This window comes from Alexandromys fortis, unplaced genomic scaffold, assembly GCF_014885135.2.
Source record: "Alexandromys fortis isolate MF-2015 unplaced genomic scaffold, M_Fortis_MF-2015_v1.1 scaffold_31, whole genome shotgun sequence".
Classification (NCBI taxonomy): Eukaryota; Metazoa; Chordata; class Mammalia; order Rodentia; family Cricetidae; genus Alexandromys; species Alexandromys fortis.
Window position 1 is genome coordinate 14,022,194 of NW_026067974.1, and position 59,874 is coordinate 14,082,067.

General features: G+C 50.7%; 3 protein-coding genes across 11 annotated transcripts in view; 1 reads left to right on the plus strand and 2 right to left on the minus strand.

Annotated features, from left to right (window-relative positions):
- Window positions 1-1,413: 1,413 nt before the first annotated feature.
- Window positions 1,414-14,278, plus strand: Cd300lg (CD300 molecule like family member g). 4 transcript variants are annotated; one of them, XM_050156508.1, is made up of 8 exons: window positions 1,414-1,538; window positions 2,935-3,267; window positions 5,628-5,759; window positions 6,359-6,683; window positions 8,100-8,212; window positions 10,019-10,071; window positions 12,888-13,007; window positions 13,457-14,278. In XM_050156508.1, exons 1-8 carry the CDS (start codon window positions 1,496-1,498, stop codon window positions 13,571-13,573), a joined length of 1,236 nt encoding a protein of 411 aa, XP_050012465.1. In that variant the 5' UTR covers window positions 1,414-1,495; the 3' UTR covers window positions 13,574-14,278. The 4 variants fall into 4 exon arrangements, with proteins under 4 accessions (XP_050012465.1, XP_050012467.1, XP_050012466.1 ...); XM_050156510.1 differs by lacking the exon at window positions 5,628-5,759 and having other exon boundaries at window positions 1,469-1,538; window positions 6,383-6,683; XM_050156509.1 differs by lacking the exon at window positions 5,628-5,759 and having other exon boundaries at window positions 1,472-1,538.
- A 3,190-nt stretch (window positions 14,279-17,468) lies between these two features.
- Window positions 17,469-46,743, minus strand: Mpp2 (MAGUK p55 scaffold protein 2). 3 transcript variants are annotated; one of them, XM_050156503.1, is made up of 13 exons: window positions 46,513-46,743; window positions 43,751-43,814; window positions 39,307-39,425; window positions 24,489-24,641; window positions 24,213-24,362; window positions 23,671-23,898; window positions 22,772-22,903; window positions 22,554-22,659; window positions 22,402-22,470; window positions 22,017-22,178; window positions 21,140-21,342; window positions 20,729-20,857; window positions 17,469-19,884 (listed from the first exon to the last, which is right to left on the minus strand). In XM_050156503.1, exons 2-13 carry the CDS (start codon window positions 43,779-43,781, stop codon window positions 19,708-19,710), a joined length of 1,659 nt encoding a protein of 552 aa, XP_050012460.1. In that variant the 5' UTR covers window positions 43,782-43,814; window positions 46,513-46,743; the 3' UTR covers window positions 17,469-19,707. The 3 variants fall into 3 exon arrangements, with proteins under 3 accessions (XP_050012460.1, XP_050012461.1, XP_050012459.1); XM_050156504.1 differs by lacking the exon at window positions 46,513-46,743 and adding an exon at window positions 44,141-44,226; XM_050156502.1 differs by lacking the exons at window positions 43,751-43,814; window positions 46,513-46,743 and adding an exon at window positions 40,853-41,016.
- Window positions 46,744-59,337: 12,594 nt separating this feature from the next.
- Window positions 59,338-59,874, minus strand: part of Ppy (pancreatic polypeptide) — a 2,594-nt gene continuing 2,057 nt past the window's right edge. For all 4 annotated transcript variants that reach the window (XM_050156541.1, XM_050156544.1, XM_050156542.1 and 1 more), the window contains 2 exons: window positions 59,543-59,657; window positions 59,338-59,448 (listed from right to left, as the gene is read on the minus strand). In XM_050156541.1, the coding sequence (XP_050012498.1) occupies window positions 59,549-59,657 (109 nt within the window). In that variant the 3' untranslated portion in view covers window positions 59,338-59,448; window positions 59,543-59,548. The remainder of the gene's footprint in view (window positions 59,449-59,542; window positions 59,658-59,874) is intronic.

The following is a 59,874-nucleotide window of genomic DNA, read 5'->3' on the forward strand; positions in this document are numbered from 1 at the left end:
GGCGGTGGTGGCGCACGCCTTTAATCCCAGCACTCGGGAGGCAGAGGCAGGCGGATCTCTGTGAGTTCGAGGCCAGCCTGGTCTACAAGAGCTAGTTCCAGGACAGGAACCAAAAAGCTATGGAGAAACCCTGTCTCGAAAAATCCAAAAGAAAAAAAATAATTGTACACACACTTATGAAACATGGACACTTGTTTAAAATAAGGGTCACAAGACATCTTGGGGTAAAAAGCGCTTTCCACACAAGCCTGGTGACCTCAGTTTGATTCCTGGAAGACATGGAAAGATGGAAGGTGGACTCTACAAAGCTGTCCTCCGAAAATATAATTTAACATTTTAGTAAACTAACAACTGAGGGCTGGAGGGATGGCTCGGCCGTTAAGAGCTCCTATTTTTCTTCCAGGACCCAGGCTTAATTCTCACCATTCATGGGGCCCTCACAGAGGCCTGTAACTTCAGTCCCCGGGAGCTCCAGCGCCCTCTCTCTGAGGGCTCTGCACACACATGGTCCACAGACATAAATGCAAGCAAAACATTAATACACATAAAAAATAAAATGAAAAGGAGGGGTTTGCATGCCTTTACTCCCAGCACTCAGGAGGCAGAGGCAGACAGATCTCTGTGAGTTCAGGGCTAGAATGGTCTACAGAGCAAGTTCCAGGACAGCCAGGGCTGTTACACAGAGAAACCCTGTCTCAAAAAAAATCAAAATACTAATACTACTTACTACTAATAATAATAAATGAAAATAATAAACTCATATTAAAATACTAAAAATAGGGAAATAGTTTTAAGCATGTCATTAGTGATACACTAGTCAATAAATATGCTTCCATATTTAGCACTTGGATACTCAGATCTAGAGGCAAGTCTAACAATTAATAACTTTCCAAACCGCGAGGAGTATACATAAAATTTGGGATGTCAGCAACAACTGATTGCTTCAGAGTTTGTTTGATTTTGTTTTTTTCGAGACAGAGTTTCTCTGTATCTTTGGAGCTTGTCCTGAAACTCGCTCTGTAGACCAGGCTGGCCTCGAACTCACAGAAATCTGCCTACCTCGGCCTCCCAAGTGCTGGGATTAAAGGCATATGCCGCAGCCGCCTCCACCACCGCCCAGCTTGGGAATTCTTAATAGAAGGGAAAGCAGTCTATCAGAGGTTCCTAAAGGCCACGAGGCAAGTTTTTCCCATCAGATCCCGCAGACTCCTGAATGTCACCGGCAGAGCTGTGGTGCTCAGATCTCAGATTAAGGTTAAGCAGGAACTGGGGTTTTGGAGAAGCGTTGGTGCGGGTCTGCAGGTTGCAGTAACCTACACAAGGTTGCAGGAGGAAAAGCAGAGGCGCCTCTGAGACTGGGCTGGACAAGGGGATGCACGCCCCTCCCCTTCCTTCCTGGTTCCAGCCTGGCGTTTCTGCTGGAAGCTAAAACCCAGAGTGGCCCGAAGGAGCGGGCAACTGCAGGCATCTGCTCCCACCGTGTCCATCACCCACCATGCGGCCTCTAGTCTTGCTGTGGAGCTGCCTGGTGCTCCCAGGTGAGGGGGAATGGCGGTGACAGGGATGGAGGAGCAAGCAGGTGCAGGCCTGAGCTCACTCTTCTGGTCTGCAGAGCCTTTTCCCCTCCACCCCGTGAGGAGGTGGGGTGGAGGAAGAAACTTCCCCATTTCATCCCAGCTAAGCCATCCTCAGCCCGGCAACCCTGGGCGCACGCAGCACCTGGTGTTTTTGAGCTCAGACCCAGGGGTCTTCCTCACGCTGTTTGTGGCCCCTGCGCGCGGCTGTGCAGCTGTAAAAGGAGCCTCGCGGATCACAGAGATGCATCTACTTATCTTGCTAACTCAGCTAACTTCGTTGGATTTCTACTCAACTTGCTTCTCTTTCTTTGCTTTCATTTTTTTTTCTTGCTTTACTTATTTTGAAATTTTAATTTATTATTGTTATCGTGTGTGTGTGTATATAAACATTTACATATACTACACACGGTATATTTAGTTTAGTTAGTTCATTGCAAGAGGGCAAAGGGCTGAAGGGTAGCTAGGCGCACCTGCAGGGGAGCTTTCTTTGCTCTTATCATTTTTATCTTTTATTTCTTTTCTGCAATGCTCAGAGGAGGGTGGAACCTAGGCACTGGAGCACGCTGAGTGAGTGCTCCATGGTAAGCTGCATCCCCAGCTCCCTTTCCATTGTTTCAGACTTGAACTTACCCTGATCCCAAGTAGCTGTGACCACAAGGGAGCCCACCATGCTGGGCTCCTTAACCCATTAAGACCTAAAAATCAGGATGCATCTTATAACTGCTCAGTTAGGCGTGTTTGTTTAGTTTTCCCTTAATAATATATACATTAACTCGGGCTGTTTTCTGAAGTCTTTATGACATGTATTCTTCATGTGTGTGTATGCACATACGAGCACGCATTGGTACACAAGAAGCGCAGCACACGTGGGGAGGTCAGCGTACAACCTTTGTGGTCAGCTCTCTTCTTCTTGAGTCTTAGACTCACTTTGTTGGGCTTAGCAGCAAGGGCCTTTACCCCTTGAGCCATCTGGCCAGCCTGGCTTATGTCACTCAAATGCAATGAAGGAGAATGTTAATATCCTCTGTAGACGAGAAAAACATAGATTTTGTTAAGCAACTTGCCCAACATCACGAAGCTACGGAATGCCAAGGCTGGGATTCAACTTCCCAGGATTCTGAGTCTAGAACTTTTCTATCCCTTTTTCGTCTATCCCTTTCAATTAGTGGTGTTTAAGGAAAGAGTGGCAGGATTGTCTTAAGGTTCCCTAGAAGAAGAGAATCCTGGGGCTTTTTCAGGCTGCCTCAGAAGATCTGATGAGAAAGCCTCCCTTCCTCCCTGTGAAATGGGAGCTCCGGGTCTGGGCCCAGTACTTGGATCCATAGACATCCCGTCTCCATTCATGCTGTGTTTTCAGGTTATGAAGCCCTGAAGGGCCCAAAGGAGGTCAGTGGATTTGAAGGTGACAGCGTGTCCCTGCAGTGCACCTACGAGAAGAAGGTGAGGGGACACAGGAAGTACTGGTGCCGAGAGAGTGGCCTCATCCTGTCCCGCTGCTCCGACATTGTCTACTCAAAACAGAATCAGGAGGTGGTACGGGGCCGGATGTCCATCCTAGACAGGCCCCGAGAGCTCTCGATGACCGTGACCATGACGGACCTTACCGTGAAGGACTCGGGGAAGTACTGGTGTGGGATTGACAGACTGGGCTTCGATGAATCTTTTGAAGTGTCTCTCATCGTCTTTCCAGGTAATGAACGGCTCTCCCCGTGGCCTGGGTGGGATGGGCAAGAGGATCTGAACCATGGAAAGTTCCCTATTACAGAAGGGGGCAGACTTGGTGCCAACCTCATCAGGCCTTCTTTAGGATTTGAGGAGTTAGTAGGGACACCTGCTGAGCACTGGAAACAACTCAGAGAAGCCTCAGTTGTCCCTTTGCAAGTCTCCCTGTTAGGATTTCATAGAGCAAAATGTGGTCACACCTGTTGCTCTTGGCCTGGTTGTCTTGGGGGAGACAGGATGAGGACAAGATGACCATCTCAGGCAACAAGGAAGGAGCTGCAGATTTCCTGTGTCACAAATGCTCCCACAACCTTCTGAGCCCAGCCCGCAGTGTTCCCTAAGCCATGAGCTGGCTTCACTATGCTGATGGTCTCCGCATTTTTTCCACCTTCTGTATGGAGAATTCAGGGGAGGAAAACTAGAGGGGGCCAGAGTACAGACAGTCCTGTCTCAGCCAGTGAGACCTGGGTAGATCTCTGAACCACCACTTCCTCCCACATGGGACACAGAGACACTCCAAGACACTCAGTGACTGGCCTAAGGTCGAGGCAGGAAGCGGAGTAGGCAGGACTCAAACCCAGATCACTGCAACCTGTATCTCTGTTCGAAAGATGGGCCCAGGAGCTAGGACCCATCCTAAGCCCTGGTCTGTCACCAAAGCCTTCTCTTTCACTCCTGAGTCTCTATGACAGTTCAGGGAAATAAAAGTAAACAAACCAGATACTAACAGCAGCAACAAAGCCTCACTGATGAGACTGGAGGGTGTGGCTCAGAGGGCCAGCTATGGGTAAGACCCTGGGCTGCATCCCTAATGCTGTAGAGATAGAACAAATACTCCTTGAGTGGCTTCTGTTATTCAGAAGGTCCCAGTCTCTTTCATCTCTTAACAGTGCACAGACATCTTTTTTTCCTAATTGTGAATAGCTCTATCTTTATTTCTTTTATTTATTTGGGTTTTTTAGATGATGTCTCTGACTCCTCTGACTGGCCTAGAACTCACAGAGATGATCTACTTGTCTCTGCCTCCTGAGCACTGGGACTAAGGTCCTGTGCCACCCCACCCAGCCTAGTGTTCTCTAGTTTTGAGACTCTCTTGTGTCTGGTTATTGCCCTGAGCTCTTGTCACCTCTCCAAGGTATGTGACCCATGCCTTTTCATCTTTTCATGTTAGAGCGGGTTGGCTTCTGATGGCAGCTCATCCTGCCAATGACGAGGGCTGTGTCAGTGGGTATCCCCACAGCCACTGGGGACACTGGCCTGTAATGTTTATAGGTTTCTCTGGTAGCAACACTCCCTCCTGCAAAACCAGTTTCTATCTGCCAAACATTTAACAACCAGCTCCCGGAATCCCTGCAAAGTTAACAAGCCAGAGGGCCTCCAGGGCCAATCTAGGAGGGAAATATCCATTATCACATCCTCTATTTCTCATCTTCTGGAGGCCCTAGGCAAGGCACAGAGGCGTAGAGTAGGAAGCTGCTCTTGACTTACAGAAGATTTAGTCGGCTACTTAGAAAAAACACAAGTAAATGACCGAGCGTTAGACTTGAGAGTGGAGAGCAATCCCAGAATGTCCAGGTTGGGTGTCGTCAGAAAAGACCCTGGGATGCTGGCCCTTGAGGAATCCCAGCCCTGTGGGAGACCCTGCAAATCCATAGTTGTAGTCAGAGTGAGCACTAGCTCCCCAGGAGACAAACACGAGATATTGAGGCACACAAAGGAAAGGGAGAATTACTCCACGTTACTGGGACTTAACTTTCGAGCTGATGATGGAAGACAGGGCAGGGGGTGGGGAGCAGAGGTGAGGGGGAGCTTTAGGCAGAGGTGTAAGAGAATGGTTTCACAGAGGGACAACCTGGCAAAGGCACAGCAGTAGAAAGGGTGACCCTGAACACAGGGCATCTCTGCGTGGCTCCGTGAGTTCCCCATGGAAAAAGAGGTGACTTTGGTAGGGTGATCTGAAGTCTGAGTTTCAAAGGCCGTGAAAAACACACTAAGTAAGCAGATGGCATTTCAGCTTACAGCTAAAATGGGGAGCCACCGATGGCTTCCAGAGCAAGAAGCAATGGGATCTGATGTGTGTTTTAGAAATGCAGGTGTCCGTGCAAAGGGTGGTGTGAAAGAAGCAGGCTGGGACAAGGAACATGGAAGACCTGATCCAATGAGAGACTAATATGGGTAGCAGGTGGGGAAGACACAGGATCCACTGGGATCTGCCAGTTATGGCCTCTGATTGGCTCGGAGGAGACAACAATGGCGCCTCTACTGAGAATGAGGGGCCCACTGTGGCAATGTCTGTCTCCCTGAGAGCAGCCTCTCCATTTCCTTTAGGAAGAAGGGACAGTCCCACCCCCACTGGCACCTGCTGCCCTACTTCCCCCAACCCCTCCTTCCAGCCTCTCACAGCTACAAGGATCCTGCAGCCCAAGGCAATAGCCTGGCAGACTCAGCTCCCAGAACTGAGTGAGTCAATGGCTTTCCTGCCCCTTCTCCAGTTCAGGAAACAGCGTGAGGGCCTCCCAGCTGTTCCCAACAACCTCAGAAGCCATGGTGGCTCGAAGGAACTGGGCACTGACTCAGGGCCACGTGGGAAAAGGCTACAGCTGACCCCAAAGCTCTTCCTCGGGATCTGGGGATGAGCCAGACATTGGCCATGACCTCAGACCTGTCTTTGCCACATTGCTCTGCCCAGCTTTTGGGGGCTGAAGGAGGTTAGGCCTTACCGGGACATCTGGGTCAGGAGGTTCAGCGCTGGGCAGATGGAGAAGTTGCTTTTTGGTCAGAGAAGAGGTGACCCTGGCCTGGACTAAGGGGAGGACCAGGATGTAGGACAGGGCCTTGGAGGTAGGGTCTATGTCTACAGAACAGATTACGCATAGATGTGCCTGGTCCAGGGTCTTCTTGCTCTAAGGGCCTCACTTAGGCCTCTGCTCGCCTTCTGGGAAGTGTTTTAGTTGAGGACATCCTGAGATTAGTTTGAGATTGGAAAGGTTCATGTTCAAATGTCTGGGTGGAGCTCGAGGGCCAGGGAAGATGCTGAGGTATTGTTTTTGGACTTATAGCTTCTCCTGGTCTCCACCCGACAGTCGTCACAGTCAAGCAGGGGAAGACAGAGGTTAAGGCCCCTGTGTTCACGGAGGAGGCCCCAGCCTGGTCTTCAGGAACCTCCCAGGTTCTCCTAGGAACCTCTCCATATGCTGGGAGTGCTCCTCACACAACAACCCCAGCCTGGTCTGCAGGAACCTCCCCTTCCCCAGGAACCTCTCCATATGCTGGGAGCTCTCCTCACACAGCGACCTCTCCTCATGCAGGGAGCTCCCGCCCAGTCATCTGGCCGCTCAGCATCACACCAAAGGACTCCACGGCCAGTCGTGTCCTCACGTCCAGGTGAGTCCAGGGGACCCAAGGTGACTCTTTAACCTTTCAACTCTCCTTTCTTTCCTCCTGGCAGATAGTTCCTCTGGTGGTGGCCACAGCCTGTGGTTCAGAAGGCAGACTTCAGGCCTCAGTCCCCTTGCAGGGCTCATCTGGACACACAGAGCCTCCTGAGGTGAAGGGTCTCCCTTGGACCCAGAAAGCATCTCTCTTCCCCTCAAGTCACCCCAGCTCAGGGGTTTCCCTGTATACTTTGCTCTGAGCCCTGGGCTGCATGAAAATATGAAAGCCCTTCACCAACCTTTTCTTGACACAGCTGGATCCCAGTCTGCAGCAAAGGATTCTGGGCCAGTCTGCAGCAAAGGATTCTGGGGGCTCTCCCTACTCCCAGTTCCTGCCTTTCAGGTCACCACTAGCAGGTTCAGACCAGGCTGAATATGTCCTGTAGGGCTGGGGTACCCCGGGCAGAGCACACTGGGATGATCTCTAAAACACTGGCCCCTCACGCCTTCTGATATCCTCAGGTGACAGAAACCTGACTGGACGCTGAATTAGAGCACTGTGTTGCCATAAACCGGTGCTGGTGACACCGCCTTCAGGCCAGTGAGCCTCCCCATTTCTTGCCGGATGTGGAGGAGCACACCTGTAATTCCAATTACTCAGAGTTAGGGAGGCCACAAGTTCAAGGCCAGGCTGAGTTAAATTTGTGAGACCTTGTTTAAAAATAAAAAGTCCTGCTTGTTGAATTGTATAGTTTAGCAGCAAATATAGCTAGGTACTGTACTAAGATTTGTTCCTAGTGGGAGGAGTATTTAATTTGAGATAAGTTCTCTCATGTAGCTCAGGCTGGCCTCCAGCTCCTTTAGTAGCCAAGGATGACCTAAACCTCCTGATCTTCCTGATAGTCTATGTCCCAAGTGCAAGGATCACAATCTTGAATCACCTCACCTGTCTTTGAACTCAGTATCTTTTTTTAATTTATTCATTTATTTTTTATGTGCTTTGATGTTTTGTCTGCGTGCGAATGCCTGTGTAAGGGTATCAGGAACTAGAGTTACGGAGACAGCTGTGAGCCTCCATCTAGGAGGTGGGAGTTGAACCCAGGACCTCTGGAAGAACAATCAGTGCTCTTAACCTCTGAGCCATCTCTCCAGCCCCTGAACTCAGTATCTTAAACATTCCAACTTGTTTGATCCTCACAGCCTTGCTTCATAGGAAGTAAAATCGGTGGTCTGGAAGGTTGTTTAGTCATTTACTCAGAGTGACATGTCCCTGAAATGTCAAGACCAGGGTTCGAACCCAGCGAGCCTCGATTTGGGGATGCGTTGGCCATCAGGCTAGAAGCTTATGCATGGGACTCAAGGGAATAGATGGCTGATCTGGTAACCGCCACCAGGCTCCTCCAGGCTCCTTTCATCTCTCCTCTAGTGTGTCCATCCCGGTGGCCCGCATGATGGCCCCAGTCTGGGTGCTCTTGTCCCTTCTGCTGGCGACAGGTCTGATTGCCTTTGGCAGCCAAATGCTCCAGTGGAGAAAGAAAGGTAAGTGATGGACATGGCGGGAGGAGGCTCGTGCACACCTGTGATACATCAACCTTGGAAAGACCTGCGGGCCTCAGTGGGTGGGTCTGAGAACCTTCTGTTTGCTGTGTGTCCTGGTGCACCCCTTTAGTCTGAGTTCAAGGTCAGCCTGCTCTACAGAGTGAGTTCCAGGACAGTCAGGGATACACAGAGAAACCCTGTCTCAAAAAAAAAAAAAAAGAAAGAAAGAAAAAAAAACCTAGCTGTTTCCTTCTGAGGCCATGAAGCAGCCAGCACTGGGAAGAACAATTTAACTGGGGAAATGGGAGCTCTTTAATATGAAAGTTCAGGGAGCCAAGATGGAAGCATATACCTATAACCCCAGCGCTTGGAAGGTAGAGAAAGGAGGGGCAGAAGCTTAAGGACAGTCTCGGACACATCGTGAGTTCAATACTAGCCTGGTCTGCGGGTCTAAACAAACAAACAAATGAGCAAACAGAGCAAAAGAGCTAGCAAAGCTGATTTTAACAATAACAATTAAATTTCACTCAATTCAATATACCTGAAACATGACCAATTCGGCACGGAACCAATGCTAAGATATTAAGGAAACCTGGACATTGTGGTGTACACCTGTTGTCTCGGCTACTCGCACTGAGGCAGGAGGATTAGTTGAGTCCAGGAATTTGAAAGCAGCCTGAGCAGTACAGCCAGACCCCATCTCAAAACCTCAACAAAATTTGATGTTCATACCCTACACTGTGGTTGTTGTTGTTTTTGTGGTTTTTTTTTTTTTTCCATGTTGAGCCTTTGGAAGTTTAGATAAGACTTCACATGACCACATTCCCATGCTGGGTGACGTGCGTGGCTTCTGGCTCCTGTGCTGGATGGTAGAGGTCAAGCAGATTACATGATGTCATGGTATTAAGAGTGCCAGGAACCAGACGAGGTCCTGCACCTCATCTCCATTAACCTATTGTGCTGTGGGGTACCCCATCTTATAGTGGAGGAAAGTGGACGCTTAGGCAGCTTGCCTTGTGTTTGAAGGCCTAGGAAATAGTAGAGCCAGAAAGAGACCTACATTGGCATCCCAGAGAAGGTGGGCCTGGGGCTTTCCTGGGCCTGCTTCCGACCTTGTAAGAAATCTCAACCTATTCGTGTCCCCAGATTCTCTCTTAGGAGACCAGAAGGGAACACACAGGGTGGGAATAGCCTCAACTCTGAAGCCACTCAGCATCTTACCTCTGGAATTGTTGTTCCCCAGCAAGCGGCAGCGCCCCCTCTGGTAGCCTGTTAGAAATGCAGAGTCTCAGAGCTCAATTCAGAACAGAATTTCTGTATGTGAAGAAAATTAACCCTCAGGGTACCTGTGGTAGTCATTTGGGTCAAACAAAATTCATGTTACATGGCCTCTGAAGAGATACCTCACGTGAGGTGAGGGCAGAACTTCTCACTCATGGCTAGGAAGTGAAAAGAAGACAGGCCCACAGACACCTTCAAAATGATGCCCTGGGTCCCACCTCTTAAAAGTTTTACCACTCGCAAGTTGAAGGCCAGGCCTCCAGTGGTACAATTAGCATCAAGCTGTAGATGTTCCCCATGCTTATTAAGGTTCAAGAAGTGAACACAGTTTCCTCATCCACTTTCTAGTTCTCATATATCTCAAATGCCGACTCCTTCCTAAAAGGCCGAGCTAGACAGGGCGTCCTGCTTCAGGGCCTCCTAGCTCCCTCTGGGAATCCCCCATACACGAATGACATGACCTTCTGTATTCTGGGAATGACTCAAGGTCTTCCTGGTCTCAAGGTTCTCCTGGGTCTCTTTCAGCTTGGCTGGCCACGGAGACACAGAGGAACGAGAAGGTCTACCTCCCAGCTTCGGTAAGGACCCAGGGAGCCAAAGTCTGAGATCAGACCTAGGTCAGACTTCCAGACCCATCTCTGTGCCCACCCAGAGGCAGAGCTCGCTCCCAGCCTTGAAAGGATCTGTGGGAGTCTCCAGCCCGGCCCTTTAGGGTGTGAGCTCCTTGGCTTGCCCATCATTAACCCTGATCCCCACCTGGAATCAGGCAGGGTCACCAAGAACCAGGTAGGCATCGTTCCACCAAGTGGGTACCTTCTTCCCACGCTGTTTAGAATCGTGGTTCTTCAACACTGGAGTGAGAAGGATCCCTGTGGATCCCGGGTCAGTGTGTATCTCAACTCTGATCCCATCTCACCTGTTAGCAGGGTTGGAGATGGGATTTCCCAGACTCCGCTTCCAGCCCAATCTTCTAGGGCTAGGGCTGGGAACCCACAGCCCATCAGAGCACAAGGGCCCCTCAAACATGACTCCATTGTACTTCTACAAATGAAACCGAGGCCCAGAGAGTACGAAGGTCTGGCCCAAACCCAAACAGCCGCACTCAGATTTCTCAGTTCTTTTGAAAGATTCATTTATTTTATTTTATGTGTATGAGTATTTTGCCTGCATGTATGTTTGTGTGCCACATGTGTGCCTGGCGCCCATGGGACCCAGAAGAGGGTCGAGTTGCAGACAATTGTGAGCCACCGAGTGGGTACTGGGAACCAAACCCAGGTTCCCTATAAGAAAAGCCAGTCAGTCCTCTTAACCACGAAGCCATCTCTCTAGCCCCAGATTTACCAATTCTTCTTTAATCTCTCAAAACATTTTTTCTGGTCCTCCACTGATTCTGAGGCCATGCTACTCAGGTTTGGCTGCTCAAGGACCCAGTTGTGAGCAGAGCACCCTGGGAACCAGTGGGAGTGGGGACTCGGGAGGGGAGGATGTACAGAGGTTCCTGTGCACATCTTCCTGAAGAACCAAGCCGTCCAACTTCCCAGGCCAGTGCTTGCCCCCTGCCCCCCGCCCCCAAGATGCTGCAGAATTGTATTCGAGAAACAAAAATCCTACCTTGCCTTGCCTGATGCCCTGCCCCAAAATCCACCCACTTACTGAGGCATTTCAACTTTATTCTTCCAAACGTGGGGCCAGGGAAAGAGGAACTATCATCCCCTTCTTTCCTGGTGTCAGTAAAGACAAAAGACTCCAGGCAGATACCCAGGGGAGGGCTGAGTGGGGATGGGCTCTTCCTTGACTTAGGAAGCAGCTGTTGTTGTCTCAGGAAGTGGAACAAGGCCAAAAGTGGCTAAGGGGAGTGAGGCAAAAGTCATGGGAACAGAGGCCACCCTGGGCCACCTTCAGAGCTCAACCTTCTGGGGTGGAGATGGCTCATCAGGAGAGTGCTGGGGTTCAGAAAAACAGCCAAGGTTGGGTGTGAGGGTGTCTCCTGCCCTGCCACTGTGGGCGGGCCTGATTCCAACCTGGGGCACCTGAGCTCCCCCTGCAGCCCTAGGAAGGAGCAAGAAAGAGCTCAGGGCAGTTTGAGCAGAAGGACACTGAGTAGCAGCCACTTTAGGTAGAAAGATAGGAGAGAGGGGACCTTGAAGGTCAGAGGCCATTGTCACCAAAACAGTCAGTCAAAGACGCATGCTTTGTTTGGTAGAGTCCCCATTTCTGCAGTCTTCGGCAGAGGTCGGGGGAAGACACAGGAGTGGTTGGGGATTTTCTTTGCACACACTCACAACAAAGAAGGAAGAGGACACTTGTCCTGTAAGAGGCCAAAGGAACTGACATGGATGGCGGCACAGACCTGGCATCCAGCACGCAGGAGGCTGAGGAAGGAGGGTTGCTGTCCAAGGCAAGCCTGGGGTACACATGGCAGAAACAGAGGTGAGAGCAGGCAGTGGGGGCTTGACCCCTTGTCGTTTCTATCGGGGCAGGCAGTGTTATTTCCTCCATTTTATAGACATAGCAACAGAGACTCAGAGAGGGTGATTCTATGCCCACAGTAACACAGCTTGAGAAAAGCAGAACAAGACGAAACCACCCAAGGTCTACGAGGCTGGCTGCTGTGCCGTCCATCCTTCCACACTGAAGTGCAAGGATTGGAAGAATTCAGTCATATGTGCTGCCCAAGGCTGGTCCTGCAGACTCCAGAAAAAGAACCATTTCTCTTCCCTAAGCATGGGATAGTCACAGACCAAATGCCTCCTGTGCTGTTTGTATCTGGTGAATCTTTGAGGCCCACGAAAACCAGCAGACAACTTGTTCCCTCTGGTTACGAAGGAATAAAACAATTAAAACAAAACAAACCATTCCAGTGGTAAGATGCTGTCCGCAGACTGCGGGCACAGCTCACTTGGTAGAGTGCTTGCCTGGTGTGCACAAAGCGAGCCAGCCTCAGCTGAGGGTGGCGGTGCACATCTGAGATGCCAGCCCTCAACAAGGTCATCCTTAGCTATAGAAGGAATTCAAAGCCAGCCTAGGAAGTGTGAGACCCTGACTTGGAAAACAAACAAAGAAAGCATGGTGACGCTGGCCTTTATTCCCAGTATCCGGGAGGCACAGGAATCTCTGTGTGTTCAAGGCCAGCCTAGTCTACCTAGCAAGTTCCAAGTCATGCAGGATTACTTGGCGAAGTCCTGTCTTTAAAATTAGTGCTATCTGGATTGTGTGACCCTGAGAAGTAACATGTATTCAAGCTTTTTAGCTTGCCAAGGTAACACCCAGGTGCCAGAAGTCATATGGCAACCAGAACTATGTCCTTCCTCTCTAGCTCCTCTGGGCTTAGTTCCAGACTGTCTATACTGCTAAGAACAGGCTGTCCTGAGTTCTGACCAAGTTCCTCTTACAGCCGCCAGGGAACAACTGGGTGCCTGAAGATGCCATGATCAACCTTGCAGCGCCTCCCGAGTGTCTCAGCAACACCAACGCCTCCTCTGTGCCCTTCACGGAGACCCAGCACCTCGGCCAGGTGTGGACAGAAGGGCTCTGGAATCCACGCTAGCTGACACCACTGAGATGCGGGGAGGGCTCTTTCCCCAGCATCCTCTTCCCCAGAAGCCCCACCCCCACATCTGTCCATCTAGCCTATCAAAACCGTAATAAGACTAGGTCATTTCCCCCAGGCTCCAAACTTCACGATCTCCTCTTCCAGGCTCAGAAAATTCTTTAATAGCATGTTGGGTGTCTGTTTAAAGAGTTCTCAGCTGAGCGGGGCATTGTGGTACATGTCTGTAATCCTAACAGTTGGGAGTCTGTGGTCAGAGGGAGGAGCTAGGGGATTAGAAGCCAGTTTACTTGGTGAGACCCTGTCTCAGACCCCTGCGCTACAGACAAGAGATGAGGGGGCGGGGGCTCTGCTGGAGTGGAGACCTCACCACCGCCAGGCTCTGCTTTTCAACCTCACCATCATCCCTCCAGGCTACAGAGGAAGGGGCAGCCCGTTCCCTGGACGCCAAGGAGGATGAGGACGCAATGGCAGCCCCTCCCCTGCAGGCGTCCGCACAGGAACTGGCTTCCGAGTTCATCTCTGTATAACCGCAGAATGGCCCATGGTCAGGCTCCATAAAGCTGAACCGCTGAGTTTGCACGAATTCGCCGGCTCTGCTCATACTCCAGGACTCCGTCCACCTTCCTCCAGGCTCCCTGCTTGTTCGCTCCAGAATGGTAACGAAGTGAATCTGTGGACCCTGGAGCCCAGCGTGGATGTAACAATTCCAGCCAAAGGCTGAGACCTCCCCAGCATATTCTAATCTCTAGGAAGAGTGCGCAGCTGCGGACCTTCACCTGGGCCTGGCAAGGCTCAGTAGATGAGGGCTGAGTTTGTATGGGTTCCAGGAAATTTCCTGGGCGTCGGTGCCCAGCAACCGTCCCTCCTCCCATCCCCTGCAAATCCCACCTTCGCTTCCCTCCATTCTCTTGCCGCAGCTACTGTGGAGGAGACAAAATACGTGTGTATAAAACATATGTGTTTATAAAACACCTGCATTCTGGCCCTTCAGAACAATCATTAAAACAGAATTCCCGAGCCCCGCCCCAAACCATCTGGAGGGCAAGGCCGGGTCTTCACCAGTGGCTCTGACAAGTGACCAAGATTCCTACACTTGAGCCTGAGGGATCCTTGGCTTCCTCTAGCCTGAGAGTCTTTCTGCCTTCTCTCTTTCACTCAGGGGTCAGCTGTCTCTCCTTCTCCTTCCCCACGACCCTGTATTCCAGGCTTTGGAAGGACACTGGAGAAAAGTTCTCTGTCCAAAACGGGGCTACTACTCCATGGGCTCTGGAGGCTTGGGGAGGAGGAGGAAAGCAGAGTGGAGTGGGGAGGGGAGGGGGCAGGAAGAAACAAGACGCCAGTTAGTAGAAGATAATGCTAACTAAATCCAGGCCAGCTGGCTGAGGGAAAGACGGTCTGGCTCAACTCTTTGCTTCCCTTTTACTATTTCGTTTTGAAAACGACACACTGAGAGGGAGGTGTTCAGCTCGTAAAAACATAGAAACACAGGGAAAAAGACAAAAAGCGGGGGGGGGGCAGTGTTTTTAAGGTCATCTATAACCTCACCAAGCCCTGTTGGCACCCTGACCGCACTTGGCTGGATCCCCCTCCTTTCTCCTCCACACATTTTACAGTTGCTCCTTTCACAGAGGGGTCACCCCATCCCACGTATCCCATCATAAGCATTCCTACAAACCTTGTACAATAAACTGTTTCTCAGCTGCATAGTACTTCAGCATATAGGTGTGCCTCAGTTTACTGAACTGGTTCTCTGTCACTAGCTGTGAATCTTTATGTAGGAGCAATAACTGCCATTGGAAATCTCTAGAAGGATTTGAGGGAACATGTGGTCCTGAGAAAAAGAATATTTTCTTCTCTCTCTCTCTCTAGTTTGTTTTTTTTTGGGGGGGGTTGTTTATTTGTTTTGGTTTTTGTTGTTTGAAACAGGATCTCTGTAGCTTTGGAGTCTGTCCCGGAACTCGCTCTGTAGACCAGGTTGGCCTCAAACTCACAGAGATCCACCTGCCTCTGCCTCCCGAGTGCTGGTATTAAAGACGTGTGTCCCTCCTCTCCTAACCTCTCCTGGAGGGATGACTCAGTAGGTAAAGCATTTGTTGTGTAAGCAAGAGGACCCCAGCGAGTTCCAGTTCCTTGTAACAGCCTCACTGTGAGTCTGTACCCCAGTGCTGGAGGGAAGATGGCAAAGCCCAAGAGCATGGTAGCCAGGACATCAACCTCTAGATTCCCTAAGAAACCATCTCAAGGCCGGGCGGTGGTGGCGCATGCCTTTAATCCCAGCACTTGGGAGGCAGAGGCAGGTGGATCTCTGTGAGTTCGAGACCAGCCTGGTCTACAAGAGCTAGTTCCAGGACAGGCTCCAAAACCACAGAGAAACCCTGTCTTGAAAAACCAAAAAAAAAAAAAAAAAAAAAGAAAAAAAAAGAAACCATCTCAAATCTAGAGGAAGACAGCCGGTGCAGATCTCTGGCCTGTACGGGGCACAGGCAAATGAAACCCCCCTCACAGAGGAGGGGGAGGGAGGAAGAGACAGACAGACAGACAGAAAGAGATAGAGAGAGATAGACAGAGAAAGAGAAGGGGGAAGGGAGGGGGAGGGAGAGAGAGGGAGAGAGGGGGAGAGAGAGACTCTGTACCTACAAGAATGCAGGCCATGCAAATCCACTAATACATTAAAAATTGGGATAAGCAGTGCCCCCAGGCAGTTAGCAGAGAACACCCAAAAACTAAGTTCATCCAAAGTGGACTTTCCAACCTGACAAAGTAGCACACACCAGCAATCCCAGATTTTATGAGGTGAGAGAGAAGAATTCCAAGTTCAAGACTAGTCTGTGCTGTATGAAGAAACCCTGCTTCAAGACACATGTAAATTAAAATGTGCTGGTGCTTAAGAGTGACTGATGGAAAAGGAACATCTCTCTCTCTCTCTCTCTCTCTTTCTGTGTGTATGTGTGTGTGTTATCTAAACACAATTACTATGTGTCAATTTTTAAAACTATATTTTTTAAGAACTATTAACAAAAAAGTCAGGCATGGTGTTGCATGCCTTTAATCCTAGGAGGCAGAAGCAAGCAAGTGGATCTCTGTGATGTGAGTTCCAGGACAGCCAGGGTTATGGAAAGACCCTGTGTCCAAAAAAAAAAAAAAAAAAAAACCTAATAATTTCCAGACTGTCTTTAATTTAGGAAAATGTCTTAATGCCAACTGGAAGCTAAAAAGACGTTTTCTCAATCCCAAAAGTGTGGCAAACAAGGAATAAGGATGGTCAGCTAACCCGGCCTCACTCCGGGAGCTTCTAAAACAAAGCACCTCCCAAAGCTCACTCAGTACCGGGATGAGCTGACTGCCTTCACTCCTCCACAGACTACATTTCCCAGCCTTCCTTTCAGTATCCTGGAGCTGGGGACCAGGTTCTAATGGACAAGAGGTCATTGCACACAGGGACTGCCTCAGAGACCTGCAGTCATAATGGCGGGATGGTGTACCACGACTCCCTCCTGCAGAACTTTGGGTGGAAAGGATGCTGATGCCCTGGACCACACATACTGCTGTGGTGGAACCCCTGGGAGGTGTGATGTGTTGTGTTCCTGCTGTTAGAGGGATCTAAAGAGTGACACTCCAGTGTCATCTCCTGCCGTCGGGTGAGCACCCAGAACCCGAGAGCATTATCACTGAGAGACTGTGGAACTTTCACAGAGGATGAAGCCAAGCCCTAGGGAGGCAGGGGCATCTGCTGAAGGCCATAGGAGTTCCATGTGAAGTCATGTGGATTTGCCATGGAGACCCTGAGTCCTTTGTTCCCTGATGCTCACAGCTCCCAGGCATAAGCTCTTAAGATACAGCACAAAGGGGCAAGACAAGGAGGAAGACACCATAGTCAGTCCATCTTCCATTCTAGAAATATTGTTAGGTTTTTAAACCCAGGACAAATGGCCAAGGTGCCTATGTAACATAGAACAGATACTGGCCACCAGGTTCTCCCTGCATCCCTCGGTCCCTACCTACTGTTGAGGGCCCTTCTGGCTGGCATACCCAGCTCCCTACCCTGAACTCCCAGGGCTGGGGGTGCTGAGTTTCTCTTCCCTATATAATCCAGCCATCACGGTTACTAGCTCTCTTTGTATGCTGGGCCTTGTAGCCACTGTACCTGGCTCCCCGCTCTCTCCTCTCCCTTCCCCTCCCCTCCTCCTCATACGGTACAGCTCAATCTGACCATGTCCACTCTGTACTCTCCCAGGTGTCCCTGTCCCTGCCTCTGGCTAGACTCTCCTATGTGTCTCCTCCACCACACCTAGGAGCAGTCATGCGCTTTCCTTTTCCTTTCTTTCTTTTATTCCACTATCTGGGCTGTATTCCCTAACCCGCACCTTCTCCCCAAACCATCTACCCAACCCCCCAATCAAAGACCAACGGAGTCCAGAAACATATGCTTTCACATTTAATCAAAGGAAAAGAAAGAAAACTTAAGAGTTAGATGGCTGGCAGAGGGAACGAAGGAAGGGCAATGGGCTGAGGCTGAGCGTGGACCATGGGGGGCAGGGTCCTCCTTCTCCCGAGGTCCACGGTGGGAGGAAGGGGGGGGGAGGACAGACTCACAGAGGTCGGTGGGCACCAACAAGTTCTAACTAAAGGGCTGTGCCAGGTGAGCTGAGGAGGCTCCCAGCCTCTATGCCCACGGGGTCAGCACTTGAAAGGGGTGTAGAGTGGGGCTCAGCGGGAGAGGTAGGAGGCTGTTCAGAGAGGAGGGACCCAGCCCTGGCCCTTGCACATTACCGGGGATGCTGTGAGGATCGCTGCTCCACTGGGTATCCAGAGGGAAGGACTGGTACCAACTCTCCAGCATGGTGCCCACCAGATCTCTTAGAGACCCTGGTCTTTTGGTCAGAGGGCTTTGTGGGTAAATGGGGGGGGATCAGGGAGGATCACTAGTCCTCCAGGGGAGGAGGAAATTGGCAAGCAGGGAAATGTGCCATTTCTCTCCCGCTACGGGTCCCCTTAGGCTAAGTGAGGGTCAGGGTCACAGCACGATGCTGAAAGGAAGGACAGGATATTGACTGACAGGAAACAAGGTGGGAAGATGACTGCGCGGGTGTGGGCAGAGCTATGCAAATGAGCAGCAGGCCGTCCACCTCTAGTCTGGTTTGCACGTCCAATGGCAATGCAAATGAGGCTTCTAATATAATAAATATATTTCTAGCATTTGTAATAAATATTCTGTTTATTCTCCCTCCCTCCCCTCCCCTCCCCTAGGAAATGGGCACACAGTGGTTCAGGGGTCAGCTTGGGCTGGCACTGCAGCAAAGACTGACACTCAGGAGAACGGGGAGGCACAGGGTGGGGGTGCCGGGGGGGGGTCCCTGAGAGGACAGGAGCCCCCTCAAGAAGGATGAGGGATGAGATGTCTCCGGATGTCAAGGACAGAGGTTTTAAAAGGATTCTCCTAATTTACAAAATCACCCTTCCCCGAGGACTAAAGGCTGGTACTTAGGATAGGGGACAAGAGGAGAGTAGAGGAAGGCCCGGGCTCTGGGGGCCTCAATGAGCCACCTCCAAAAAAAAAGCAGTCCTCTGCCTCCCTTCAAACCAAACCACATCTGTGCATATGCACACACACGTACAACACACAAACACCAAGGCCAGGAACGCGGACCGGCACCACAGCAGGCAGAGCCGCAGACTGCCCAGCCTGGAGTGCCAATGGCTCTCCCTTGGAGTTGTGTGGCAAGTGCTGCTAAAGCTAGCCTGTCTGTTCCCAAGCCCAGACTCACAGTCTCCCCACCCCCTCTTCAAGCCCAAGCTTACCAGCCCTAATGCCAGGGGCCACCTAGATCCATTCAGAGAAAAGCTCAAAGCGAACAGAGCCTGGTGTGGGCTGTGGAGCCCGGAGTACTTAGATCCCAGCAACAGAGGGTTCAGCTTTCTAGGCCCTATTCCCAACCTGGGCTAAGTCTCCTGCCACCTTCCAGTCACAATGTTTGGGGAGCAGGGCTTATAAAAGAGGGACACATGGAGAAAGTCCGTGGAGAGACTTTGGCAGTGAGAAGCTAGGAATAAAGGAGGGACCAGGCTACGTTTGCTCCTGGAGGAGCTGAGGCCTGTGCCACCAGCTACAACAGCTGGCTCACGATGGGACTCCCCCAGTCTCTAAAACAGCCCAGACTGACACCACTGCCCAGGTCTGCTTAGCTACCAGTGGTCTGAGTACCTGGCCACAGGAGAACAGCCCAAGGCTATTCCGAGGACTATAGGAAGGAGTGGGAGGGGCCAGGGAACAGGGTGGGTGTGGCCAGCCCCAAGGAGAACAGGCTGGTAGGGTCCTAGACCTACTGACCACAAGGTCCAAGGAGTTCTGCTCTTCCCTGGACTGAGCATCCCAGGAGGGACTCTGAGATGCTCCTGGACACAGCATGATCCTTAGAGAGGGATGTCTGGTGGCCAGTGGGCATCGGGAGTGGGCAGCACCTGGGTACAGAGGTACCCTATGAATACCTACCTCCCTGGCAGTGCACACCTCTGGACTGAAGCCTGCTGGGAACTGTGATCCAGGGAAAACCAGGGATGGGATGGGGGAGGTGGAGATCGTTATCGGGGCAGGGGGTGTCACAGGTGGGCTGGAGGATGGATGGATTCCCAACGAGGCAGGGAGCAAGGTCCAGAGCAGAGCTCAGTACACCCAGCTGACGGGCACCCACTGGGGCTCTGTCCGAAGCTTCTCCATGGCAGCCTGGAGCTCACGAAAGGTCCTCTCCAGATTGCTGTTGACCAGGCTGAGGTCGAAGTAGTGCCCATATCCCCTCTGGATGCGGCTGCTCTCCTCCACTGTCCGCCTCAGATCCGCCTCCTGTCCCGCACAAGGGGCTTCGTCAGTGCCTCCTCCTTGCCCCCAGCATCAGAGGGGTCTACAACCTGCCTACCTCACCCCAAAGTCTAGCCGCAGTGGTACAGATGCCCTGTGCCCACAAGGCTGTGCCCCAGCAAGCCCAGATGGATGTGAAGGAGGGAGGGAGGGAAGGAGGGAGGGAGGGAAGGAGGGAGGGAGGGAGGGAGGAGCCGTTGTGATAAGCAGGGCACTAAAGGTTTGGCCACCCACAGGCCCTTCACCACAGCTCCACAAGGGAGGGTTAATTTTCTCCCATTAATAAGACAAAGCTCAGATACAGAGAGGTCACAGTGAGCCAATGGCTCAGGGATCCGCCTGACTCCAGCCAGGGCTCCCTTCCCTTACTATAGCTATGAGGTGGTGTCATGATTGGCCTGGTACCAGGACGATCCCACAAATGGACAAGTAAATTCCCACCCACCCTATACCTAAGGAAGCTAAGCTGGGAAGCGGTGAAGGAACTGCACAACTGGCTTAACGAAACTGAGGGCAGCAGTGTTCCAGATGCTCCGGCTGCATTTTTGGTCAGGGCCATGGTGTACAGAGCTGGCATCAGGTCATCAGAGGATGCAAGCCCAACCCAAACAGCCTCTGTGGAGCAGAGGAGCTGTCGTAACAGGCATGGGACAGGAGATGGGGGCGTGGGGAGCGGGAAGCCTATCCATTGGGGCAATGCTGTATCAAAGTCCAGAAGCCTCCCCTGGCCATCTCTGTCCCACGGGTCTCCCACTGGCTCTCATCAGATGCACAAATTACTGACTGACCGCTCTGGCTTCTACCACCCCAGGCAGTCAGAGCCCCTCACCGTCAGCTGTTTCGTGGACACGCCGCTCTCCAGCGCAGCCCGGTTCATGGCTCGAAGGGTTTCAAAGTCGGGGGCCTCAATGAACACCACGTAAGGGACAAACTCAGCTGTCCTCAGGACCTTCACAGCCTACAGGCAAAGAAGAGGTGGGAGCCACATCTTCACATGTGTGAGTGACAAGGTGGGCACCTGAGAGTGGATGCTTGGGGTGCCTGGGGTTCTGGGACCTGGGTCCTGAGAAAGACAAGTAGCTGGAGACAAACTGAAGGAGGCTGGAAATCGGAAAAGGGCCAGATGCCTAGCCATAGTCGAGGGGAACATGAGCACTATGAGCCATACAGGGGTTGCTGAGGGGAGCAGGGTGTGGGCAGAGGACACTGACGGACATGAAAGGGAAGAGCTAGACAGTACCTGGGGGTTGACGTCCAGCACGCACACCTTGCCGGAGGCAACCACGCCACGGATGGAGTCAATGCGCGTGCCATACAGGTTGCCCTCATACTCGCCATGTTCCAGGTAGCGCCCAGCACGGATGTCGGCCTCCATCTCCCCGCGAGACACAAAGCTGTAGCCCTGCCCTTCCCTTTCCGAGTCCTTGGGCCTCCGGGATGTGTCTGGAGAGGAAGCATGGCCAACGGGTGAGTCAAGTCACCCCACCTCAAAAAATGCACATGTGGGTTCCATGTGGGTTGCGTGATCTCTGAACTCATGTCTTCACACACACACCGACCCTCACCCTCAGCACTGACATGCATGTGCACACACAGGTACACACACACACGCAAGACACTTGTCCAGGAGGACTTTCAGAGAACAATTTGCCCCATCTCATGCACACTGATGGCAACAGAGGCTCAGGAAGGGCGACAAACGTATATATACAGCAAGGGTCAAGAAATCTGTGCTTAATATTCTTGTTTCTGCCTCCAGGAACCGCCACCACCCACCTTCACCTCCCGCTGACCCATCACTTAGATTAGAAGCCCTGTCTGCCATAAGGCCACACGCAGTTCAACCCTCTTTCGCCAGATCCCAAGGTAGACACCTTTTTTCCTGACCCTTTTTGCAAGCAAAACTTAAGGAAAGAAATTCTGAAATAAAGTCAGCTCCTACTCCAAATCCTGAGCCTGCAGTTCCCTTCATCGACCCACAGAGGGCGCACACCACACAGCGCTCACCCAAAGGAACCACCTGACCTGGTGCCCCGAAGATGCTCACTCAGTGCTGTTCCGCACCCCTCCCTTTCCCCACCAGCCCCCGCACCTCCCGCTTCATGGCCCCCACTCACAGGGCACTGTGGTGCCATAGCGGTCTGGATCCCACAGAATGAGTTTGTTTTTCAGGCTGCGTCGGCCCACACCCTGAGCGCCAATCAGCACCAGGGTTTTCCGGCGGAATGGGGGCATGCGGGCCACCTCCTCGTAAATGAGCAGCTCGTGGCGGTCAAACTCTGGGCACAGAGAGATGGCACTGCTCAGCAGGCTGCCCCATCGGGGAGGGAAGGGGCTCTCAGAATGCGTCGAGAGTAAAAGTGCTTGAGGCCTGGGAAACGGAGGACTCGGGCAGGCCTAGGAAGGAGGCTGGCAGCATCTGAGCAGAGCTGACCCCCAAGGTTACTTGTGAGGAAGAGAGATATGGCATATTGGACATCTGGGACAGGAATTAGCACCCACCTGCATTCTTGGTTGTCAAATACATCATTCGCTTCTTCTTCTTTCCCGAAAGGCTGCCACACAGGGTCCCTGGCCACAAGGAAACAAATGAGTAAAAACCGGGTGATTCCAAGTCTTAAATTGGGACTTGAGACGGGGGACGGGGCGCCTACCTGAAGTCGGGGTCAGTTCCATGTCCCGCTTGACAAACGCTTTCCGCTTCTCCTCCAACAACTGGCTGGGGATGAGCCCAGCACTGCCCCCTTCCACGTGGCACGCCTGAAATGGCACATGCCAAAGACCTACCTGGGTAAGAGGACCCTTCGCAGCGCCCCACCCCTTCTGCCCCGTTACTGTACTTGGAGGCACTGGAGGAGTGCCCAGGGCTCACCTGCCACCAATTGGCATCATCCTGGTTCACAATCTGAAGCAAGTCCCCAGCGTTGAAGCGCAGGCCTGCTTCCTTGCAGGGGATGAGACTGTCGCGGGCGGGATCATAATCGAAGTGGCATTTAACAAATACCTGAGCACAGGGATTTTGGAGGAGTCAAGGGACCCAAGAGAGAGCGTGTCCACTGGAAGGGTGTTTGGCAGACAGTCCACCCCTCCCTGCCACTCTCCCTGTCTAAAGGAGTGATGTCCCCAGCCCTGCTTACCCTGCCTTCCTGGTACCCCCCTTGGCAATTAGAATGAAGAGATTTAGATTTAGCAATTGAGAAACTGCCCAAGGCTGGGGCAGGAAAAAGGAAGCAGATACCCAGGTCGGGGTCACTGGCACCTAACCCTATAGTCTTCCTTCCTCCCTTCAGGAGGGCAGAATTCGGAGAGAACAAAACCCAAAGAGGAGGTGGGGTGACAGCTTTGACAATCCACCAAGGAAGCAGCTCCCAGGGCAGGCGACAATCCCACCTTACACAGCCTGCAGGGTGAGGTCTTTGCACACACACAGAGGTGCAAAGGCCACAAAGATCACTACATCTCTTTGCCCACTCAGGACACTCCACACAATCTCTTGCACACTCAGATAGGCCTTCCTAGTCATAGAAGCTCACAGAGCTCTTGCATATGTGCACAAATGCCTACATATAAGACATGTCAATGTGTGTTTATGCGCCACACTTGGAGGCTGTGTAGCTGCAATGAGTACCATCAGCCTGGAGGGCTTGCTGGCTCTTCTTCCTTAGACATACAGTTTAGGGTGGAGCAGACCAAGAGACCTAGGAGCTACAGCTCAGCCAACTCTTGGGCTTTGAACCTGGGGGGGGGGGGGGCTCGGGGAGGCAGGCCCACCTGTCGGGGCAGGTGGGGCTCCTGGTAGCTGGGCAGGATCTTGAGGATGACACTGCCACTGGCGTTGCGCAGGAGCTCCTGCAGCGCCCGGGGATCGCTGCCCACTGGCTGCCCGTTCACTTCCTTGATGATGTCACCAACGTGCAGCAGGCCTTGCTGAGCCACCATGCCCCCGTGCAGAATGCGAGCAATCACCAGCTCACCGCCCTCCACTCGGAACGTCACACCCTGGGGGACGAAAGGAGCGGGTGGCAAGGCTGTGTCTGCCCAGGGTGGCCCTCCCACTCCGGTCCCCACCCTCATCCCCACTCAAAAACCTCCTATCCTAGGCTCAATTCTTCACCTAGAGCCACAGCCTGGAGAGGATGCTGAGGGAGAATGTGTATGTGTGTGCACGTGCACATGCACACATGTGTGTACTCACAGTCATGTATAGCTAAGTCTATACAGCCCTTGGATGAACCTGGGCCTAGTCCCACCTGCCCTGTCTCCTTTCTCACTGGTGACTCTCTGCCCCCTCCCCCCTAGCCTCTGATCCTCACCAGATGTTCTCCAGCTGTCTTGCGGATGCCCACCATGCGCACCGCATCAGGAGGTACCGGCTGATTGCTGAACGTGGGATCTAGACCTGGGCTGGGGGGTGGGGTCTCATAGGTCTTTGAGGCCACTGAGTCATGTGTCTCCAAGAGGGACTGAAACGGGATGGGAAAAGAGGGGACAATGGGGAAATGCCCCGCGCTGGCTTCCCAGCCAACTTCCAGCTAGGAAATTGCCACCACTGCCACCACCACCACGCGCATCAGCCAGCAGCTGGGAACCTGGAAGTGGGGTTCCTGGAGGATGCGTGCCAGTTCTGCAGCGGTGCTGCTCTGCTCCGCCAGCTGCGCCAGGTCCCGAAGGATTTCCTGCACCAGCTCCAGGTTGTTGTCCCGAACGGCCTCCAACTTCGTCTCCTCCAGCCGCTCGTGGGCCTGGGGTGTGGAAGCAATAGGTGAGGCCAGCCAGGCCCAGGAGTCCTGAGCCGCCAAAGAACACTCCTCTGGCTCCAAACCCCTAATCCTTAACCCCCACTGGCAACATCACTCTGGGACTAACTTTAGTTACACAAGACACACACACGTTCGTGTGTACTTTGTTTTTCTTTATCCAGCAAATGATAATTAACTCTGTTTATATGACTCAGCAGTTAAGAGCACTGGCTAGTCTTCCAGAGGATCCGGATTCAATTTCCAACACCCACATTGTGGCTCACAACTGTCTGGATCTCCAAGATCTGACATCCTCGCACAGACACACATGCAGGCATAACACCAATGCACACAAAATAAAAATAAATTATTTTCTAAAAGACTCAGTTTATGGACAGGACAATCTAAAACACAGGGAAGGGAAAGGAAGGGAGGGAAGGGAAGGGAGGGAGGGAGGGAAGGAAGGAAGGAAGGAAGGAAGGAAGGAAGGAAGGAAGGAAGGAAGGAAGGAAGGAAGGAAAGGAAGGAATCGGTGCATGGTGCCAGCAGAGAGCCTTGCATTTATTCGTTGCTTTACTGACCCTGGGGTCCATAGCTAGGGGCTCTGAAATCGGGAAAAGATCCCATTCTCCCCATTCCCAGCTGACAGGAGGCCTATGTTGGGTAATGAAGCAATGCCATCTGAGGATCTATATGAACGGAGTCTTTCCTGCTGTTCATCTGAAAGACAGCCACAGACACTACAATCCCAAAGTACATTAGCCTCCTCCAATCTAGAAAACACTGTGCCATTAGCACACACAAAAAGTGTGATATAGTTATGTGTGGTAATATCATCTGATAATCCAAACTCAAGGTTCTCTACTATCCCAAAAGCATCCTTTTTAAATCTATTTTTCTGATCCACTATCTTACCAAGGATCATGTGCTGCTTTTGGTCATTGAGTATGATTATTCTTCTTTAATCTAGGAAATCTCAATGTTTTTCAGACTTTTAAAAAGAGTCTGGGCAAAGGCCAGGAGGTGGTGGTGCACGCCTTTAATCCCAGCACTCAGGAGGCTGAGGCAGGAGGATCTCTATAAGTTGGAAGCTAGCCTGGTCTACAGAGTGAGTTCTAGGACAGCCAGGGCCACACAGGGAGACACTGTCTTTCACAGGTAGACTTGGTTAATCATTTTGGGAGGGGTTTTACCCGAGGGAGCTGTGTCTTTCCCAAGGTTTAAAGCTGTGTGTCTGTCCCGCTCCCCAGTGATCCTTCTCCAGTGGATCTGGCATCCATCCACTCATGAGCTTCACCTGAATCTGTTATCCTACTTAAAGCTGTTCAGCCGTGAGAACCAGCCATCCCATCCAAAGTTTGACTGACAATCTACTGAGAGAGACAGCTTTCCTAGGGCTGTGAGATAGCTCAGACCAGTGGTTCTCAGCCTTCCTAACACTGCGACCCTTTAATACAGTTCTTCATGCCATGGTGACCCCCACAACCATAAAATTTGATGTAGGTGGGTCTTCTATCTATCTGTTTCTTTCATTGGTTAATTAATAAAGAAAACTGCTTGGCCTGATAGGTCAGAACATAGGTAGGTGGGAAAGACAGAATGGAATGCTGGGAAGAAGGCAGTGAAGCAGACGCAATAGCTCTCCTCTCCAAGATGGACACAGGTTAAGATCCTTCCTGGTAAGCCACCACCTCGTGGTGCTACACAGATTATTAGAAATGGGTTAATCAAGATGTGAGAATTAGCCAGTAAGAGGCTACAGATAACGGGCCAAGCAGTGTTTAAATGAATACAATTTGTATGTTGTTATTTTGGGTATAAAGCTAACTGTGCGGGAGATGGGCAGGAAAGCAGCCCTCTGCTCCTACTACAAAAATTACTTTTGTTGCTACTTCATAACTGTAACCTTGCTACTGTTATGAATCGTAGTGTAAATATTTTTGGAGATAGAGGGTTGTCAAACCCTGTCATGGCCCACAGGCTCCGACTAAACCACTCCTCACACAAGTGTAAGGACTGGATCCAGATCCCCAGAACCCATGTGAATGCTGGGCTGACGGCAGATAGCCTGTCATCCCAGCCATGAAAGAGAAGACAGGAGATCCTCAGAACAAGCTGGCCAGACAAGTCAGTGAGTTCTAGGTTTCCTTAAGAGACCCTGCCTCAATGAAGCTAATGGAAGAGCAACTGTGGATGATTCCCGACCTCCAACTCGGGCTTCCACACACATGCGCATGTATACCTACTCACACACATGTGTCAACAGACATGTTAACCATGCATGCACACGCTGAGATGAAAACAGGCATCTTCCACCTCTCCTGTCTCCCTCCCTCCAATCCTTCCTCCTCCTTTCTCTGGGCATTGCTATGAACATTTTTTTTTTTTCTTTTTGGTCTATTGACAGCTTTGTTTAAATACAGCCCTTCCCTTCTCATTTGCCTACATGGTGTCTTAAACAGTTTTGTTTGTTTTCTGTTTTGGCGTTTTGAGACAGGGTTTCTCTGTGTAACAGTTCTAGCTATCCAGAAACTCACTTTGTAGACCAGGCTGGCCTCGAACTCACAGAGATTCACCTGCCTCTGCCTCCAGAGTGCTGGAATTAAAGGTGTGTGCCACCACTGCCTGGCTGACAGTTTCTATTCTATTGTGGCTTCGTTAAAGAGTTGTGACAAAGAGTATACAGCCTGAAGGTGTAAAATGCTTACTACCTATACCTCTATACCTTAGTGGAAAATTTAGATGTTTTTTTAAAAGTGTTTTATTATTATACGTGTGTATATAAATTATATGTAATGGGCTGCAGTAGGGCGTTCTATACATTTTTTTACCTATTTTACAGGTGTGTTTTGCCAGCATGTGTGGCTGTGCACCACATGAAAGCAGTGCCTTAGGAGGTCAGAAGAGGGCTTGGATCTTCTGGGTCTGGAGTTACAGTTGTGAGCTGCCATGTAGGTGCTGGGCATTGAACCTGGGTCCTCGAGAAGAGCGGCCAGTCCTCTGACCACTTGAGCCAGCTCTCCAACCCTACATTATATATTTGATTACATTCATCCCGTGCTACCCCGTCCCCTCCTTCTCCCACGGATCCCCTTCTACCTAAAAGTCCCTCTCTCCCACCCCGCTTTAAAAAAAAAAAAAACACTGTGTTTTATCTATGGCCATCAGTATCTCTTTTGTTTGTTTTGGGTTTGGTTTTAGTTTTTGGCTTATTGTTTTTTAGAAGGGACCTTGCTATGTATCCCAGGCTGTTCTCAAATTTCAATATTCATGCCTCAGCCTCCCAAGTGCATCTATTCCCCCTTAACTCTAGGCTATGGTTTTTTTTTTCACTTAATTTTTAATTTGTACATTGATATAGCTCCTATTTCAAACCTACACTAAAAAGTAAACTGAAGGTCTCAGTTCATCCCTTCCCCACCCCCATACTCTATCCATACACACACCCAGAAGGAATTATTTCATCAGTTTAGGGATTATGCCGTTTCCACAAGACTAAAATGTTTGTTTATTTCTCCTTTGTTGTGGGATAATCTTTTTTGTACTCTGCATGAAGATGTGTCTGTGTTTTGCCTCACCTGCCTAAGGCAACTGATTGGTTTAATAAGAGCTGAATGGCCAATAGACAGGCAAGAAAGAATAGAGGAAACTTCCAGGCACAGAAAAGAACTCAGAATCAGGCACAGCAGGAGACACCAGCAAGACAGGGAGGGATCAGACATACAGAATGGAGTAGAGGAAACAAGCCACGTGGCAGAAGGTAAGCTAATAGAAATACATCAATTTAAGTTATAAGTTATAATTGGCAACAAGCCTAAGCTAAAGACCAAATAAAGACGTATTCATAACTAATAAGTCCCCGTGTCATTGTTTGGGGGCTGGCGGTCCAAAGAAAGTACGACAAGAAAGATTTAATACACTCCTTTTTTATTTTAATTATTTATTTTTGGTTTTTCGAGACAGGGTTTCTCTGTGTAGCCCTAACTGTTCTGGAACTCACTCTGTAGACCAGGATGACCTCGAACTCAGAGAAATCTGCCTGCCTCTGCCTCTGGAGTGCTGAGATTAAAGGCATTGCACTACCACTGCCTGGCATATTTTTCTTTTCTTTTCTTTTCTTTCTTTTCTTTTTTTTTTTTTTTTTTTTTTTTTTTTTTTTTTTTTTTTTTTTTTTTTTTTTTTTGAGACAAGGTTTCTCTGTAGCTTTGGTGCCTGTCCCGGAACTAGCTCTTGTAGACCAGGCTGGCCTCGAACTCCCAGAGATCCGCCTGCCTCTGCCTCTGCCTCTGCCCTCTGCCTCCCGAGTGCTGGGATTAAAGGCGTGCGCCACCACCACCCAGCTCTCTTTTCTTTTTTTGTTTGGGATTTTTGTTTTTAGATTTTAGTTATTTTTAATTTATGTGTATGGGTGTTTTGCCTGTAGGTTTGTCTGTGCACCACATACATGCAGTGCCCATGGAGACCAGAAGAGGGCATCAGATCCCCTAAAACTGCAGCTACAGATGGCTGTGAGCTGCCATGTAGGTGCAGAGCTTGAATCAAACCTGGGTCCTCTGGTGTTCTTAACTTCTGAGCCATCTCTCCAGCCCTATTTGTTTGGGGTTTCTGTTTGTATTTGTTTGAGACAAGGTCTCACGATGTAGCCAAGGTTGGCCCGAACTTGCTATGTAAACTCCCAGAGATCCTCCTGCCTCTGCCTCCTAGGTGCTAGGATTACATGCACCACCACACCCAGCTGTTCTCTAGGTTGCCAGCCTAACAGTTCTCTCCAGATACCACCCCACACCACACATGGAGATTCCCTGCTATTGCTCTTACGTTTTTAACGACTGCAAGACTCTACTGCATGCCGGGCGTCCTATAACTTACTCAACCAGTCTCTGAATATTATTCAGCTTGTTTCTAACATTTTGCTATTGCAAGAAGACGGGGAACTAACCGTGACACAGTGCTCTCTATCTGCGGAGATCCTGCAGACATTGCTAGAAGTCTGGCTGGGTCAAGCAGATGCCTCAGATTCTGTGAGGCTGTGGCCAACTTCCTTTACCTCCAGCATCGCATGTGAAATGTCTCCGCAGCTCCTCCCAGTACTAATCAAATTTCTGAATGCCTGCCAGTCACTCCGATGAGAAATGATCCGACAGTGGAACTTAATTTGCATTTTGCTTATCATGGGTGCAGCCAAGCATCGCTTCGTGTGTTTAAAGACCATCTGGGTATCTACTTGTGTGAACTGTCTGTTCACGTCTTTTGCCAATTTTTCTATTTGGTTTTTTTTTTCTTTCCCCATTTTTAAATGTTCTCTCTATATTGAGAAGATTAGCCCTTTATTTATGACATCTTTTGCAAATCATCTTCCTCTAGCTTGTCATTTATCTTTGGATTCTGCTTGTGGTAGTTTTTGCCTTGCAAAAAAATATATTTAATATGGCTGAATGTATTCATCTTTTATGCATCTGAATTTTGAGGTTGAGGGGTTGTATATATATCTCATATACAGATCTTCTAGGATGCATAGTTTCATATTTAGGTCTCTGATCTGCTTGGAGTTTATTCTGATACATGGCGTGAACTGTGGATCTACCTTGATATCTTCAAAAATGAATGCCACAATGCCCCAATGCTGCTTATTAAAACTGCACAATAGGAGGCTGGGAGACGGCTGTCAGTAAAGCGCTCCTGTTTTGCAAGTATGAGGACCTGAAGTCAGATGCCCAAGACAAACGTGAAAAGGTGGAAGTGGGGTGTGTGCCTGTGATACCAGCAGGTGGGGTCGGGATGAGATGGGAAGGTCACAGGAGGATACATAGTTTCCTACAGCTCATTGACTATACAGCCTGGACAAACTGATGAGCTATTATGTGTGAGAGACCCTGTCTACAATAACCAGGGGCCGGAGAGACAGCTCACAGTTAAATGCACTGGCTGCTCTTGCAGAGGACCCAGGTTTGGTTCCCAGCATCTACATGGTGACTCATGAAAGATTCTAGATCCAGTTTCACGGAGTTCAGTGCTTTCTTCTTCTAGCTCCTTGGGCACCAAGTATGAACATGTTGCACGTACATATATGCAGGTGGCACATGCCTTTAATCCCAGCACTTGGAAGGCAGAGGCAGGCGGATCTCTATGTGTTCAAGGCCAGTCTGGTCTATATAGCTAGTCCTAGGACAGCCAAGTCTACACAAAGAAACCCTGTCTCAAAAAACAACAACAACAAAAGTATACACACAGAGAGACAGAATAATACACACATAACACATAAAGGGGAAAGGAAGGGGAGAGGAGGGGAGGGAACGGAGGGAGAGAATCCTTATCTTTGATAAGCACACTGAAATGCCTAGAGATAGATAAAGTTGATTGCATCTGAGATTTGCTTCAGCAGAGAGCTGAGCAGGTGGAGGTGTGGCTGAAGCAAGATTGTAAATTACCATTGGTTGAAGAGGGAAGGGTGATGGATGATGGCTCTGGGCACATTTTTTTTTTTTAAATTTCACAATGTTTTTTAAGCCCACAAGATAGGGGAAGTTTTGTTTGGTTGTTTTGGGGGTGAGGTTCCCAATACGTTGCTGTGCTGGTCTCAAGCTCTCAGCTTCCTACGCCCCTCCCACCTCGGCTTCCTAAATCCTGGGATTACAGGCATGCATGAACCAGTCATCAAACCCAGTTTCATACAGGGAGAGTTTAATTTCTTTTATTACATTTGCTTATTTTATTACATTTTACTTATTGAGGGAGGCATGCCACAGAGTGCATGCCGAGACCAGGGGACAATCTTATGGAGTCAGTCTTCTGAAAAGAGACCTTAATAACATTTCACAGGCAGACACGATGTCTGCATACAGCAGGTCCTTCCCCTTTGTCTTTCCCAAACAGGACAGGGAACAGCACCCGACATGACCACTAGACTGTCCATTTTCCTCTTGGCTTGCCAATGTTCCTGTCTAGGGGGGAACAGGCCATTGATGGGACACAAGGGTCCCATACTGGGACAGAAACAAGCCTGGGAAACCCCAGAGCACAGTGACAGAGAGCTTGCCTGGAGCCTGAGAGAGAGAGAAGCTTGCCTGGCTCTGGGTCACTTCTGTGCCCAAGGCTAATGCTGGGAATCTGAGTCTCAAGAGAAACAAAGTCACAGGGGCACAGGAATGTGACCACTGCAGGCCAGTGCAGCTCTGGCTCAGGAAAGTGACCACCGCAGGCCAGCGCAACTCTGGCCCAGGAAAGTGACCACTGCAGGCCAGCACGGTGGCTAAGGGGATCCAGCTCCGACCCGAGTATCTGACTTGGGCTCCTGAGAAGTTGCTCTTTCGGGCTTTAGCATCTTCTGCTACATGGATAGGGGCCGAACAAGCCAAGCAGGCTAAAGAGACTAACCTGACCAACAAAGGAGTCAGGTACCTCCCAGCAACTCACCTTCTTGGACATAATTACAACAACAGCTAATCTTGGCTGGCAACTTGACTACATCAAGAACCAATCAAAATTAAGTAAGTAATGGGGTATGGCTGTGAGGGATTTTCTTAATTAGATCATTTGAGGTGGGAAGGCCCACCCTAAATCTAGACCACACCTCTGGGTGGCAGCCCAAGGAAAAGGATGCGGGAGAAAGAAGCCTTCACCGTTTTGTCTCCTTGCCTTCACTCTTGCTGGCAGGTCCATGCACCCTGTTGCTGAGGCATTCCCTCGCTGGTGTTAGACTCTGCTTCTCCAGGACTCCAACGCAGACCCACGGCCAGCAGCGCTCTGGGACTTCCCGAGAACTCCAGCACCAAATTGCAAGGGCTGGAGAGCCAGTCTCATGGACTGAACTATGGGATTCTTTAGCTTTCCCTCAGGAGACAGCCATTGTAAGACCTTCTAATAAATCCCATGGTGTGTGTGTGTGTGTGTGTGTGTGTGTGTGTGTGTGTGTGTGCTATTTATATAGTCATTCTACCAGTTTGGCAGTTTTGTTCCTGAGAACTCTGACTACCACAGTGACCTCTGACCCAGAGAAAACTCTGACTATGGACCCATTAAATACAGAGCTAACATTTTGGAGGGTTGAAAAACATCTGCCTCACCAGGGCTGAACTCTCTCAGCCTCCATCACAACTGCCAACCTCTGGGGGCCTTAGGAACTCAAGAGTTGGCTCACAATGCTAAGTTCATGATGTGCTTTCATGATGGGTTTGTGCCCAGTGACTTGGGAGTTATTGGACAATATTCTCGATCTAACCACAGGCCCCACCCACCGCATATCCATTGCCTGCATTCATGATTCCTTGGCTTTCTGTTTACCTCTCTGTATGGATTCTACATAGTCCTAGAGGCAATATAATTTGTAGCTATTTTTACCTTTAAATAAAAAAAGAGAGTCGAGCTAAAATCCTAAATACGTAAAATCCTAGGTGCCTAGTTTGGGGTTTTGTTTTATTTTGTTTACAATTTACTATGAAAATTTACTTACTGAGTGAAAATCTATTTTATCTACTACTTTTTGTTAATTTTACTAGGAGTGATTTTTAAACTTACTGTGTATTAGCATTTGCCTTCAGGTATGTAAGTGTACCATGTTTGTGCCTTGTGCCTGAGGCAGCAGATTAAAGTCTTAGGTAGCCTGGAACTGGAGTTGTATGGATTCTAGGAACCAAACCAGGGACCTCTGCAAGAGTGGCAGGTGCTCTTAACTGCTGAGCCCTCTCTCCAGCCCCCAAGAGATTGTTTTTCTTATTTTCTGTAGACGTGATTGACGTAAACCACAATTATTAGAGGCGCTGGACCCAGGAGAGTAATTTGAATGTCCATGGTGACCACGCGTATCCGTTTTGATCTCAAACCATCCTCAACATGGCCTGGGATGTACTCGGCTGGTAGGGCACTGGCCTGGCATGAAGGAAACTGGGGGGGTCCCCAGCATATGGTAACCAAGCACAGCTGTGCATACCTCTAGTCCCAGCACTGGGAAGACTGAAGCAGGAACTCAAAGTCAGCCTCAGCTACATAGTGAGGTCAAGGCCAGTCGAGGCTGCAGGAGGCTTTATGACTCACATACCCCCTCCAATGCAGGGGCCAGGGACATGGTCAGTTGACAGTAGAGGAAATACTAGTAGCCTGGTTCTGCCAACTCCTGAGCCAGAGCCAACAGCAGGCTTCAACCGTAGAGCCTCCACAGCCATCTCTCTGCAAAACCCCTTCACCCTCTGATTCCCAGAGTTCCGATCGTGGCAGAGGACAGAACTCTCCCTTGACCTCTGGCTCATAATTAAACTCAAGAACTGAAGCAGGTGCCAGAGAGCAGTGTTCCAGAACTCTCCCATCAGGGTTGAGCAGCGGTGATTTGCTTTGGCTACTGGGACATCAGCAGAGGCTTGGCAGGGTCTGTGACCTGGAATCTGTTCTCCCTGGACAGAGAAAGCACCACGTGGGGAAGACGGGGCCACCTTCCTACAGCCTGAGAAACTATACGGAGAGAGACCCTGTCACCTCAGGCATTGCAGCCTTCTGAGCTGAGACAGCAGTCGTGGGCAAGGTCATCTTAGGCCACCCAGCACCCAGGTGAGCAAGCCCAGCCCACAGAAGCCACCCAATCTGCCTACAAAACCATGAGAACTAAAGCACAGCACTTCGGGGAGTCTGGGGTGTAGCGAAAGTGCACTGGTTTAGGGAGTTCCCCACTGCCACACCTTCCCCTTACCACATACACCCTTGCCAAGGCTCCAGTCTCATTGGCTTCCCTGTCCCCTCATTGTTCTAGAGTCCTGGCTTGCTCAGCCAGTTCATCCAGGCCAGCCTAACCACAGGACAAAGCCTTCTGAGGAATTCAGGCTGATGGAAGACTATACCACAGGGACACGGCCACATCCATAGCCACTGCTACATCCGTTTGACTCTCTTACCAGACAGATGTGCCTCTCCTCACTTCTCAGAAGAAACAATAGACTACGGCACCACGGGGGTCTGAACCTGAAATGCGTCCCCATGGGTTCACGTTTTTGAAAGCTTATTCCCTAGCTGGTAGCACTGCTTAAGAGGGCTGTGGAACCCTTAGGAGGTTCCTTTAGATCTACCTATCTGGCAGAAGTAAGACTGTTCCTAAACAGTCCAATAAAGTGACAGCCCCGCCCCTAGTTCCAGCTGTTCCCTGGTTCCTGATCCACAGTGACGTGCTGAGCCTCCATCGCATGCTCTAACTCCCAGGAACCCTGCCAGGACAGACTGCCCTGAAACCGTGAGTCAGAATAAGGGACACTCCAAAAGTCAGTCAGGGGGGTCTCTGACTTTAGCCACGGCTCTTTGCCCTTAATCATGTGGACTAGTTCAAATATCGTCTTCCCATGCCTCCCTGCGGGCAGGCAAGCCTGCTGTTAGCAACTTAACCGGTTCCAAAATGCCATTTGCCTTGGACTGTTCACCTTGGCGTTAGCTGCCTCTGAAGCACCTGTTGCTGGGTCCATGTCAGCCCTCCCAGATGCCAGGCACCTGCTATCTACAGCCAACCCTTGGACTTAGGAGCTGCCTGCCACGCTCGCCCTCAGAACCTTTCATTTTCTGGGTTTGCTTCCTCAGGCACCCCATCCTTGACCCCAGCTCTACCCATCCCAGACCCCACACACACACACATTCCTATCATATTCTCAGAGACAAAAGTCAAGCCCAACTCCTCAAAGGCAAAGAAGGAGGCAGGTTACTAAAGACTACAAAGAGTTTAACCCAAATCCCTTGGGGACTCTGAGGTACTTCTTCAAGAGAACCAAGATTTTGCAGCTGGATCTTTTTTTTTTTTTTTTCATTTTTCAAGACAGGGTTTCTCTGTAGCTTTAGAGCCTGTTCTGGAACTAGCTCTGGTAGACCAGGCTGGCCTCAAACTCACAAGGATCTGCCTGCCTCTGCTTCCTGAGTGCCAGGATTAAAGGTGTGTACTACCACCACCCGGCTGCAGCTGGATCTTTAATCATGCTGGGAATCCAGGAGACAGCTGTTGAATAGATGATCGGAAGAATGAATGAATGAATGAATGAATGAATGAATGAGGGAATGAATGAGTGAGGGAATGAATGAAGGAATGAATGAATGAGGGAATGAATGAAGGAATGAATGAGTGAGGGAATGAATAAATGAATGAGGAAATGAATGGGTGACAGAGCCAGCAATCCCTCTCTGGAAATCTGTCAAGTGCTTGGGCAAGGCCATCGGGGAATGAGTGTTACTGAGGGAAGTCACACTCTGAAGGAAGCTGGATACCACCCAGCCCTGACCCTGTGACCCACAGATGTGGCCTAACCCATACAACCCTGAATCTGGCTTTGGAAGGTTACAGATGTTGAGGCTCAAAAATTCATGCATTCAGCACTTCCATTACCAGGTCCACCCCAGAGAAACCTTCACATTGTGCGTAAACACACGGATATAAGGACATTTTCATCAGAGCTGTCCTTTTCAGGGCAAAATCCGCACCGCCACCCTCATCTCCCAGAAGGGAGACACCAGACTCTGCGCTCGACACACGTCAAAACTGGAACACAATAGTTCAATGAATCTCCATCTTTACCTATACTTAGATCAAGAACTTTACTCCCCACATAAACTAGAAATCTCAAAGACAGAAGCAAAGTATACTATCATTCCATTTATGGACAATTTAAAGACATGGATAACAAGGGCATATTATTAGTGGTTAAACCCATATATAGATAAGGACAGCAAGCATTCTGGGAAATGACGTCACCAGTGTTTACCCTTGGGAAGGGACAGCAGTAGAAATGAGGAAGGGGGGGGAATGGATTTAGCAAACAACATTTGTATTTCTTCAGCAGAACAAGTAAAAGTTGGAGAGAGGGCTCGGCAGTTAAGAACACTTCTTGCTTCTGCTGAGGAACCCAAGCTCAGTTCCCAGCACCTACATCAAACGGTTCACAACCCCTGCAACTTCAGCACCAGGCAAGCTAATGAATGCCCTCTCCTGGCTTCTGGAGCTACCCATGCACAAACACACACACACACATAAAGAAATGCATACATTTTTTAAAGGGCTTTAAAAAGAAAGCCAAAAATAACAGTCTAAGTATTAATATTACGGAGATGGGTGCTGGGGAGTGGTTACATTGGTTTTTCTCAGTCTTTTCTATTTATCCACTCTACAAATATTCAGTAAAAGCCAATTATATGCCAAACACTGTTTTAGGCGCTGAAAACACGGCGGTCATCCAAGCAGACAAACCTTCCTGCCTGCCTGAGCACAAGTGCTCAACATTTGAACACAAATAATTCCCCCCTCGTCGTCTAAGAGACAGGGTGTCACTGTGTTGCCCAGACTTGCCCTGCACGGGGCTCAAGCAATCCTCCTGCCTCAGTCTCCACAGTAGCTAGCACTACAGGCGTGTGTGAGTTTTTGCTTTAGTTTTTTTTTTAAGAAATGTTATCTTCAATGACCACAGAATGCAAAAAGCAACCTCCCTTTCTCTTGTAGCCTCCAATCATCTTTTCTCTTCCTCAGAATTTCTCAGACTTTATAATCATCTGCTCTTTTCTGTGTTTTGATTGTTTTTGTTCGCTTTGAATGTTTACTTTTTGTGGTTTCTGGATTCAGCATTTCCTGGAAGCCCAGAGGGACCTCAAACTCTCTGAGGCTGACCTTCAACTCCCTTGCTTCTCGCGCCTCTACATCCCAAGTGCTGGATTAAACAAATAAACCATCATGCTGGGTTCTTGTGGGGTTTTTTACAGGGCTTTACTATGTTGCCCAAGCTACCAAACGCATAGGTCTCCTGCCTCCACTTCCCGTGTACATGGGCATTAACGTATGCCAGGTGTGTCCCTCCAGCAGGACCTAATACACACCACATACACATATGCACACATGCGCGCACACACATACACACATGCACACATGTGCACACACACATACACACAAAGAAAAGACAAAGGAAACCCCACCGCCCTCTATACTGCCTCTCTGTCCTATAATCCCTCCCCACCATTCATTTCTGAAGACCCAGCTTACTGCCTGAGTCTCATTCCCAAATCACCTGCCATTGGCTCTGATTCCCAGGTGCATGTGGCCACGCCCACCTCACTACAGCTTTTCCATCCAGGATCTCTTTAATGCCCCTGAACAACAGACTTATCTGCAGCAGCCACACCCTGTATGGTCATGCCATCCCCCCCCCCCCAGAATGTGCTCCTTGGAAATATTCTACTTCCTACCTCCCTCTCTGGCCTTGGCCTTCTCTTCCATCTCTACACCCTCACCACTCCCCAGCTATGGTGCAATCTCAGAGAGACCCCCCCCAACCTCCAGGTGGGTTTCCTCCTGGCCTCTTTCCCCCTTCCCTCCCCCCAGCCAGGGCCCCAAAGGTCATGTTTTCAAACTCAGGCTTCTTTCATGGCTCCACCTACCTCTGAGCCCCGGATCAAAAGCCCATCTTTTTCTTCCTCTTGGGGGAGGGATTGAGTCATCCCACCCAGGGAAGTCAGTGCCTACCATGGGCTGACTGTCTGAGTCCCTGTTCACTAGATCCTCTCCCCTTCAGTGATTGGTCAAACTTTTCAAACTTTGCTTCTGATCCCCTGCTTGGACCTTGACCCTTGAATCCCAGGAGAGGAATGCCTGCCTTTCCTCAGATTTCCCAGTGATCAGCCTGACTTCCAGCATACCCAGCCTTGCCTCCAACCCAGCCCAGGAGCACCCCCTTCCCTCAGGAGCACCCCCCAGGAGCACCCCCTTCCCTCAGGAGTACCCCCTTCCCTCAGGAGCACCCCCTTCCCCCCAGGAGCACCTCCTTCGCCACAGGAGAAGATTCCCTCCCTTATTATTGCACCTGTCTACTAAAGTAAACACCAGCCTCCCCCACTTACAGTGGAACCTTGGGTTCCTCATTATGTCCTATCCCCTACCATCTCAGCACCCCGCTCCTCCTAACTCTAACTACCATGTGATCTTTAACTGGTCTATGAAACCCTCCATGTGGCTGCGGGGGGAGGGGGGCTCCCAAACACCTATGTCACTGTCCCTTCTTGCCTAAAATGTACAAAGCTTGCTTGATACTTGAGGAACAATATCTGAGCTCCCAGGTATGACCCTCAGAGCCCTCCACAACCTGCCACCATCTTCACAGCTCACTGTCCTTGTCTGGCACCTGAGGCCCCAGCTTCACACTTCCAGATACCTCTCACTTTGATGCTTCTGCCCAAGCTCTCTTCCTGCAGGTCCAAGATGCCTGCCCCTCTCTGCATCCTCCATACTCGGGCTAGCCCCTACCCCTCTCGGCCCCCTCTACCCCCAGAGGCTCAGGTAGGTCCTGCCCTCGATGCTCCTCCAAGCATGTGTGCACCCGCTCCTAAAGTGCCATGACGAAATTCTCATCATTTTCTCTTTTCCTGAGTCTGCCTCCCACCTGGCACACAGGCACCAACACCCGAAGGCAGAGAAGTGGGCAGGACCAATCTGGAGATTCCAACACCCATGCATGCTCTTCTCTCGGTCAGATGTTCCCCTTGCCACCACCTCTCACCAGCCAGGTGCAGCCACATGCAGCCAGGTACAGCCAGGTGCCACGGAAGCTCGTCTACCTGCCCCCGGAGGTTCCTCACCCAGGCATGATATCCTTCCACACCCTTTCAGGTGGCTCCTTCCATCCTGTGTCCCATTCCTAGGATTCCCGAGACCCACCTCCCAGATACACCATACCTTGGCCAGGGATCTGACTATGGGACTTTCCATAATGCCTCGAAGGAAGATCAGGTCCAGTTCCGCAGCTCCGGTGGCGTTGGGGAGGGATCCCAGGTTGTCCAAGACTTGCTGCATGGCTGGGGGAGGGGCAGTGAGATGCTGAGTATCAGCTGGACACAGAAGATGCAAGTTCAGCACAAACCCTCCCATCTCCAGCCCCACAGAAGACACCCAGCAGCACTTACTCTCCTCTCACAGACTCCCAGGCAGAGATCCTTTTTTCCACCCTAAGCAATGCCAGCCTGGGAAAAAGGTTTTCTTGACCTTTTTTTCCACCCTAAGCAATGCCAGCCTGGGAAAGTAGGAGGCTACCAGCAGCAGGAACCAGACCAAGGAGCAGGGGCAGGTGTCCCTTTTCCAGATTCTGCCCAGCACCAAAGACCCAGACATCCCACACAACTTCTAGCTGGGTCAAAGCATGAGGACACAACCACCTGTATCTGGCAGGCCCGAGGTAAGACAGTGCTTAGAGGGGTTCCCGGAGTCCAAGCATACCCAAGCAGGCAGCAATGCCAAAGGCCAGGGTCAACGCAACACCAGTCTAAGTTACATACCACTAGCTCAGTGTGATACAGCACAATTCTCTAAGAGACATCATTATTTAGAAATTAATGCATGATTTAAAAAAAAAAAAAGTCAAAACAGAAGCCTGGACTAACAGCAGGGGCTGGAGAAACAAGCACCTAGGGATAGCTGTGGGTACCAAGGATAGATGTCAAAAACCACATCGCCCCAGGGTTGAGCATTATCAGCCTGGGATGAGATGCAGCCAAGGACATCTATACACCTAAAACTGGTCTCCGAGAAAGGGGTAGAAGCTGCCTTCACTCCCGGGGGGTGGGGTGGGAGGGAGCTCCAGGGGGTGGAAGGAATGAAAAAAAAAATCAGTGTGCCCAGCTGGGAGCAAAGATGGGCAGGGGGTATCATTACTCTGCCACCCACGCCTACTTCTGCATAACAGCATCCAAGCCCTGGAGGAGGGGGAGTGGGGAAATAGGCTCCCTGTCACCTCTCTACAATCTTGTCAGAGCTCCCCTCCTCCAAAGAGTGAGGGTGGGCAGGAGGGGGCCCTAAGATTGGAGCTTGGGGAGGATGGTTTAGGGCTCCTGAGCCCCATTCCTTTCCCGCTCCTCTTCCCCATCTTCTCCATAAACCACAGCCCAGTCTGCCTCCAGATCCTTCCTTTCCAGGTCCGGACTCGCAAGGACCAGAGACTTACAAGGTCCTTCCAGGGCTCTCAAAGAAGGCAAGTCAGAGCCCTTCCCAGTCTGCCAAACGTCCACAGTCCCCGGGCCTGCTCACTGTCTGCCCAGACAATCAGCTATTGAGGGTGGGGGACTGAGCCGGGGGGAATAATGTCTTCTGCCAGATCAGCTCTTCTGGCCGGTGGACGTCCAGATCTCCCCTAAGGGCACTGCTGCCCAGGTGCCCCAGAGACCACTGTAAGAGGGTCAGTTAAAGGGTAAGTACCCCTCCCCTGACCTCTCCCCACTCCTCTTCCTACCTTCCCTGCGAAGCTCTGCCTCTTCAGAGGAGCCCAGGGAAATCCCCTCCAAGGAAGCCCCACTGCCTGGGCTGCAGGCCATGGCGACCCCTTAGCAATCCTGGAACAGTCTCCTGCGAGGTCGGCGCCTTCCCAGCCAGACGCGGGCTGAGCTAAAGAAGGCGGGACTCTCAGAGCGCTGCAGGATCAGCCAATGGCAAGGCTCCGCCTCCTGGACCACCTTGTTGATTGGCCAAAAGCCTGCTGGTGAGGAGGGGGCGGTAATGGGTGGGAGAAGGGAGGTGGCAGGAGAGAGTCATGCTAAACTGGCCTGATCCCCGTCACAGGTGCAGGTAGGGAGGTGGCGATGAGACTGGGGTAAGTCCCACAGGATTGGGCCCTTTCAGCCAGTGTAGAAATTCCCGGCAGAGCTTGATTCCCGTCTGCTTTCGTACCTCTCTCATATGGATATCCCTCCTCTACTTCTGATGCTGACTCCTACCTGCTCCTGACCTTCACCCTCTCCCCCACGCCAGGCTAGCTTCTTTACAATAACCCCCTCAACCGAAGGAAGCCTTCAAGAACAGCTCTAGGTGCAGGAAGGCAGTAATACCATTTGACAAGAGGCAAGTGTCTTAACCTCACATGCCATCATACACTGGGGCACGGTGTGGGCGGCGGGTGGAGGGAGAGACAGAATGGTGGTACCCACGGAGCAGTAAAGGACCCGCCCCTTAACTCTAACTTAATAGTTGCTTCTCCCTTTTGCCATCATTATCCATCAGGTGAGGCATGATGCCCTGGAGCAAGCCAGGCACCTTAGAACTGGGGGAAAGAAAAGGCGCAGCAAGGATAAAAGTGGGCAAGAGGAAGGGGCTTAGTGACGACCCTGTACTCCATGTGAACACATGCGTACCCGTGAGGCCACTACGAGGGCACTGCTGTTGCTGTTGCTGCCACCTCCAGTCAGCCATTCCCAGAGGACTGGCACCAGGTCGCCTTGCACCCCTGGTTGTCATGGCAGCAGGCAGGATTACACACAAGGACAGTAACCCAGGGATGGCAGAGATATTTAAAGGGACAGCCTCATCTGAATGCAGGCCCACACCCTCACCTTGATTCAAAGAGAGGAGTGAGCCTGGTGAAGAAAGAAGAAACAGGGCCGGAAGTGAGCGCAGGATGTCTAAACTCCCATGTTGTGTGTGTCACCACCCACGCAGCTCCAAAACTCTCCTTAACTAAAGTAAGGGTGAGCCCTCCCATAAGAACAAGGGCCATTTTGATCCATGGGGAAGGGATGGAGAAGGAACTTGCTAGTTTCACCTTTGCAGAGCCCAAAACAGGGATGCCCCCTGGAAGCGGGTGGCAGGCAGTGGGGGGTGGGGTGGGGGAGGAGCCTGACCTCAGATGAGGGGCACAGCTGGGTCTCTATCAGACCCATGGGGAAGTACAATGGCCACCAAATGATAAGGGGCAGAATGCACCCTTAGATTTTGAGGCTGAGAAGTCCACAGAGGGCTGGCTAGGGAAAGGGAGCACACTGTACTTCTTCCTTTGGATATAGAAGCAATAAAGAGCCCACAGCACTCCATCTAGGAGAACTGGACACCAGGGGGTGTCTGAAAACTCAGGCCACACTCATAGGCATGGGCTCCCCGTCCTGTGTACCCCCATCAAGTGTCCTGCAGCTGGAGCCTATGCCCTATGTAGCCCCTCGGGTCACTGCTAATAGGTTTACTTGGCAGCCCCCGATGAGAAGCCTTTAATCACAGGCTCAGGGATAGGTCTCATTCACTCCTAAGCAGCTTTAGAGTGGGCTAGCTGGTGACTAGAGCAGAGGGAGAGATGGGGGGTGCAGGAGAAAAACACGAGCCCTCCTAGAAGCTGGGGACATGCCATAGTATGGAGAATGAGCCTTTCCTGGGGGCGGGGGGGGGGATGTGGCAAAGGGGTCACAGTTTAGGTTCTAGCTAGCAGACAGTAATTTTTATTTTCTCAGAGGGTAGGAACAAGGATTTGTTCTATCCAAAGTGGGGACCTGCATGCTTTGCTGAAGGAGCAGCAGGATCCACTGTGAAGAATTCAGGCCTTCCCAGGGCATCTCACAGCTGTAGCCAGAGCTTTCTAGACAAGGAGCCTAATGGTGGTGGGTCTCAGAAAACACTCTAAGAACCACTGGGGTGCGGTGTAGACTTTGGGGCATGAATGCAGGTGGGTGGGGCCCACTGCGATCATCAGAGTCTGGGAGATCTAGGAGCAAAATTAAAACCACCAATCCCATCCTGCCACTCTATTTCAGAGGAAACAAGTCCTCCAAGGGAGGTGGCCGGCTGACTACAGGTCAATGGCATAACAACCAGCCACCTCTGCAGCAATGAGTTCTCCCCTCTCAGAGCCTTTGAATATCCCATCAACCCTTTCAGAAGTCTGGGCTAGGCAGTCCCCAGCTGGCTCCTGGGTTTTGCAGCCTCTGTACTCTAAGAACGTTGTGCAAGCATTCCTACATGGAGTTTTGTCTCTCTATTTACACCTACCATAGTTGTCCTGCCCCCTAGCCTCCGGGTAGGCAGAATGTGCTATGGACTTCTCAGTTCCTCCAACCTGTACTATCCTCCAAATCCCAGATTCCTCCACACATCCTGGGCGCTTCCCTGCCATTCCTGTCCAGCTGCAGTGTGCACCATCTCTGGAGCCGGCACCCCGGCCCTCCAGCAGGTGAGTTGTGCTATGTAACCCAACGCTACCTGGAGCCAGCGAGGGTCTCTTATTCTGCTCTCTCTGATCCCAGTGAGGAGGCAGCTGAATGAAGGACTGAGTGTCTGCGTGCGGTACGACTGGGGAGGAGTACAAAGTGCCCAGCTCCTACTGCTGCAGCCCCCCAACCACTAAGGTGGACTGACAGCTTCACCCTCTTCTTACCAGACTCGGAGTTCGTGGCAGCAACTGGCATGGTGAGGTCAGTGAGGACTCTGGAATCAGTCTCCTAGAGCGGGAGAGAGGAGGGTGAGAAGGTACAGGCAAAGCCAGGGACATGAGATACTAGAAAGGGCATCCTCTTCAGGAACAGCCACATAGGAGGAGGAGAGCATTGCCCAGAAATGGGGGGTTGGATTAGCAAAGTGACCCCAAAGTGCCCTGGAAGGCAAGAAGAGCAGATAGCACGCCCCTTCTGAGGCAGGAGAGACAGGAAGGATCAAAGGCTAATCGGTTTTCCCCAAGCCCCACAGCTGGTAGGAGATCTACAGTGAAAACCTAGGCTTTATGACGTGTAAGGAAAAAGTATTTCTCACTGGGCATGCCGATGCCCACCTGCGCTGTAGTGCCAGCCACTCAGGTCAAGGCAGAAGGGCCCCTCAGCCCAGGGATTTGAGCCAGCCTGGGAAACATCTCAAAAACAAACAAACAAAATATAATATTTCTTTCTGGTTCTGGAAGGAGATTAAGTGTAAGTCCTGAATAGAAGGCAAAAGCGGGAAGTGTCCCCAGAAGGGAAGCTCCGTGAGAACAAGAACGGACTCCATTACTCACCTCTAGGCCCCAGGCCTAGAACCTTTGGGTGTCCCATGAACACTGGTGTCCAGCTGACAGAAATTCTTTCCTTTCCCACTGTCCTGGCTTCTCTCTCTCTCTCCCCCTTCTCATCTACCAGGTCCAGAATTGGGACAGGGTGGGGAGGGGTTCTGCAGCCATAAATAGACATAAGAGTCCTCAACCCCACTGCCCATACCAGGGTTTCCCCAAGCCGAGAGTGGCTCCTTCATCCTCCCTGGAAACGATAATGGGGTGACCCACCACTCTTCCTCCCCTTGCCTTCCTGGGCATGTGCTACTGGCTAAAACCCTAATTCCCTAGTTGCCATGACAACAGGAGGAAGAGGCTCACAGCAAGGGTGGGGGGAGTAGGGGGAAGCAGCTGGCAGTGCCCACTTTAAGACTAAAGCCTTTTGCACCCCGACAAGGGGGGGGAGGACACAGGACCACTCCATCTCCACCCAAGAATCCAAAATGAGGAGCAGTTACTAACTTTACTAACAGCCTCTCTGCTGCTTCTCGCAAGCCTAAACTAATGACCTCAGCTCTGGAGGCAGAAACCACAAAGGTGAGTAGACTAGTTCCCTTTCCTCCTGGATCTTCTCCAGAAGCATTGGACTTGCAGAGAGAGAGGAGGGGAACCCCTCTCACACTAGCACCACTGACTGGGGGAAATGTCCAGGCTCCACTGTGCCAGCCAGCGTCCCTTGTGCCAACTCCCCTGCTCTTTCCTAGAGAGCGGGGGGGGCACCCTCTCATAGCTCAGGCCGTGTTTCCTAGTAAAGGTGCTGGCTGCGGGGTAACTCTTCCCGGAGCCAGGAGACAGGGAAGAAGCAAGGGAGGAGCCGGTATGAAACCCTAGGCTCGGGAGTCCTGCCCAGTGAGCCCGGGTTTGCTCCCTGAGGAGTTGGTTCCCACGGTGTCGGCTCGCTCTGCCCCACCCCCACCCAAGTCTCTGAGAGGGCGGGGCCGGCTGTGCCCACAGGAGAACGGCAGTGCCAGGCAAGCTAGCCTGGTTCCATGCCAAGGTCCCCAGGCCCAGTCATCACAGACCCAGCACCTCAGCATCCAAAAGCCTAAACCCAGGTACCCTCCCACTCCCACCTCCACCGCCACCAAGCTATCCATCTTCCCCACCCCCAGGGTGTCTGTCTGTAGGTGAAGCCCGCCAGCTTCAAAGGGGGAGGTTTCCTCCGGCCCCCCACCCACCCCTCCATCAGTGCAGACACAGAGAGGTGAGAAAGAGGAACGCCTGACAAAGGCACTTTGGAGCCTGGTAGGGTTGTGGGGAGGGCTGGTCGTAACTAGGAGCGGAGGATGGGGTCTAGGGAGCAGGAGGACGTGCCCGCACTCACAATCAGACCGCCCCCGCCCCTCCAATTCAGTCCTAAGCCGCTGAGCGCTAGGACCCAGGAAGGAGGGGGCGTGTTGCGAGCCATCAAAGAAGGCTCTTTGCTTGCGCGCCCGCAGAGACCAGGGGGATGAGGTCACTGAATGACTGCTCCCCCCCCCTCAACCCCCACTCCCCACCCCCAGTCTTCATTTCCCCACCAGCCTCTTAGTTGACCTAACTTTCTGACCCTGGCTCCTCGCTTCTGGCACGAATTCCCTCTGAAGTCCCCAGGCATTAAACCCTGGCCCCCGAGACCCGGCAACCTCCTGTTCCTTGCAGCGTTAGCAGGGCAGCTCTTCCCAGGACCCCCTCCCAGGAAGGTCGAGATGTTGGCCTCTTGGGGTGCAGAGTGCCAAGGGACCCAGCACAGTCTCAGTCTAGCTCCCCCACGGCCGGAAGCGCCGGCAGCACGGCTCTTACGTAATGCCGGGATCCGAAGTCTCCCCCAAACCCTGCACAGACCCCGAGCCAATACCTGGGCTCCCCTCAGCTCAGCACCCCTGCGCCCGGTGTCCCTCTGGAGCCCTTACTTTGGGATGGAAACCAGCATCCCTGGAATGAGGAATTCAGTTCTCCTTACCCGCATCCCTGAGAAAGAGAGAGTACCGGGGGCTGCGGCTGGAGAGGGAGAGGGTCGGCTTGGGAAAGGGACCCGGGAGTTTGGACCTAGAGAATTGGGTCCCCAAGTGCAGTGCCAGGTCGAAAAGAAGGCAGGGATTCTGAGGTGGATGCTGACCGAGAGGCCTGGGGATACCTACCTGCGTCTTGGGGAGCCCCTAGCTCCTGGCGACTCAGTGCAGCCGGGCGCTCCACGGTTATTGCTTGTCAATCGCTAGCCGAGCTCTTAAAGCGGCGAGGCCGCCTAGGCGCGAAGGGGCGGAGACAGAAGAAGAGGGCTGGGACGCGAAAGGGACACAGCAACCTCCCGACCGCTGTAAAGTAATCTCACAGCAGCAGGCGGGTGGGCGGGGTGGTAGTGGTTAGCAGACCTCAAAGCCCACGACCCCCCCCCTCCCCAACGCGGAGAAGCACCAATGAGTGTCACTTGGCGCCCAGGAATTCTTTAAAAGGGTAATGGTGGAAACCCTGAGCCTTGTGGGATCACACACACACACACACACACACACACACACACACACACACTCTTGGTCCAGAATTCTGGTCCCACGCACGCTTTCCTGATTCAGTTTGGAAATGGAATGGGACATTAGGACACTAACTCCCGGCGGGGCTCATCCAAGGGGTGGCGTTAAACATTCAGATGACAAATACCTGCATACCGGGCTTCCAAAAAAATTTGGACCAAAAACTAAAAAAGGGCTGTGTCTTCATGAAGGGGACCAAGACCCTAATTTAGGCCTTGACGCATGGGTTTGGTCCATGCTTCTGTCTGTGGAAGGACAAAAGTAACACTCTCTTCTTCCTGAGTCCCATTTTCAACACGTAAGTTGCGGTTGGGGACGCCATTGGTGGGTAGAGCATGCAGGAGGCCCTAGATTTTATCTCTGGCACCAAAAGGAAAAAAGAAAAAGAAAAAGAAAAGGAAAAAAGAAAACAAAGGGTTAAGCCCACTAGCCCGCCTTTCTCAGTTTCTGGCTCCACCCAGACCTGCTAGTAAAAGATACTGCACAGCCTCTCACTATTGGTGGCTGCGGTGTAGAAAACAGCATTCATTCAGTCTGTGCAACCCGGGTATTTCCCTAAACTGGGAGTCCCCTGCTCCCCCTTGCTGCCCTCTGGAATATGTGAAAAGTTGGCAACCAAACCGTTTCTCTCCCTTGCTAACTGGGCTCCTAAGATCAGAAATGGATTGGGTCCTGGAAACTTGCTTGGAATTCTCGAAAATGAGTTAGCTTGAGCATCCATCCCTAGACGTGATCCGAGCAGACTCTGTTCACAAAGAGTAAAAGTTGGGAAGAGATACAAGGAAAAGTCAGAGACGGTCAAAATAATAAAAAGCCGTGTTCAGAAGCTGACCATATTGCTAAGGAAGGAGAAGAAAGCTTTTGTGGAGACCCCAGATGGTAGTGATTGGAAATACAGGCTTCTGTCTGAGGAAAAAATGCTTTCCCAGAGCACTCCAAACTTTTGTAGTTAGACTAGAAGATCTTCCTAATTGAACTCAGGACAAGAGGTCTCCTCCCTCCCATTGCCGAGACTATACCCGCTCTCAACCACTCACCTATGCTGTGGACCCGTACTTTAACTAGGCAAAGATGTGTTACATTTGTTTATGCTGCAGAATGTTACTTTATGTGAAGGTGTGGTACTTTTGTTTCTGCTGCCTCTGTTAACTATATAAAGATGTGTTACATTTGTTTGTACTGCATTTAACTATGTAAAGACTTGTTGCGTTTGTTTCACCTTGTCTACCTAAGGCACCTGATTGGTCTAATAAAAAGCTGACCGGCCAATAACTGGCAGGCAGAGAGAAAAAATAGGAGGAGAAATCTAGGCAAAAGAGAGAGAAGGAGAGAACAGGAGGAAAGAGAGGGACACCTCTGGGGCCAGAAGCCAGGCAGCCGACAACCAGACATGGAGTCAGCAGGAAAGTAAGGGATACAGAAATAAAGGTAAAAATCCCTGAGGCAAAATGTAGATAAAGAGAAACAGATTAAAATAAGAGCTAAGCTAAGGCTGAGCATTCAAAACTAATAAATCTCTGTGTCATGGTTTGGGAGCTGGTTGGTGACCCAAAAAAAAAAAAAAAAAAAAAAAAAACCTGCTACACACTTCTGCTCAGTGAATTGCTTAACTTTTGCATTTAGTTGGGAAGGGAAGAGAGATTTTGGTTTCTCCCAAAACGATTAATTATTTCTCAAGCAAGCAACTATTACCCCCTTAGCAACACACAGAAAACGTATTCCATCCAGGATCCTAAGGACGTGGTGTAATTTGAGTTCGAATCCACCTGGTGGAGTTCAACTCATTGTTCTTACAGTCTGACCCCCTCACACGCACACATCTTACATTTGATTGGCAGTTTCATACAACAGTCCTGTGAGATTGGAGTGGATGGAAACATTTATCAATGAAGACTAGAATGTCTCTGTTTGTTCAAGACAAGGTGCCCATTTCCGTGTTCCTGAAATAGATGAGGAGCCTAATGTCCTGGAGTGGAGGCCGGAGAGATATGTGTCACAGGGATGAAGCAGCTATTCTAGTGGTATGGTGAATAGAATAGAATGGAATAGCATAGCATAGACCTAAGGGCACATTCTATTACGAATTCTATAATGAATGTGCCCTTAGGTATATTGCTCTAAACTGAGCCCAAAGCCATCCAGGCCCGGCTTAGAAGAAGGTCTCCCAGAGTCTACCAAGCTTCTCGCTGCAGTTTTAGGAGCTGTACCACCCCCAGGAAGAATGCTTCCTCCTGATCCCAGGTCTGCATTGCTTCTGTCTTTCTCGGAAGTCACAAGGTGCAGGCACCGCTTCCCTGGCTGTGCTTGTCTCCTGTGGCAGATGTTCAGGCCTTGGAGTGGTGCTATACTTCCTGGGTTAGCCGGTAGGAGCCACCAGGGCTATGCCCAGTCTATGCACCCACACTTGGGACACACAAGGACAGAGATATGGATGCACACCCACCTACAACTCCCCAGAGCTTGCTTGTTCTGGAAACTTTTTCTATTTGCTATGCCACTCAGGAAAAAGAAGGTTGGAAACATCAGTGTAAAAAAAATGGATAGGAGAGGGCTAGAGAGATGGCTCAATGATTAAGAGCACGGACTGTTCATCCAGAGGTCCTGAGTTCAATTCCCAGGACCCACATGGCAGTTCTCAACCATCTATAACTACAGTCCTATAGAATCTGATTTCTCTTCTGGTATGCAGATGTACATGCAAGGCAAAACATACACATAAAATAAAGACATCTTTAAAAATAAATAAGAAAAAGAGGTGGGCGTTTTCTTATGAATTATTGTAGCTGAGCTACTGAACTTACTGCATATATTAGAAGCAATTCACATATACACAAAAACTTAAAACATTATTTTGAAACTATGAAAATTCAAATGTGTTTCCCCATATGGCAAGGAATTACCTTGAATACTCCTGGGTGCACCTCTACTTTGGATATATTATGCCCCCCCCCCCGCCCCAGTCTCAGCCTCAATACAACCTCCCGACAGGTATTTGAGGACCAAATTGAGATGTCCTGGCCCCTTGGTTTCTTTTCAATCACAAGACACAGCCCAAAGGCTACTCCACCATCCAAGGTCACACCACACACCCTGCCCTGTGTTCGGACTGCTCACCTGGACCAGGGCCCTAGATCTCTCTGTGAAGCAGCCTCCTTGTTCCTTGTCTCACCCCATTCCAGGACCACACTTCTCCCCGTCCCCTGGTCCTACTTTTCCTTATCAGGGTGGGAAGTTGTAGCAGTGCTATTGAAATCTTAGCCCAGCCGCATGTGTATGCATGCTAAGCCAGTTATGCAACCTTGCTGAGCCTCAGTTTCTCCAACTGCACAGTGGGGATAGTAGCCTCCACCTTGCCGGAGGATAGCTGCAGAGTAGCTGCTACTGTGTCGGGCACACAGAAAACGATCCTTAAATGCAGGTCCCTTCTAGAAGTTTGGAAGGCTCTAGCTAGGTGCCAGGGGGATGAGTGGGTGGTTCACCTCTTCCATCTGATGTGCCCTGACTGACCCCAGGTCCTCCCAGAGCAGACAGGGTCCACCCAAGCACTTCCGAAGTGTGTGGTCTGAAGAGCATGTCCTCTTCTCAGCGCCCACACACCTTTAAGAGGAAGCTTGTTCAGCCCCATCTGGGCCACCCGCTTCTCTCCTCTCCTCCCTTCATTGCTCCCAGCTGAAAGAAATAAACCCCTGGGAGCAACTTGTGTGCTTCCTTGCTGATGCTTAGCCACTTCCCATCACAGCTTACTCCAACCCTACACTTACCTAGGCTTGATGGTGGTAATCTTACTAATTAATCTTAATCTCTTATTAACTTGGCACTAGACACTGGACCCAACACAGCCTAGCGGTTCTTTCTTCCTTTCTTTTATGGAGACACTGCCTCACTGACCTTCCGAATTGGCCCTGAACTCACAGTGCTGGGATTACAAGCATGCAACACCACACCTGACTGTTCAGCAATGCTTGACAGCACCTGTCAGGGATGTCCAAAGGCCAGGACCTTCTGGTTTGCAGAGTCACCGACATCCCGCATCACAGGAAAATTGGTCCACGAATCACCTGTAACAGAGGAGGATGGGAAACCAGGACTTCTACTCATTTAAAAAATAATAAAATTTAAAAATCCTTTTCCACAGACAAGAGGTAACCTCTTAGCAAATATTTCTTGAAACATTAATTATTCCATTCCTTAAATACCTATATTCCCATTAGACCATGGAGTTCTTTGAGGACAGTGGCAGTCTAGCTGAGCTGTGGTGTCTTTCATCAGGCCAGCGCTCAGTAAGCACGGGGTGCAGAATCTCTGAGGACAGGTCCACCAAATATTGACAGTTTTGGAAACTGGGGTTTAGATGAGCGTCTCCCAAAGAAACGTGGATTAAAGGGATTAAAGGCTTAGGCCTCGGGGTGTCACTATTGGGAGGTGGTACAACCTTCAAACAGTGGGTTTAGCCCAGAATTCAAAACATCTGAACATAGAAAATAGGAAAGCGTGATTAGGATCGAGGCTATAGCTCAGCCTACAGTGCCTAGTGGGCACACAGCCCTAGGTCCAGCCTTGCACAAGGGGATGGAAAAGACGAGAGCTACTGTGCCAGGCTGCATACACTGGGATCCCAGCACTCAGAAGGCTGAGGGAGACAGAAGGATTGAAGCAAGTTCAAAGCCATCCCAGGCTGCTGGGCTATATAGTGAGATCTTGTCTCAAAACAAAATCATAATAATGGAAAAGGAGGGAGAAGGGAAAGGAAAAAGCCAGGTGTGGTGGCACAGCACACAGGAGGCAGAGAGGCAGGTGGATTTCTGTAGTTCTCTCTCTCTCTCTCTCTCTCTCTCTCTCTCTCTCTCTCTCTCTCTCTCTTTCCCTTTGGAGGCCCACCACTCAGCTCCCAAATAAATACACAGAGCCTTATTCTTACTTATCCAACCTTATCTTGGCTTGTTTCTAGCCACCTTTTCCTTTAACTACATTTTGTCTCTGGGCTTTTTAGCCTTTCTATATTATCTTTCTTATGCTCTGTGGCTGGCTGGCCCCCAGCATCCTCCTCTCCTTCTTTTCTCACTCCTCGCTCTTTTTTAGATTTCTTCTCCTATTTATTCTCTCTGCCTGTCAGCCCCGCCTATTTCTATCCTGCCTAGCTATTGGCCATTCGGCTCTTTATTAAACCAATCAGGTAATTTAGACAAAGTAACACAGAGTTAAACAGATGCAACATAAAAGAAAGCAATGCATCTTTGCATCATTAAACAAATATTTAACAGCATAAATCTAATCTACAACTAATATTCTACAACAGATCTCTGAGTTTAAGGCCAACCTGGTCTACATAGTGAGTTCCAGGATAGACAGGGTTAGTTCCAGGATGAGTATGTAGAAAGACTTTGTCTCAAAAAAAAAAAAAAAAAAAAAGTGGGTGGGTGGACTTAAGGGATGGCTTAGTTGTTAAGAACATTGCAATGCTCTTACAGAGGACCCAAGTTCAGTTCCTAGTGATCACATTCAGTGACTCACAATTGCCTTTAACTCCAGCTCCAAGGGATCCAACACCATCTTCTGGTCTCTTCAAGCATTCATGTGCAAATAGCTACACACACACACACACACACACATTTTTTAAAAAATAAAAACTTTTTGATGGAGCAATCAGAGCTGGAGACATAGCTGGGTCAGTGAAATCCTTTCTGTACAAATAAGAGGACCTACCGGGCGGTGGCAGTGCACACCTTTAATACCAGTCCTTAGGAGGCAGAGGCAGGCAGATCTCTGTGAGTTTGAGGCCAGCCTAGATGACAGAGTGAGAGAGTGAGTTCCAGGACAGCTAAACCATGAAACCTTGTCTCAAAAAACCAGAGAGAGAGAGAGAGAGAGAGAGAGAGAGAGAGAGAGAGAGAGAGAGAGAAACCAACCTGAGCTCCTTCCCAAGCTGATATGGGATGCCCTTCTATATGCTGTGAATATGTTTTATGACCATTGGTTAATAAAGAAGCTGATTTTGCCAATAGCCAGACAGAATATAGTTAGACAGAAAATCCAAAGATAGAGGAAAAAAGAAGGTGGAGTTGGGGAGACACCAGCAGCCCCTGAAGAAGCAAGATGTGAGGTAACAAGTCAAGAGCCTCACGGTAAAATACAGAGTGATAGAAATGGGTTGATTTAAGTTGCAAGAGCTAGTTAATAATAAGCCTGCATTAATAGGCCAAACAGTTTGTAATTAATATTAAGCCTCAGAGTGGTTATTTGGGAACTGGTGGGTGGAAGAGAAGCCTCCAGTTAAACCAAACACCCATGTAAAAACCAGGTATGGTGGCACCTGCTTGTAATTCCCGCTCTGAGAGGGCAGAGACAGGAGAATCCCTACTGCCCAGTCTAGCCAGCTCAAACCACTTTAGACAAAAAAGAATTCTTCAATGGTCTCTAGAGCATCTTATAAGGGAGACACCTCAGCTTGGGGCCAAAAACCCTCTGAGACTCCTCCCACTGAGCCCGCACCTAGCTCCAGCACTCTCCCACAGCTGAAGACATCACACTCAGAGACACAAAGTAACTTGTCCATGGAATGCAAGTGGTCATGCCAAGCTTGGAACCCAGGTCTGTCTTGGAACCAAAGCCGCTATCTCACCTACCAGAATCAAGAGGGAAAAGTTCCTTAGAAACAGGCAGGATGGAAGAGGCATAGGAAAGGGCAGGGGTTAAAAGACAAGCAGGGTGCAATCCTGTTGAGCACGGACAGCTGCTGGGTGACGGACTGGAAGGCCATGGGGAGACAGATAGGCAGGGTACTAGTGGCGGGGAGCACTCCAAGAGACTGAATTGCTTCTGATCAAAGCCTGCCCTGAGCTTCAGCTTCATGCCCCTATACCCTTGGGTAGATCTAATTTCTCTCAGTTTTCATCCTTCAACATAAAGGATTAATAAGGTGCAGAAGTGTGACCTAAATAACACTGGAGATTTCATGTCAGATTGTTTTACTGGAACGCCAGACCTGGCACCAAGCACAACAATGATTATCAATTATTGGCTAGAATAGGCATACAGATATTATTGATATTGATACAGGGCAAAGTTCCTTGATTCCAGAAGGAACCCATGAAGATTAACCATGACAAGTCCACCCACTCGACACCCACAGAAAGACAGGACCAAAGCAAGACTGAGAAGCAGCAGAATAAACCCCAGTTCCTGCCCTGCGTGTTAGGCATCTGGGGCTCATAACGGCACCATCTGGACTCCAGAAGTCCTGTGCTCCCAGCTCTGCCACCAGAAGCACACCTTGCCTTTCCCTTTGGCCAGCTCTGTTCCATGCCAGAAGCTTTCCTCTAGCCAGAAATAGAGCAACTAAGCCCCTGGACCATCATCCCCACACAGTCAGAACTGAATCCTGAGATGAGTCAAGGACAGCAACCAAAGGATGAGAAAGAGACCTAGAGTTCCACATGGACACATCACTGAAGCTCTGAGGACCTCACCGAGTGTGGGGTTCCAGGTGTAGAACCAGGCTTGCATCTAGTTGGGACGTGTGATAGCTTGTTTCAAATGCAGTATGGTGATATGTGTCTTAATCCCACCCCACACTTAGGAGGCAGAGGCAGGGAGATCAGTTCAACCTTCTCCTTGGCTACATAGTAGCCTCATGTTCCTGTTTCAAAACACACACACACACACACACACACACACACACGCAAATTCATAGCTTGTTAGCATGTGGGGTATCTGCCCCCCTAAACAACTCCTTTACTCTGTACTATGAAATATTATCCTGGAAATCTCATTTATTTTTCCATCTCTTTGCTACCCAGGAATGTGGTTCTGATGGCACTGTGGCCTCACTGAGCTCCTGAGGTGTTGTGGATTCTCTGATTGCACTGGCCCTGAGCTCCCACCGCTCCACTGAGAGTGGGATTTACTAAGGAGAGGGTGAACATGAGGTCAGTAGAGACTAGAGGAGAGGTGTACCCACATAGAGGGGCTCATGGTGCCCATCGCCCAGTCTGTGCCAAGAACTATCCAGTGGCAGAGGTGCGTGAGCAGACCAATCTTGGCATCAGTCTCATCCTGGAGACATAATGAGCCGGGTTCCACATACGAGGCTGTGGGGCTCACCAGGAAGTACAGTCCCTTGATCAGGTTCAACACAGCCAAGAACGAGGGAGCTCAGGGTTCCTACTGTCCCTTCCTAGAAGCAGGGTGGTCGCAGGGAATTTGGTCTGGACAAGTAGCAAGGTGGAAGACACAGGCTCACAGCAAGGTTCTTTGGCCTGAATTGCAGTGAGTGTGTTACTTAAGTAGCCAAGATTACTTTCCCCCATAGGACTCATTAGTCACGCCCAGGGGCTCCATATGGCTGGGACAGGCAGAGCAAGGGATGCAATCCCATAAAAGCAGACATGCTAGGCCTCCACAGCAACCTTCAGGAAGACTCCCCTTGGATCAGCTGGCCGAGTAGGGCCTCTCAGCATTGGCCTCTGCTGACCTCAGAAACAGCCCCTGGGAAAGGCACTTCCCACTCACAAGCCCAGACACAGCTCTTCCCCAGGATCTATGGTCTTAGAACAAAAAGGTACCTGGCCCCAGGAGCCTCCCACCTTTACCGCCCACCCCTCTGAGCCCTTGGAAGACACTGTGCCTTACTCAGGACAGTCAGTAGGCCGTGTCCTTCCACCCCCACACTCTCTCTGTTCCCAATCCCTGGGTCACGACCCAGGAACAGGAGAAAGTCATGCTGGGGCAGGACATTTGAGACATATAAAAGGCCTCTGAAGTTCTGGCCAGAGACCCTTTGCTGTGTCGCTTTGCTCCTTCCCAGGACTATGGTAATGTCCGGTGGCCCCAGAACCGTGTGTGTGTGTGTGTGTGTGTGTGTGTGTGTGTGTGTGTGTGTGTGTGACTGGGGATGGAGGGAATTACTGGGCTGGCACTCCAGTGTGCAACTATGTTACTCATTTAATGTGTTAAACGCCAGGCCCAGATCTCAGTGGCAGGCAGTACTACATCAGAGAAAGTAGGTAAAGAGCCCACCTGCAGTGTAGTGGGAGGAGGTGGGGCTGGGAAGAGGTTCAGCCGATAGCTACAAATTACTACAGAACGCAGCAAGAGTGGCCATGGCAGCCACAGGACAGGTAAGAGTGGGTGGCAATTTTATATAGGGTGTCAGGGCTAGACCTATTGGAGTGTCGATCTGATGCTTGAAGTTGAGCTGGCCCTGCAGACATCTGGAGGACCAGGCTTCCAGGCAGACAACAGCATGTCTAGGGTTTCTGAGGACCACCTAAGGAGGTGGGAAAGGCTGGAGTGGGGAGCTCGAGGAGGAATTTGCCGCAGAAGTCTGTAAGGTCAGGGACCTGACCGGCAACTCTAAATCATGTATCCTTGTCAGACCAGGGCTCCTGTCCATTTTTGCCTCAGTACTTTGGGGTTACTGAGTGCGCATCCAGGCGTGCCCTATTCTCCCTGGGAACCAGGATTCCCTAGAAGCTCTGTGTATACCACGGGCAGCTACATTTCCTGGTCCAAGCTTCGCCACACTCCCGGCTTTCCCAACAAACGGAGTGTGGCCCCGAGATTCAGTGCGGACACAACCAGGTCCCACCGCTACCCCACCCCACCTCACCTTCCTTCCCAGGGTCACCTGACCGTGCTATCTGCACTGCCCCCCCCAGACCGTGTCTCTACCTTGCGCGTGCGCACTGGCTCTGGGATGCCTAGCGGCACTCCTGGTGCCACCTGATGGCGCCCTGGGCAAGGAGGTCCAACTGCAGCAGTCTCCCGAGCCCAGAGTGGCCAGATGGTTCACAAATATCAACAAGTACATGGAGAAGCTCTTCAACAACAGGTGAGCTGGCGGAGGAGTGGGGGAAGGAGGACCTAGCACCCCACTCACTTCTCGGCTCCCATGATCTCTGCAATGACGTGTTTCCTAGATCGAAGAACCCCCCAAAACACAAGAAACCCTCCAACTCTACCAACTCTGCCCTATCGAGCGTCACAGTCCATCCTCACTTGAACATCACGAACTCCACCACCGTAAAACACCAGCCAACCCCGAGTACTGGAAGAACCACTGGGGCTCCAGCTCTGAGCCTCCTCCCTTGACTCCAGGTAGGCAGGTGCAACCAGCAGAGGCAGGCGGGTAGGAGAGAGAGGGAAACTTTCTCCTGGGAATGGGGACATGAAAGGGGTACGCCAGGGCCAGGGGGTGTTCCTCTCCAGCCTGGACCTTGACCTCCAGAGGCCTGGCCGGGATCTGGCTACCCACGGACCAGTGATGGTGAGATGGACTTCTGTTCCTCCCTGCCCACGCAGCACGGACAATAAAGAACATAGTGGGACTGACAAGATGTCTCAGGGGTAAAGGCACTTGCCACTAAGCCTGTCGGCCAGAGTTCCATTCCCGATCCCATAGGATGGAAGAAAGGATACATGTACCATGGCTTGTGTGGACACATACATCATACAAACCACAATAACAACAAAGGAATGGATAAATAAATAAATTCCTAAAATGACTATTGCTTCCGTGGTTTCTGTGGACACCGGCAGGAAGGGCCCGTACTTCCGTGGGGAAGGGGACCCTGTAATGCCTCCCGTGAGATAAACAGGCCTCAGTCTAGGTTTGTCTGCATCGCTCTGCAACCCACCCACTCACCCTCCACCACTGCACCGCAGCCACCTCTCCCAGGGTTCCAGCTGTGACTCTGAGAGAGAGGAGATAAAAAGAATTGGTCCTAGCAACTTCAAAATGGGGCCTTCAGCCAGACCTGCTCCTTGCCAAGGGTCACCCCACATCAGGACATGTTGGGAGGCTAGTCTGGCCTGTGAGGGTAGTACAAAAACACAGAGGGGTGTAGAGTCTGCAGGACCTCGCCCCTCCTGAACCTGGTAGAGCCAGTTGCTGCAGCCGGACCACCAGAGGGTTCTGGTCACGGGCACACAGCCCTTCTCAAACCATTCATCTTCCAAACCCAGGTGTGTGTGGAACAGGTTCTGAATTTCTGCCTCTATGACTGTTTATCTTTTCTGGTAGAACCCATGTCAGGCTGGAGAGATGGCTCGGGGTTTAAGAGCACTGGCTTCTCTTCCAGAGACTCCAGAGAGTCCAAGCACATGCGTGGTGTCTCACAACCATCTGAAACTCTAGTTCCGGGATAGCTGAAGTCCTCCTCTGGCCTCCAAAGGCTCCAGGCACACATGTGATGAGCAGACACTCCTGCAGGCAAAGCACCCACACATAGAATAGAACTAGAAGTCATCACATAAGCTACCAAAGAAGGTATTGGAACTTCAGGCTCCAGCAGCTGCATTTAAACCCTGTTCTCCTGCAGAAGCCTCCCTATCCCCTAGCTAGACACTCTTTGGATTTAAGAATCAACTTGAGCCAGGCATTTGCAGCATAGCTGCATCCTGTACAAGCTTTGGCCCTTTAGGGCAGGTTCTGCCTCCAGGTCCCTCAACACAGAACATATAGAAACACAGTTACAATGTCGGTGCTATGGGATTAATGCCAAACACTGAGACTGGGAAAGAGAACTTTCATTCCCCAAGCCTATCACCCCAACCCTTCAGACCCAGCCTGTGGAAAAGAGGGGAGAAACTATTCTGGGAATGTCTCATGTCTTCCCTTCCCTATGATATGTCCCTATCCACAAAAGCTCCCAGGAAGCACACACACACACACACACACACACACACTTTGCATAAACACATACACACCACCACCACCACACCATCTTCACCTTTTTTAGGATGCTTGGTACAGGTAAACAGTCTACAGGTAGTATCTGGGTCTTCCCTCCTTGCCCCAAGAACCAAAATGTGGATGCCACAGGTTGGACCCATAGAGGCGGTCAGCATGCTTGACTCTGTCTCCACTCTGGGGACACAACCCCCTACAGCTTTTCTCCCAGTAGTAACTAGAATTCATTCTCAGGCTATGAGCTCATGACCTCTCAAGACAGCCCCTTCCCTCCAGATCCCTAAAGAACAGTTCAAAGCAGGCAACCGAATGGCTTCCAGCCTGCACTAGTCCTCAGGGGCTGCTCCTTCCCCGTGCCAAGGGCATTTTAATAGAAATGATTCTTCCCCCAGTGCCCAAGTTATAGGAAGCAGTCTTGAGGGTACACGTGGGGACAGGGTTGGCCTCGGGCTGAAGAGCTGGATGGTTTAGAGGTGCGGGGATAGGAGGATTAAGCTCAAGACTGCCATGTCACAGACCTGCAAGGGAGTCTTGCGTCTCTCCGGACCACAACTTGCCCCTCTGTGAAAATGACGAGCTGAGCCCCTACAAACACTCATGATCATCCTAGCTCCTCTTTCTCCCTCAGCCTCCCTGCCTGTAGATTTCACCTTCTCCTGCCGCTGTGGGTGTACACACCACACACACACACACACCAAAGACACACCGCACAGAGAGGATGTGATTTTTAATTTGCTTTATTTAGTTTGAAAGGTAGCAAGTTGTTGTGGGAGTGCAGAGGGACGAGCTGAACCGGTACTGTCCTACACTCACAGACAGGAAACAAGCGGGGGCCCTACAGGTCTGTTGGGCTCAGCTCCCTGCAAGGAAAGAAATGAACAGTGAGGAAGGACAGCCCTTGTCCTCTGAGACCCTGGTTTCCTTCCCCCTCCTCCAGATGCCCACTTTCCAGACCTGCCTTTAGCTCCAGGGAGCTGAACAGGGAGTCAAACCAACCAGGGGGCTGGAGCACAGGGGAAGCTGCATCCCAGGAAGTCCAGCTGTGTTCACCTCTTCCCTCTTCCCATACCTGGTAAGGAGGACAGCTGGGATAAGCGTGGTACCCTGGTGGCTTGTAGCCCCTCTTTAGACACTGTCCTGCCTGCAGCACAAGGACCCAAGCACTTGGTAGAAATACTGTTTTCTCAGAGAAAGCATAGAAGGGACTGAGGCCAGGGCTCGCTCGCTCTCTCTCTCTCTCTCTCTCTCTCTCTCTCTCTCTCTCTCTCTCTCTCACACACACACAC

Coding starts and splice junctions, on each gene's coding strand:
- Cd300lg (XM_050156508.1), top strand. CDS start 1,496: ATGCGGCCTCTAGTCTTGCTGTGGAGCTGCCTGGTGCTCCCAG. Junction 1,539..2,934: donor GAGCTGCCTGGTGCTCCCAG/GTGAGGGGGAAT, acceptor CTGTGTTTTCAG/GTTATGAAGCCCTGAAGGGC. Junction 6,684..8,099: donor AGTCGTGTCCTCACGTCCAG/GTGAGTCCAGGG, acceptor TCTCTCCTCTAG/TGTGTCCATCCCGGTGGCCC.
- Mpp2 (XM_050156502.1), bottom strand. CDS start 40,934: ATGGCCTGCAGCCCAGGCAGTGGGGCTTCCTTGGAGGGGATTTCCCTG. Junction 24,363..24,488: donor TCCAGGAACCCCACTTCCAG/GTTCCCAGCTGC, acceptor ATCCCGTTTCAG/TCCCTCTTGGAGACACATGA. Junction 23,899..24,212: donor AGACAGCTGGAGAACATCTG/GTGAGGATCAGA, acceptor TTCGTCCCCCAG/GGTGTGACGTTCCGAGTGGA.